The sequence below is a fragment of the Hypanus sabinus genome, unplaced genomic scaffold, assembly GCF_030144855.1.
Source record: "Hypanus sabinus isolate sHypSab1 unplaced genomic scaffold, sHypSab1.hap1 scaffold_775, whole genome shotgun sequence".
In the NCBI taxonomy this organism is placed as follows: Eukaryota; Metazoa; Chordata; class Chondrichthyes; order Myliobatiformes; family Dasyatidae; genus Hypanus; species Hypanus sabinus.
The window spans coordinates 146137-207500 of NW_026781626.1; the positions used below are offsets into that span (position 1 = coordinate 146137).

Sequence of the window (61364 nt, forward strand, 5' to 3'; positions counted from 1 at the left end):
TATCTACTAGTGCGTATTATTATTTCAGTATTTCTGTATTACTGGAGGACCATCAGAGTTTGCCCTTTATGCCATCTGATAATCCCCTGCCCATTTTGTTCATCCTCTACCCAGTCTGCATCCCACCACCATAAATGATATATATCAACCATCTTGTTCAACCTCTGCCCAGCCGGTATCCCATTGATGCAATGATATATTTCATCAATATCTCTTTCAATCTTTGTATTCATTGTGAAGTGTCATTTTGCATCTTTTCCAGAATTTTTTTTTGATAGCTGGGACTGCCAGAGGTTTAATTGAACACAGCCCGTGGCAGGGTAAAGGCAGTCATTTCAATTTTAGTTTCACCGTCACAAAATGGCTGCAGGGTAATCTTTGTCACAATGGAACTTATAGCATATGAAGCTGAGTTTGTTATTTCCTTTCTCGGTTATTTTCGGTGAGCCACTTCCTCTGTCTCCACGGTAACAGCCAGTCGGAGTTGCAGCAAGTGTTGCACTTCGTTACCGCTCTGTGGTCACCGCCTTTCAGCGGAGAGACAGTGGCCTCGGGAACAAAAGTAACAGAATGATAGTGGGAGGAAAGGATGCTGTGAGTATTGACTGTATCGAATATATTACACTAGGATCGGAATGAACTCAGAACTAACAAATTGGTTGGGGTGGGGTGCCTTTTACAGTCTAGGGTGGCAATCAGTAACTAGCTGTGCATTACTGTGGCAGGAAGTTTAAAGTCAGGAGGTGAACATGCTGGAACCGCTCAGCAGATCGGCAGCATCTCGGACAGTCTCAGTTCTGAAACAGAGTCTTCCACAATCTGTCCTTTCAGAGATGTCGTCTGATGTACTGAGTTCCCAGCGTTTTCTACTTTATAATTTTTCGTTTTGTTCCTGCTACACTGCGGAATACATAACAGGCAGCTGTGCTGGGCAAGATCCCACAGAGCAAGAAGATTTTGATCAGATGTGCTCGGTTTAACTGCTGGAGACGGGCTGAAGTGTATACGCATCCTTTATACAGACCGGGGACCAGCCTGAGCACCGGCCCCGGCAGAGGGTCATTAGGTTCCAATTCCACCTTAATTTTGAATCGGAAATGGCAGGAACACCTGCCGGCAAATCGCCGGCACCAAAGCGTCTTTGTATGGGTGAGAATATAGGGCCGGTGAATCTGAGGACATGGAACTGGCAGTATACGGGCTTCCGTCCAGGTTCGTAATTCGACAGCTGGGATCGGAATTTTCTCAGTCTGTACTGAAGCTGAAATCCTGGGCGGTTGGGCATTGGTAATGGGGAAGTTAGCGTCTAAACAGCCAAATAGGACATCATATCTGTCAGGTATTTTGGATATTATTTAGGAGTAAACTAGGGAGTTGGGTGAAGTTGGGCAGTGATGTTGTTCATCTGAACTTTGGTAAAGTATGTAACAAGATCCCGCATGGCAGCTGATCTGGAAGGTTCGGTCACGTGGGATTCACGGGGAGCTGGCGAGATGGATTCACACCGAGCTCGAGAACAAGAAGCAGAGAAGCAGAGGGAGATGATTAAAGATGGTTTGAGCGAATGTAGCCATGTGACGATCGGGATGTGTGTGGCAGTGTTGAGCCCTCTGTACTTCACTATTCATGTCATCAGTTTAGCAAGTTTGAATTGAACTGATTTCTTACATCCTTCAGATATATGAGTAAAAGTCTTTAGGTTACGTCTCGGTCTAAATGTGCAATGTGCAATCAAAGTAATTTATAATAATTTAAAATAAATTGAAGAGTCCATATAAAATAGATTACCTCAAATCAACGTGAGTTAATTAGTCTGACGACCTGGTGGAAGAAGCTGTTCCGCTGACTGTTGGACCTGCCTTTTATGCTGCGGTACCGGTTGTCAGATGGTAGCAGCTGGTATTGATTGTGGTTGGGGTGACTCTGGTCCCCAATGATCCTTCGGGCCCTTTTTACAAACCTGCCCTTGTAAATGTCCTGAATAATGGGAAGTTTACAACTACAGATGCGCCGGGCTATTCGCACTACTGTCTACAAAGTCCTGCGATAAAGGGAGGTACATTTCCCATACCAGGCAGTGATGTAGCCAGTCAGGATGCTCACAGTTGTAGCCCTATAGAAAGTTCTTAGGATTTGGGGGCCGATACCGGACTTACTCAAACCCGAGGTGAAAGAAGGGCTTTTGTGCCTTTTTCACCACGCAGCTGGTGTGAACAGACCACATGAGGTCCTCGGTGATGTGGATGCCGAAGAACTTAAAGCTCAGCCCCACATCCATTAATGTAAGTAGGAGTTAGCCCGTCTCCGCTCCTCCTGTAATCCATAACCAGCTCCTTTGTGTTTGTGTCATTGAGGGAAAGGTTGTTGTTTTGCCACTACTGTGTAGAGAGATGACTTCTTCCCTGTAGGCCACGTCGATATTGCTTGAGATGAGGCAAATCAATGTAATCTCGACGACAAACTTAACTAGGAGATTAGAGCTGTGCGTGGCGACACAGTCATGGGTATACAGGGAGACTAAATTCGGGTGACTGGTTGATAAGGCAACAGGTGAGAATGAATTTCAAAGACATCTTGGCCAATTATGGAGATGGAATGAAGAATGGCAAATTGTTTTCAACTTGGACAAGTGAGAGATGGTGCAGTTTTGACAGTCAAACTAGGTGGGACTGGTATAGTGAATGGGAGGGCACCGAGTGTTGTGTAACAGAGCGAACTGGGAGTACAGGAGTACAGTTCACTGAAAGTGGACATTCAGGTATAGAGGGTGAAAAAGAAGGCTTTAATCAGCAGTTAGGGCATTTAGTTCCGGATTATGGATATTATATTTTAGTTATATAAGTTGCTGCTGCGGATACACAGTGTATCATGTACAGTTGTGTTGACCCTACTGCAGGAAAGATATTGTCAATCTGGAGAGGGTGCAGAAAATATTGATGAAGATTTTGCCTGGACTAGAACATAGTAATAGAATACTACGGCAATTTACAGGCCCTTCGGCCCACAAAGTTGTGCCGACCCTCAAACCCTGCCTCCCATATAAACCCCCCAGTTTAAATTCCTCCATATAGCTTTCTAGTAGACTCTTAAACTTCACTAGTGTATCTGCCTCCACCACCGAATCAGGCAGTGCGTTCCACGCACCAACCACTCTCTGAGCGAAAAACCTTCCTCTAATATCCCCTTTGAACTTCCCTCCCCTTACCTTAGAGCCATGCCCTCTTGCACTGAGCAGTGGTGCCCTAGGGAAGAGGAGCTGGCTGTCCACTCTGAATATTCCTATTAATATCTTGCACACCTCTATCATGTCTCCTCTCATCCTCCTTCTCTCCAAAGAGTAAAGCCCTAGCTCCCTTAATCTCTGATCATAATCCATACTCTCTAAAACAGGCAGCATCCTGGTAAACCTACATGTACCCTTTCCAATGCTTCCACTTACTTCCTATTCTGAGGAGACCAGATCTGGATACAGTACTCCAAGTGTGGCCTAACTAGAGTTTTATAGAGCTGCATCATTCCATCGCGTCTCTAAGACTCTATCCCTCGACTTATGAAAGCTAACACCCCATAAGTTTTCTTAACTACCTAATCTACCTGTGAGGCAACTTTCAGGGATCTGTGGACATGTACCCTCCGATTCCTTTCCTACCCCACACTACCAAGTACCCTGCCGCTTTCTTTGTACTCTGCCTTGGAGTTTGTCCTTCCAAAGTGTACCACATCACACTTCGCTGGTTTGAACTCCATCTGCCACTTCCCAGCCCACATCTGCATCCTATCAATGTCTTGCTGCAATCTTCGACAATCCTCTTCACTACCTACAACACCACCAACCTTTGTACCGTCTGCAAACTTGACAACCAACTCTTCTTCCCCCACATCCAGGTCGTTAATAAAAATCAGAATAAGTAGAGATCCCAGAACAGATCCTTGTGGGACACGTCAAGTCACAACCTTCCAATCTGAATGTACTCCCTCCACCATGACACTCTGCCTTCTGCAGGCAAGTCAATTCTGAATCCACCTGGCCAAGCTTCCCTGGATTCCATGCCTTCTGACTTTCTGAATAAGCCTAGCATGTGGAATCTTGTCAAATGCCTTACTAAAATCCATGTAGATCACACCCACTGCACTACCCTCATGTATATACCTGGTCATCTCCTCAAAGAGCTCTGTCAGGCTTGTTAGGCACGATCTGCCCTTCACAAAGGCATGCTGACTGTCCCTGATCAGACCATGATTCTCTAAGTGCCCATAGATCTTATCTCTAAGAACCTTTTTCAACAGCTTTCCCAACACAGACGTAAGGATCTCTGGTCTATAACTACCTGGACTATCCCTACTATCTTTTTTGAACAAGCGGACAACATTCGCCTCCCTCCAATCCTCCGGTAGCATTCCCGTGAACAACGAGGACATAAGGATCCTATCCAGAGGTTCAGCAATCTCTTCCCTTGCCTCGTGGATCAGCCTGGGGAATATTTCGTCCTAATCCGTCCTAATGTATTTTATTGTATTAATGTATTAATGTATTTTAACAAATCCAACACCTCCTCTCCATCAATATCAACATGCTCAGAACATCAACCACACTCATTTTGTCCTCACCGTCATCAAGTTCCCTCTCAGTGGTGAATATCGAAAAGAAGTATTCATTGAGGAACTCGCTCACTTCCACAGCTTCCAGACACATCATACCAATTTTATCTTTAATCGGCCCTACCTGCACTCCTGTCATCCTTTTTTTCATTACATAATTGAAGAATGCCTAGGGGTTTTCCTTTACCCTACTCACCAAAGCCTTCTCATGCCCCCTTCTTGCTCTTCTGAGCTCCTTTCTTGCTACCCTATATTCCTCAATAGACTCATCTGATCCTTGCTTCCTAAACCTCATGTATGCTGCCTTCTGCCACCTGACTATATTTTCCAATTCACTTGTCACCCATGGTTCCTTCACCCTACCATTCTTTATCTTCCTCACCGGGACAAATTTATACCTAACATCCTGCAAGAGATCCTTAAACATCGACCACATGTCCATAGTACATTTCCCTGCAAAAGCATCTTCCGAATTCACACCTGCAATTTATAGACTTATAGCCTCATAATTTGCTCTTCCCCAATTAAAAATGTTCCTGTCCTCTCTGATTCTATCCTTTTCCATGATAATGCTAAAGGCCAGGTCACTGACCTCCAGATGCTTACCCACTGACAGATCTGTGACCTGACCCGGTTCGTTACCTAATACTAGATCTAATATGGCATTCCCCCTAGTCGCCCTGTCAACAAATTGTGACTGGAATCCATCTTGGACACACTTAACAACCTCTGCCCCATCTAAATCCTTGGAACTGATCAAGTGCCAATCAATATTAGGGAAGTTAAAGTCACCCATGATAAGAACCCTGTTATTTTGGCACCTTTCCAAAATCTGCCTCCCAAACTGCTCCTCGGTACCTCTGCTGCTACCAGGGGGCCTATAGAATACCCCCACTTGAGTAACTGCTCCCTTCCCGTTCCTGACTTCCACCCATACTGACTGAATCATAGGGCTGAGTCATAGGAAGAAGTTGGCCATTCTGGATCTTCATTCCAGAGGACCATAAGGATGACATTGTAGGTGTTTATGAAATCAAAAGGGAGTATAGATAACGTGGTTGGTCGTGTTATTTTCCCCAGGGGTCAAGATTCAAAATTGTTTAATGTCGTTCCAGTAAACAAGTGTAAATGAGAACAAAATAATTTTTACTCTGGATTCAAAGTCAGACAGAAAACAACGATAGAGTCCACAATAATAAACAAAACACAATACATAAAGTATGATGGTATAAAAAAATTGATCGTCTGTCCATACAGTGACGTTAGGCACAGGAGAGTCCAGACATATGGAGACTGATATTGATTGTCCGTAAAGTGACGTTTGGACACTTTATGTCCAGGAGTGTCTGGACATCTGGAGACTGACATTGATTCTATGTCCATAAAGTGACGTTAGCTACAGGAGTGTCTGTACATATGAGACTGACATTGATTGTATGTCCATAAAGTGACGTTAGGCACGGAATTGTGTGGAAATATAGACTCTAAAATTGATTGTCTGTCCATAAAGTTACTTAAGGCACAGGAGTGTCAAAAACTGTCAGAAAATGTTAAACTAGTAGTCGGTGTGGTGTGGAGGGTGGGCTAGTGAGTAGAGGTGTTAATCAGGCTTACTGCCCGAGGAAAATAACCGTTCTGAGCCTGATAGTCCTGGCGTGGATATTACAGATCCACAATTCCTTTAAGGTAACACCAGAGTCGTAAAGAGAGTTTTTGGCATATCGACCTTTATAACGCAGGCTATTAGGCAGAGGGGTAGGGATATTAATGCTAAAGTTGTAAAAGACACTGTGATTCCAAAATATGCAGAAATGTGGGCCGTTCTGGTCAACCACTTGGAGGAATGATATCCATAAGCTTGAAAGAGTGCGGGAAAAATAAACGGACGTTGCTGGTATTTCAGGAAATAATTATGGTGATAGATTGAACAGGTTAGAACTTGATTACCTGGAATAAAGGGCAATGAGGGGCTTTCCTAGCTGGTTTCCAGCTTTTCTATGCATTTTCTCCTACAATTAAAAATGTCCATGGACCCCAGGCTGGGAACCCCTACTAGAGATCTAGAAATCTATGATGGTATAAATAGGGTGAATAGACAATCGACAATAGACAATAGGTGCAGAAGTAGACCATTCGGCCCCTCGAGTCTGCACCGCCATTCTGAGATCATGGCTGATCATTCACTATCAATAACCAGTCCCTGCCTTGTGCCCATATCCCTTGATTCCCCTATCCATCAGACATCTATCTAGCTCCTTCTTGAAAGCATCCAGAGAATTGGCCTCCACCGTCTTCCGAGGCAGTGCATTCCACACCTCCACAACTCTCTGGGAGAAGAAGTTTTTCCTCAACTCTGTTTTAAATAACTGACCTCTTATTCCCAGTCCATGCCCTCTGGTACTGGAGTTTCCCAACATCTGGAACATATTTCCTGCCTCAATCCTATCAAATCCTTTAATTATCTTAAACGTTTCAATCAGATCCCCTCTCAATCTCCTGAATTCCAGTGTGTACAAGCCCAATCTCTCCAATCTCTCTGCGTAAGACAGCCCAGCCATCCCAGGAATCAACCTAGTGAATCCACGCTGCTCTTCCTCAATTGCCAGAATGTCCTTCCTTAAACCTGGAGACCAAAACTGTACACAATATTCCATGTGTGGTCTCACCAGGGCCCTGTACAAATGCAAAAGGACATCCTTGCTCTTGTACTCAATTCCCCTTGTAACAAAGGCCAACATTCCATTTGCCCTCTTCACTGCCTGTTGCACTTGCTCATTCACCTTCATTGACTGGTGAACTAGGACTCCTAGGTCTCTTTGCATTTCTCCCTTACCTAACTCTACACCGTTCAGACAATATTCTGCCCTCTTGTTCCTGCTTCCAAAGTGGATAACTTCACATTTATGCACATTGAATGACATCTGTCAAGTATCAGCCCACTCACCCAGCCTATCCAAGTCTCCCTGTATTCTCCTAACGTCCTCTTCGCATGTCACACTGCCACCCAGTTTAGTATCGTCAGCAAACTTGCTGATATAGTTTTCAATGCCCTCATCGAAATCGTTGACATAAATCGTAAAGAGCTGTGGTCCCAATACAGAGGAGCCCTTTGGTACCCCACTAGTCACCTCTAGCCAGTCCGAGAAACACCCATTCACCGCTACCCTTTGCTTTCTATCTGCCAACCAGTTTTCTATCCATGTTGAAACCCTGCCCCCAATGCCATGAGCTCTGATTTTACTCACCAATCTTCTATGTGGCACCTTATTGAATGCCTTCTGAAAATCTAGGTACACTACATCCACTGGCTTACCCTCGTCTAACATCCTTGTTACACCCTCAAAAACTCCAACAGATTAGTCAAGCATGATTTGCCCTTGGTAAATCCATGCTGGCTCGGCCTAGTCCTATTACAGCCATCAGGATATGCCACTATTTCGTCCTTAATTATGGACTCAAGCATCTTCCCCACGACTGACGTTAGGCTAACAGGGCGATAGTTCTCCGTTTTCTCCTACCCTCCCTTCTTGAAAAGTGGGATAACTTTAGCCACTCTCCAATCTTCAGGAACGGATCCTGAATCTAAGGAACATTGGAAAATGATTACCAATACATCCGCAATTTCCTGAGCCACCTCTTTTAGAACCTTCGGATGCAGACCATCTGGACCCGGGGATTTAGTAGCCTTCAGTCCTATCAGTCGACTCATCACAGTTTCTTTCCTAATGTCAATCTGTTTCAATTCCTCTGATATCTTATGACCCTGGCCCATCCATACATCTGGGAGATTGCTTGTGTCCTCCCTGGTGAAGACAGATCTAAAGTATGCATTAAATTCTGTTGCCATTTCCCTGTTTCCCATAACAATTTCTCCCAATTCATTCTTCAAGGGGCCAACATTGTTCTTAACTATCTTCTTTCTCTTCACATAGCTAAAAAAGCTTTTGCTATCTCCGTTTATATTCCTGGCTAGACTGAGCTCATACCTGATTTTTTCTCTCCGTATTGCTGTTTTTAGTTAAGATCTGCTGTTCCTTAAAACTTTCCCAATCATCTGTATTCCTACTTATCTTAGCCCTGTCATACTTCTTTTTCTTTAACGCTATACAATCTCTGACTTCCTTTGTCAACCACTGTGGACCCTTCCCCCTCTTTGAATCCTTCCTTCTCGTTGGAATGAACTGCTTTTGCATCTTTTGTATTATGCCCAAGAATATCTGCCACTGCTGATCCACTGTCTTTCCTGCCAGGGCATCCGCCCATTTAACTTTGGCCAGCTCTTCCCTCATGGCTCCGTAGCCTCCTTTATTTAATTGCAACACTGACACATCTGATCTGCCCTTATCCCTCTCAAATTGTAGATAAAAACTTATCATGTTATGATCACTACTTCTTAATGGCTCCTTTACTTCAAGATCACTTATCAATTCCTGTTCATTACACATCAACAAGTCCAAAATAGCCTCGTTCCTGGTTGGCTCAAGCACAAGCTGTTCCAAAAATACATCCCTCAGACACTCCACAAACCCTATCCTGGGTTCCAGTACCTACCTGATTCTCCCAGTTCACCTGCATGTTGAAATGTCCCATAACGACTGCTTTACCTTTAGCACATGCCAATGTTAAATCCCTAATCAACTTGTACCCAATATCCACGCTGCTGTTTGGGGGCCTGTAAACAACATCCATTAGGGTCTCTTTACCCTTACTGTTCCTCAGCTCAATCCACACAGACTCTGCTTCCCCTGTTCCTAAGTCACCCCTTGCTAAGGACTGAATCTCATTCCTCACCAACAGGGCCACCCCACCACCTCTTCCCATATTTCTGTCTCTACGATAGCACGTATACCCTGCAGGTAGGCATTTTCCCCTCGGGTTGGGGAATATCATGGATTATGGCAAAAAGTCAGACAGTTAAGCGGAATCTGAGTGAGGAATACTTCAGTCAGCGGATGGAGCGAATGTGGAACAAGCTCCGAGAAGAAGTATGAGATGAAGGTTCAATTGTGGTATTTGAGAGATGTTTGCTTGGGTATATGGATGAGGGAAGTACAGAGGAAAATGGTCTGGGTGCAGGGGGATGGAACCACACCGAACATGGCTGGAACTGAATGGGCTATCAGCACTGTGTCTGTGCTCAAAGGGCTTTGTGAATCTACATTGAAACTTCCACACATAATCGACATTTATTGCAGACGGGTCGTATCCAACAATGTGTTTTTTTTTATTTTGGAACAGCGTCTGCACTGCTAAGAGCTGTGTAGAACTGGAACTACCATGAGATTTTGTGAGTGCACCACAACAGGGAAAAAACAACCACTGGAAATTTAGTATCACCATTACAAAATGGCTGAATGTTCAGTTCATCTTTGTCACAATGAAACAGGAAACCTGTGACATTGAGTTTGTTATTTCCTTGCTCGTTTATCACTGCAAACCACTTCCTCCGTCACCAGGGCAACAGCTCACTAGAGCTGCAGAGAGTGTTGAACATGTTTATCGCTCTCTGGTTGCTGACTCTCAGCGGAGAGAGTGTGGCCTCCGACACTTTGAGCATTTACTGTCCGGGATGGAATGAAGAAGACTGTAGGGATTGTATTTATGCAATATTGTTCAGGGTATCAAACATCTTGCAGTCAGTCAATCGTTTCTGCATCAAAAGAACAAAAAGAAATTCTCCCGTACTGAGTTTCCAGGGCTATAGTTTCAATTTTATGTTTATAACATTTTGTTCCTGTTACACGACGGGGAAAGTGGCTGCTAATTGACCTGGGCTACACCGCACTCAACAATAAATTAATGAACAACTGTGCTCAATGTAACTGTGGAGGCAAGTTGAAATGTATCAGCACCTTCTTTGTGACCCAATGCCCAAGTTTCCCGGCTGATCCCCGTCCAGACAAAGGATCATCAGGCTCCAGTTCTGTCGAGGAGTGTACGATTTTGAACTGGGATTAGCTGAGGAACTGACGCATATTACCGGCAACAATGAGCCCTGGGAGAGTTGATGCTTGAGATGCAATCTAGGGAAGGGGGCTCCAGGAATATGGAAATGTCAGTGTTTGGGCTTCGGTCCACGTTGGTGCTTTTACAGATGTGGCTGGATGTTCCTCCTTCCGCAATGAAGCAGACGTCTCCGGGGGCGACGTGATATTGGTAGAGTGAATCTCTCAGTGTGAGATGTGAGAAAACCCAGTGTGAGATGTGGAAAAGATGTGCGAGGCTCCCGGTGTGGGCTCTGACCCTCTGAGGTTGCATCCTGGGATACCCACACATTTTTTGACCCAGATAGAATGAATCAGAGGATCAGGTTTTCCGGGTTTCCGAGATGTTGAGCGAGTATTTCTGTGCTCAGGTGTTTAGTTCTTAAGTTCCTTTGGAAGTAAAGCAGAGAATGAATTCCCATTCCATCCCTCACAGGGAGAGGCTGTGAGTAAATACGCTATTTTATGTTTGCACCAGTAGAAATAGACCGGGGTTTCAGAATTAAATTCGCATTTGGGAATTCCCCATCACTCTCACCTGTATAGCTGCCAGTGGGAGTTAAACAGAAATTCAAGATGCTGAAGATAGAATAGAACATAGAACTGTGCATCACAGGAACAGGCCATTCATTCGGCCACAATGGTGTGCCAAAACCAGCTGAAAAGTAAATCAAACACCATCCCCCAAAAACTAACGGCTCCTACCTACACTATGCCCATATCTTTTCAATCTTCCTCACACACCTGTGCCTATCTAAACGTCTCTTAAAAGCCTCCAATGTATACGCTTCCAACCGTAACAGACAGCGCAATCCAGGCATCCACACCTGTCTGAGAAAAACAACTTGCCCTCACATGTGCTTTGCATCTACTCCCTCACTCCTTCATTGCATGTCCTCTGGTAGTAGACATTTCTAAACAGCGAAAAGATACTCCCTGTCTACTCTATCTATGTCTTTCATAATCTTTTATACCTCTATCAGATCTTCCATAAATCCCCACCTTTCTGTTACTCTGAACAACCCAAGATTTTCCACTAAAAACTGGATGATGTTTGAATCAATTCTAACGAAATGTCAGGAAACCGAATCGCTAACATTTTCCCTCTCCTGGCAGCTGTTCCTTAACTGCTGAGCGTTTCTAGTGATTCCAGTTTCTCTTTATTGCATTCACCCTGGAACATTTCAAATCTCCTGCGAATGGACCAGTGCACCAGTGCTCGTTTTCTGAGAGTTGATGGGAAAGTAAATAATCCACACCTTTTCCCAGTACATTAAACTGGTAACAATTGTCCTGTTCTTCCCAGAAATGTATTCAGTATAGTTATTTCCAACAAGGTTCAAAGAATAATCTGAGGAATGATAAGCATTATGCATGTGGAGCATTTGATGTCCCTGGGCCTGTGATCAGTGGAGTTCAGAGGGATGGTGACAGGGTTGGGGGGGGGGGGAAGTTGGGGCAGTAGTGATTATTTACATCAACTGAATAACAACAAGTCTGGACGCAGTGGGAATGGAGAGAATGTATTGATTAGATGGAGAGTCTGTGATCTGAGAGAGCAGCCTCAGAATAAAGAAGCTGAGATGAGAGCAATTACTTTAGCCAAATGTTGGTTGATCTGTGGAACTTGATACCACAGAGGGTAGTGGAAGCTTTCGTTGGGTATATTCATGTTCTGTATTGCTGAATAGATCGAGTGGTAAAGCAGGGGAGCAAAAATACAGCGTGAGAAAATGAATCCTCCGTGATTGATTATGGGGTAAACCAGAATGACCGAATCACCTAATTCTACTCCTATACATTATGAATTGTAACTTATACCATGACTGAACGATGACCTATTTGTATCCTATCACAAAAAAAAGAGAAAACATGCACTTTCTGGAAATATAGGCAACACACACAAAACGCAGAAGGAACTCATCAGGCCAGGCAGCGTCTATAGAAGGGAGTAGAGTCGACGTACTAATGCTGCCTGACCTGATGAGTAACAGTTACAGATTGTTTTTTCACTCGGATAAATGTATATGCGTTCAAGAATTAATGTTCAATGAGGTAATGCTTTGTTCACCTTTGTGTTAGTAACGTTCTTCATTATCTGGTTAGTTAGATCTGGGCTGAGAGATTTGTTGGAAGAAAGGCCACGACTGGAAGAAAAGCATAACTGACGACGAAGGAACAGCAACAAGTGAACCAAATCGAGGAGAGAGAGCACTAACTGGCGAGATCCCTGAGTTTCCATTGATTCACTCAGGAGAAAGTTTGGTGAGTCTCATTTACTGAAAGGCTAGACCTTTAGACATTACATTTCTGTACCAAGGAGGGTAGGAAATACCTGGAGTGAGACTGAATAAGCCTAGAAATACCATTTATGCCTCTATCAGACCCAGATGAAATCATTCGAGTTCTGCTACTGTGCTGTCAGCATGAGTTCCGTGAAGCTACGCACATTCCCTCATATTGTGATCTCATTGCAAACATCACTTCTGATGTTTCCTTGCTTGGCTGTGCTAGGTCACAATTATCTCGAAATGCGTTGAGAATTTCCTTGCTTTAGAAGACGCCATAGTTGTTTCCTGCTGTAGTGATTGCAGAAATGAGAAATTACCATGAAGTACAGCGACATGTCATTGATTACTCTGTCTATTGCAAGCTGCATGGATATACTTGCCCTCCAGTGTATAGCCGTGCTAGCCTCTGCTAAGAGAAAAACTTAAGGAAACCAAGTCTCCCAGCATCACATTTCATTCAGTCCAAACTAGCAAATGCCAATCAATAATTTACATTTACATACCCTTTTGTCGTAAAGTACTTTTCTACTAATAAATTGTCAGAACCTACCCATCAATGATTAAGCAGAATTAGGTTTTTCAATGAAGTTATGTTCCCGTTTGATCCTGTACCAAACCTGTACTTGAAATGAACAAATGTTCTTGCTGCCAGGACTGGTGGAGCTGCCGGGGTCGGTTTAAACTCAGTCGTTGCGGGAGGGGAACCAGAGTGCTTTGGCAAATGATAGAAGAGTTGATATATAGGTAGAAGCGACGTTCAGAGACACTGTGGAAGGATCGGTTGTAGACAAGGCATCATATAGCCAGTTGGAAATATGATTAATTCAGTACAATAAGTATTAAGAATAACAGTAACTTAGAACATAGATGGTACATGTTATCACCATTGCACAGACCTGACAGTTACAAGGGCAGGATTGGTGTTAGATGCTCCAGGTTTTAGTTGTTTCATAATAAATATGTCGGGGTGTTGAAAGGGCGAGAATTGTCTAATTAGGGATGGTATCACAGCTACATAAACAGAGGACATCAATGTAGGTGAAAGCCAGAAACGGAAAGGGGGCTATCATTCTGGGAGTATTCTATAGGCCTTCCCCAAAGCCACTGGGATAATGAGGGCAGATAACTTGTCAGTTTTGGGAAAGGTGCAAAAGCAACAAGGTTGTTATGATTGTTGGCCTCAACTTTCCTGATGTTGATCACCTCTATGTTCCAAAATGTGTCGGGGGCGGAATGCGTTGTGTTCCCAGGAAGGACTCTTGACATATTACGTGGATGGGCTAACTGGAGAAGGTGCCAAACTGCATCCCGAATGAGGCAATGATGCTGGTAAAATGACAGATGGCACTATGGGTGACCTTCTTGAGATAGTGACCACAACACTGGAACTTTCATCATGCTCATGGACAATGATCGTAGCAGACGATAAAAGGCAGTATTTAATTAGTGGATGGATATTCGGAGCACAAATTGGGAAAACATTTTCAAAGGGAAATGCACAACGGAACTGTGAAGTTTGTTTCAGGAACACGTGAATGCGGTTCAGGGTAGATTTGTTCCACACACAGTGAACGAATGTTTATATAAACGAACCGTGGTAAGCAAGAGGGAAAAGGAAGCATTATTTAGGTTTAGCAAGCAACATTCAAGCAAGGCTGTACAGAATTATAAGGTTGCCTAGAAGGAGCTTAAGAAGCGACTTAGAGGTCGAAGGGAACTTGACCAGTCCTTGGGAAGTAGGATGAAGGAAAGTCCAAGGTGTTATACATGTGGGTGAAGAAGAGGAGGGTGAAGAAGAGTATAAGACTACTCAGGAGCAAAGGTGGAAACGTGGCTGGAGGATGCGGTGACAGGTGAAGTGCTTAATGAATGCTTTGCTTCAGAGTTGCCAATGAGATAGGCAGTTGTTGTGACGATAGCATAGCAGCATGATAATTTTACGAAATAAATGTTGTTCAATCTACCTGTAAACAACACATTACTACAAGAAATGAGGGAGGAGATTACGGGGCATTGACAATGATCATTATATCCTCTCTGGCCACAGGGATAGTAATGCATGATTGGAGGCTGTCAAATGTTTATCCGTAATTCAACCCAATGGATTTATTCCTGGGGATTATAGACCAGTGAGTTTTACAACGGGGGTGGGCCAACCCATGGAACGGATACTTGGGGACAGCATTTGGAGAAGCATAATCTTATTAAGGGTTGCCATTTGGGCTTTATGATGGTGAGTGGAGTAAATGGAAGGGGAGGTGCTGGGGATAATTTTCCACAGTATGGACCAGTCACACACAGAATATCTACCAACATTTGGATCGGCAGAGTGTGTTCAGGAGACACCATGGAATTGTGCATGGAAAGTTGTGTTCAACAATACTTTTTAAACATTTTTGAAGGTGATTGTCAATGGAGATAGCGGAGTGTATGTTGACCTACAGTAAAGCCTTTGGCATGGTGCATCATGACAGCTTGGATGGAAGATAAGGTCCCATGTGGTACAGTGAGAGAAAGTTAGATAGATTCAAAAATTGCCCTGGAGGTAGCAAGCAAAGAGTCGTGGTTGAAGATTTCTCCTCGGAATGGTGGTGGGTAACTAGTGGTGTACCGCAAAGCTACAAGTTGGGACATTTGATATTCTTCATTTCAGAGAAATGATTTGAATGCAAATGCACACTACTTGACCAGTAAGTTCGTGGATGACACAAAATTATTTGATGGTGTTCTAGGTGAAGATTATCGTAGCTTATAGGGGATCTAAATGGGCAGAGGAGTGGTAAATAGATTGCAAAACCAACACGAGCAGCAACGGTTTCATGCAGAGACTGGTGATGATGCGAAGGAACCTGCACATGAGGCATAATTCTAGAAGCAGTTGTGATGTAAAGATAGAATGAAGAGGCCAGGAGGGAAATGGGCCCAACTTAGGAATTTAGGACCATCTCTGTGGGCACTGTGGTCGGCATTGTCTCTTTGGGCTGAAGGGTCTGTATCTGTGCTCTGTTGCTCTGTGACTCTATCAGTAGGATACTCCAGGTATCACTGGACAGACATACAGACATGGTGTGGGTGTTGATGTTAACAGTGAATGTTTTGTTCCTAAGCGAACTGCTGCTCTGATGCAGAGGATTGCGATACTGTCACATTTTCAAAGTAATCCGCCTCTCTCTGACGCACTGTCTGCTTGTATCGTGTAATTCAGCGCATTACCGAAATGCAACACTGAGCGTAATAGGAAGTCATTCCTGCCTGTGGCCATCAAACTTTACAACACCTCCCTCGGAGTGTTAGACACCCTGAGCCAAATAGCTGGTGCTGGACTAATTTCCATTTGGCATGATTAACTTATTATTATTTAATTATTCATGGTTTTCTATTGCTATATTTCTTCACTATTCTTGGTCGGCGAGGCTGCAACGAAACCCAGTTTCCCTCGGGATCAATAAAGTATGTCCGTCTGTCTACCAGCAGGTGGGACTGATCTGCACCGTGACCAAAGTGCAAACAAAACGACGACAATCAGCAATCGTCAGTCAGAATCAAAATGGCTACAGGTATGTTCATTGGGATCTTTACAACTAAACTTCTGCCCTTTTGCTGCACAATAGTACAGATGAAGAAACTTATACAGCCTCTAACAGGGCAGAGAAATGTTTCTTCAAGCAGTGTCATTGAACCCACTGGTAAAGATGCATTGTGTAATCAATCAATCCAACAGTTCCAGCATAGGGATCTGAAACCAGTAATGGTCGAATGACTCCGCTCACCAGGCAAAGCTTCACCTGAGTGAAAGGAGCCGGAGACCCTGAATCAGCAGGTTGAGAGTGAAACACAAACAGGAATGTGACAGCGGTGTCGTTTGTTACGTAAAAGTCCAGATTCGGGGGTTATTGCACATTGGGGCCTGTTTAGAGGTGGAAGACATCTCCAACTTTTATTTATAAAACTCAGAGATAGTTGCTAAGAGTATTTCCGGGATTTCAGAGATTGTATGATAATACAACATTTCTGGTTATATCGTGTGTTACGTATTCAGGCAACAATAAATATATGAGTTCGGCAAGGGTTTCTTATAACAAACAACACGTTTATTAAACACAGAAAACAAACCCCCCAAAAGAAAACAAACACTACCGTAACCGGAAACAGCTGCCGAGCGGCTGTTCAAACAGTTCGTAAAGTGATATTCTAAAACAGTTCTTTAAAGTGGTATTCCAAAACAGTTCTTAAAGTGATATTGCCAAAAGTTCGATATGCTCACAGTCCATTTAAAAGGAGAGACTTTATAGGACGATTTAGGTTCTCTTTCACGTCGCTTGCTTCGATCCCCGACGTCGAACTTCCCACGAAGAATTTACGAAACAGAACGGCTTAAAGGCACTGACCTTTCCTTCCACACTACCTTCAATCCTTTCTAGGTAAACCTAGGGATTAGCACGAAGATAGTCAACGAAATCCTTCCAAATAAGGATCAAACAAAGGTCGCCCCCGTTTCACCGTAGAAAGCGATTCTCCTCGATCTTTAACTTCCGAACTTCCAATCTTCACTCTCCACTAATTTCGAACTAACAGAATCATAAAGAACCTGCTGGCAATGACCTTTTAAACTTTAGACATTAAATAAAAACTTCATCCTTCAGTAAAACTGCGTCATCACTTCAAACACGCAGTGGCATGAAGTCAACCTGGCAAATCCAGCCACGAACTGCCCCTCCTCACAGGGTGGGGTCTACCTTTTATAACCTGTAAAAAATACCCGTCACATGATCTCTACTGGCGGGAAAATGACGTCATTCCACCATCACAAGTCCATCACCTCAAGTCCAGTACAGCTTCAACCCCAGTCACATGACAAGGGCTCCACTGTCATGTATCACGAGTACGTAACACGTGGCAGCTATCAACTCCCCCCTCGATGGGCAAAGTAGATGAGGGGAGTTTTCAAAACTCTGTTTCTGTAGCAGAGCTAAGAAGATTGCCAGCCTTGGAAATGGCTGAGGATCAGGAGACACTTCATCTTAGATAAACTTGAGGTCTGCTTCAGTGAATTACTGTCTGGTATGGAGGGGCTACTGCACAGGACCTAAATACCCTGCAGAAAGTTGTAAATCTAGTCAGCTCCATCTTGGGTACTAGCCTACAAATTATCCAGGACATCTTCAGGAAGTGCTGTATGAGAAAGGCAGCGTCCATTATTAAGGACCTTCAGCACCCAGGGCATGCCCTTTTCTCACTGTTACCATCCGAAAGCAGGTGCAGAAGCCTGTAGGCACACATTCAGTGATTCAGGAACAGCTTTTTCCCCTCTGCCATCCGATTATTAAATGGACGTTGAATCTTCGGACACTACCTCATTTTTTTTTTCAATATACAGTCCTCTGTTTTTGCACGTATTAAAAAAACAAATATTCAATATACATAATTGGTTTACTTGTTTATTGCTATTATTTTTCAATAGATAGTAGGTGCTATTCGGCCCTTCTAGCCAGCACCTCCATTCACTGTGATCATGGCTGATCATACACAATCAGTACCCCGTTCCTGACCTCTCCCCATATCCCTTGAGCCCGCTATCTATAAGAGCTCTAACTAACTCTCTCTTGAAAGCATCCAGAGACTTGACCTCCACTGCCGTCTGAGCCAGAGCAATCCACATATCCTCCACTCTCTGGGTGAAAACAGTTTTTCCGCTTCTCTGTTCTAAATGGCCACCCCTTATTCTTAAACCGTGGCCTCTAGTTCTGGACTCACCCATCAGCGGAAACATGCTTTCTGACTCCAGTGTGTCCAATCTCTTAATAATCTGATATGTTTCAATCAGATCCCCTGTCATCCTTCTAAATTTCAGTGTATACAAGCCCGGTCGCTCCAATCTTTCAACATATGACAGTTGAACATATGACAACATATGACAACATTTTTCCCTGCTAGATTATGTATTGAAATGCTGCTGCTAAGTTAACAAATTTCATGTCACATGCCGGTGATAATCAGTTTGATTCTGATTCTGTTTTACTACCCCAATCCATGTTTGATCTGTGGCCAAATGGTGAACCATTTTTTTAATATACCACTTTTTTTGCACGGTCTTTTAAAATATATTCAACATACGTAATTGGTTTACTTGATGATGATGATGATGATGATAATGATGATGATGATGATGATTATTATTATTATTATTTTCATTATTATTTTTCCCTGCTAGATTATGTATTGCATTGAACTGCTGTTGCTAAGTAAACAAATTTCACGTCACATGCCAGTGATAATAAATCTGATTCTGATTCTGTTTTCCAATCCATGTCTGGTCTGCGACCAAAAGAAGAGCATGAGTTTCTCAATATTTCCCACTTGAGATGATCTGCTACCTGAATTTAAATTTCCTGTATCTCTTATGGGAGATCCGGTATAACCAATGACCAACTGTCTCTGTCTCCGGTAGGCAGTTTGATTGTGATCAACACTTTGAATAAAGTTGGAACTAAACAGAGATTACATTCTGGAAACGGTTCCTTCGGCCCAACTAATTCATGCTGTTCCAAATGTCTATGAACTTGCCCGATTTCCCAGCAGCTTTTCCCAAATTTCCCTTGCAGACTTCTTCTATACTTTTTCCTGCCCACACCTCAACTTTGTAATTTTGTTTGTGTTTTCGGCCTCCTCTGGCTGCACGTCGTTTATACCCATATTCCGCCATGTGAAAAAAATACCTCTTTGGTCCCTTTTCAATTTCTGCCCAAAAGTCTCAGACTCTCCTACACTGGGAAAAGCACTATGACCAATTACCCTATCTACAGCCCTGATTATTTTAAGTATGTGTGTAAGGTTAAGCTTTATGCTCCAATGAGTCAGGGCAAACTGACCCACCTGAACCTTATACGGTAACACAAAAACAAAACAGTGCCATCCAGTAACGTACTTGTCAATCTCCTCGACACCTTTTCTAGCTGAATCGCATCCATACTGTCGATTAGCAACTGCAAATGCACGCAAAACTCTCTGAGTGAGACTTTAAATTTAGATACTAGAACTGCATGCCAATGACTTATATAGTTGTTACATGACGATAATGATCCAGGAGATGGGATGGGACTCAGTGGAACAGGTATCATAGACTTCAAGGTTATGGTCAGTCTGTAACCCAGGGGACTGGGCATTTTTTGTTCAATGCACTGGTTAGTCTGAGACCCAGGAGGCAAGACAGTGTGTGACAAATCAATTGGAGAACGTGTGGTCTGGAAGATCGGACCATGAGTAATCCAGTGGCTTGTCTGTGAGTGACACAGTTGACTGGACAGTATGTGATCCGGAGAGATTTATTTTTGTGTAAGATAACCCCAGCGATAATTCCCGGTATCAGGGATGCCGGACTATTAATAATCGCTGCTTATCAGTGTGTTCAGCTAATGTGTAGTCGGTGATCAGTATTATTATGTCGATCCATTTCTTTTTCTGAGAGTGGGTGTGTCCAGACACCGGCTTATCGGGATGGTCACCTAGCAGGAAGTGTGTTTCAAAATCATTCACCAGCATAGTCTCACTTCCAATCTGGTCCCCCAGAGTCTCGGCTACATTGCAGGCACCCATTCTGAATCCTTGTTCAGCTCCAGTATAAATCACTCTAAACCAGTTATTCATCGTTTACTTCAGGTGGAAAATTAAATCGGATACGGAAGGTACTCAATAGGTTCTTACCATGCAGCCCATCGAGGGCAGATGATCGTGACACGGGATGCAAGGGACCAATGCTGGGTCGAATTGAGAGCAATGTCCCTCTAGAATATGGTGTGGCCTCAGCGGAAGAGGAGCAAATTCAGCCCAGAGACAGTGACGTCAGAGACACTGGGCAGGACCCTGGAACTGGCACAAGTCAGGCGACTGCCTGTCAGCACGGAAGCTCATTAAACACGGAATTGTCAAGTGCCCAACAGGGAGTGGGTGAGTGAAATATAAGCATGATAGTGTCACAGAATGTGACAGGGGGAAGGGAAAATGCGTTGCCTTTTTGAAGGCTTGTTCAAAGAAAAGGGAGAATGTGTGCGTTAGGGTCAAGTGGTTTAGTTAGGCACGCGTTAACCCACTGCAGGAAATGTTCTACATGCTCTGAGGATTTCCTAGATGTGTATTGGAGGAAATGCAGCTGTCCAGATAAGAGAGTATTTCCGGGATATGAATTAAGGGAAACGTATTCGCCAAATGGAGAGAGCATCTCTTGTACGCGAGCATCATTGACAGCCTCAACAGCCATCCTCAATTGAAACAACTGAACTGGGTGGGATGGGGGTGTGTCTGTTTTTCGCTAAATTGGTCCTTCCGGTAAGGCAAAGCCCAAAACATTGTTGGGTAGGTTTTGTCTGTGACACGGACGTGAAAGGAAAACGAACCCAAGTGCAGGACTCCGACGCAGAGGTAGGATTAAGAGGCAGAATCTCCGTAACGAGTGTAGAATCGGGACCAGGCTGTGTCAGGACCTGGGAGACTTGGTTTACGGAGAGATATGGGGTTGAAGACGTGGAGCAAGTTTCCTCTCTCTCTGAGAGTCGACTAACAATCTGGCAAGAGCTAAGCGGAGCTGTCGGTGTCTTATCCTCCAGTGGCTTATGGACAGCAGGTGCTGGTGATTGACAGAAATAGGGAAAGATTGGGAATCAAGTCTGGAGATTAAGGAACAATTAAGGACGACAGGGAAAAGGTGGTGTATGCCAGCCAGAACCATGACAAAGTCAGTGTTTGAAATTAGTCCAAAATCCGTGCTTGGTGCTGAACACGGGTCAATATTGAGTTTCGAGACATGATTGGTTTACTGAGAGGTGTGAGAGCCGTGGAGATGAGGAATATCGGAGTTCATGTGTACATTATCTTATTATATTCACAGAGCTCGAGTTTACAATTTCTGACCTCCTGGCACAGGGGGGTGAATATCAACTCTACCAACTGACAAAGTTCTACTGGCACAGACTCCAACACGCAATTGAAGAAAAAGTTGAAAGACTTGGTTGGATGTTGACAAAGGAGGGACATTTCAGTAGAGAAGAAAATGAGGTGAGCGTATTTTGTGTATTGTCCCCTACTGCTGGTACCGGAGGGAGTGATCAGTATTAATCTCCTGCACGTCCAGGAGTTCGAAATGGCAGTCGAGACTTTGTTCTCTAGTTGTCTCCAGCAGTTCTGTTTTCAACTGTTAACGTGGGGAATACTGGGATCTGCAGGTTCAGCGTCACATATCCCTTCACACCTACTGCATTTGTCAGTGTGATGTAAGTGCAGTGGTTCCATATCTGGACTGCTGATCATGCAGTCAGTCTAAATGTAATATAACATAGAAAACATAGAATACCTACAACACAATACAGGCCCTTCGGCTCACAATGTTGTGCCGAACATGCCCCTACCTTACAAATGACTAGGCTTACGTTTCGCCCTCTATTTTACTAAGCTCCAAGTACCTATCTAAAAGTCTCTTAAAATACCCTATAGAATCCGCCTCCACCATCGTTGCTGGCAGCCCATTCCACGCAGTCACCACTCTCTGAGTAAAAAATCGACGCCGACATCTCCTCTGTACCTACTCCCTAGCACCTTGAAGTTTTGTCCTCTTGTCCTTTTAAGCACTGGGAAAAAGCCTCTGACAATCCACATGATAAATGCCTCTCATCATCTTGTACACCTCCATCAGGTCATCTCTCATGCTCCTTCGCTCCAAGAAGAAACGGCCGATTTCACTAAACCTATTCTCAGAGGGCATGCCCCCCAATCCAGGCAAAATCCTTGTAAATCTCCTCTGCACACTTTCTATGGCTTCCACATACTTCCTGTAGTTAGGCAACCAGTAGTGAGCACGGTACTCCAAGTGGGGTCTGATCGGGGTCCTATATCGCTACAACATTACCCCTCAGCTCCTAAATACAAAACCACGATTGATGAAGACCAATACGCCCTACGCCTTCTTTACCACAGTGTAAATATGCGCAGCTGCTTTGAACGTCCTATGGACTCGGACCCCAAGGTCCCTCAGAACCTCCACACTGCCTAGAGTCTTACCATTAATACTATATTCTGCCATCATATTTGTCCTACCAAAATGAACCACTTTACACCTATCTGGGTTGAACTCCATCTGCCACTTCTCAGCCCAGTTTTGCATCCTACCAATGCTCCGCTGTAAACTCTGATAGCCCTCCACACTATCCGCAACACTTCCAGCCTTTGTGTCATCAGCAAACGTACTAACCCATCCCTCCACTTCCTCATCCAGGTCATTTATTAAACTCACGATGAGTAAGGGTCCCAGAACAGATTCCTGAGGCAGTGCACTGGCGACCGACAGACAAGAGGCACTCCACATTGCTCTGTGTCCACAGAGCAATGACCCTTGGATCCCTCCTTACTTTCTCAATAAGCCTGGCATGGGGTACCACATCAAATGCCTCGCTGAAATCCATATACACTACTTCCGCTGCTCTTCCTTCATCAACGTATTTAGTCACATCCTCAAAAAATTCAATCAGGCTCGTAAGGCACGACATGACCTTGACAAAGCCATACTTACTATTGCTAATCATAATATATCTCTCCAAATGTAAATAAATCTGCCTCTCAGGATCTTCTTCATCAGCTTATCAACCACTGACGTAAACCTCACTGGTCTATAATTTCCTGGGCTGTCTCTTCTCGTTTTCTTGAATAAAGGAACTACATCCGCAACCCGCCAATCCCCAGGAGCCTCTCCCGTTCCCACTTATTTTTCTCCCGTGGACCCGGTGTGACTACCTATCTATAACTCCTTTTTCTCACCTCCTCGTCGAGCTGCATCTCCAGTTCCATAACTCGGGCCCTGACGAGTTGCAGCTCGACACATCGGGTGCAGATATGGCCGTCCGGGAGTCTCGGAGACACCAGGACTTCCCGCATTTGAAATCGAGCACAGAGAACACGCCTCACACACATATTACTTTCTTTCCCGCAATTAGCACAAGTTGACCTATCTCGGCGCTGTACAGCCTAAGCCCGTTCTAGACGAAGCCTTACCACTCTACTAACTCCCACTCCACTGCCCGCTCTGAACGCTGCCCGCTGGGTATGGCGGTCTTCGTTTTAATCCTTTCGTGGTCTACTTTGATGAGCTCTGGGAATGAACTTAATTCACTTCACAGCTTTGTGATTTAGTACTTACAAACTTTTCCCGCTCTACTGGCCGACGTCACGTGCCTGTGCAGTCTTGCCTCTCTTTTACTCCGAGTCGTAAAACTGCCTCGCTCCGAAATCCTTAGCCGTTCACCCGCAGCTTCTCGCTCCGAATTGATGGACAAGTAAATTAATCACGTAGCATCTACTGCAGGGTATCGGTAAATCCTTATTCTTACACAATAGTTATTTAGAATTTCCTTCAGTTACGTTCCCAGGTTAATGACTGAACCCAAGGAAGATGAGGCAGTAGCTGGTGACTGCATCAGCTCAGAAGCTACCGCGACCATGAACAGATATTTTCCTTCACATTTTCCATGTCTGTCTCTCTGCTGCAGAGTTAATTCATTGTATTCCTTTTACAGAAGGTCACTGAAATGACAGAGAAGGGAAACCGGACAGAGGGGTCCAGACTTTTCCTCAGTTTGGTGATGGACAAAGGCTCCCAGGCCCGGAGGTCGATGTGGGAATCCTTTGTGACGTGGAGGACTGAGCTACCGAAGTTGGACAGAATACTGAGGGAAATACAGGAGTTCGGTATGTTAAAAACACTCACTGAACACAAAGGCACATTGAAATAAACAATGTTAATTATTTTAGCAACACACACGAAATGCTGGTGGAACGCAGCAGGCCAGGCAACATCTGTAGGAAGAAGTACAGTCGACGTTTCGGGTCGAAACCCTTCGCCAGGACTGAGAGAAGAGATACGAAGAGATTTGAAAGTGGGAGTGGGAGGGGTAGATCCGAAATGTTAGGAAAGACAGGACGGGGAAGGATGAAGCCAAGAGCTGAAAAGTTGGTTGGCAAAACGGATACACAACTGGAGAAGGGAAAGGATCATAGGACGGGAGTCCAAGGGTTGAAATAAAGGGGGAGGGGAGCACTAGAGGGAGATAGAGAAAAGGCAAGGAGTGATTGTGAGAGGGGCAGAGAGAGATAAAGGGGGAGGGGGGTGTGGATAATAAATAAATAAATAAATAAAATGGGGTAAGAAGGGGAGGGCTTTAACAGAAGTTAGAGAAGTCAATGTTTATGCCATCAGTTTGGAGGCTACCCAGACAGAGTATAAGGTGTTGTTCCTCCAACCTGAGTGTGGCTTAATCTTGACAGTAGAGGAGGACATGGATAGACATATCAGAATGGGAATGGGACGTGGAATTAAAATGTGTGGCCACTGGGAAATCCTACATCCTCTGGCGGACAGACCGTAGGAGTTCAGCGAAACGGTCTCCCAGTCTGTGTAGGGTCTCACCAATATAAAGAAAGCCACACCGGGAGCACCGGAAGCAATATATCACACCAGCCGACTCACAGGTGAAGTGTCGACTCACCTGGAAGTATTTTCTGGGGCCCTGAATGGTGGAGAGGGAGGAAGTGTAAGGGCAGGTGTAGCACTTGTTCCGCTTACAAGAATAAGTTCCAGGAGTGAGATCGGTGGGAAGGGATGGGGGGGGGGCGATTGCGGGCGAATGGACAAATGGACAAGGGAGTCGCGTAGAGGGCAATCCCTGCAGAAAGCAGAAAGTGGGGGGGGGGAGGGAAAGATGTGCTTTGTAGTGGGATCCCGTTGGATGTGGCGGAAGTTACGGAAAATTATATGTTGGATCCGGATGCCGGTGGGGTGGTACGTGAGGACAATGGAAACCCTATCCGGAGTGTGGTGGCGGGAGGATGGGGTGAGAACAGATGTGCGGGAAATGGGAGCGATGCGTTTGAGAGCAGAGTTGATGGTGGAGGAAGGGAAGCCCTTTTCTTTAAAAAAAGGAAGACATCTCCTTCATCCTGGAATGGAAAAAACCTCATCCTGAGAGCAGATGCGGAGGAGACGGAGGAATTGTGAGAAGGGGATGGCTTTTTTGAAGAGATCGGGTGGGAAAAGCATTTGTCCTGATACCTGTGAGAGTCCAGAGATGGAGACATAAAGGCCATGAAAGGGGAGGGAGGTGTTGGAAATGGACCGGTAATTTGAGGGCGGTGTGAAAGTTGGAGGCAAAATTAATGAAGTCAACGAACTCAGCATGCGTGCAGGAGGCAGAGCCAATGCAGTCTTCGATGTAGCGAAGGAAAAGTGGGGGACGCATACCAGTATAGGCTTGGAACATGGACTGTTCCACAAAGCGAACAAACAGGCAGGCATAGCTGGGACCCGTGTAGCTGTCTATGCTGCACCTGTAGTTTGCAAAAAGTGGGAGGAGGCAAAGGAGAAATTAATAAGAGTAAGGATTAATTCCGCCAGACGGAGGACAGTGGTGTAAGAAGGTAACTGGTTAGGTCTGGAATCCAAAAAGAAGCGGAGAGCTTTGAGACCTTATTTTATTTTAGACCTTAATTATTTTAGGTCTGATTTCATGGATTTTTTAAAAATTTAAACAGGTCCTGATCGACAGGTGTACATGAACATTGCCCCGGTGTTATCAGAGTTACCCACTGAACTGATAGGTGAGTGATGAAATGCCACAACTCAAATAGCAGACTGTGACACGACAGAACCGCTGTATCAAAATTCACCATTAATCATTCTCTGATCTCTCGAATTCAAGTAACAATTCATAGAATCTCTCGTTGCAGCCTGACTATTATAAAATGTATTTTTCTATTAATCCAGTTGGTTCTGCAGACGGCTTCAGTCTAGGTTCAAATGCTCTGGGAATGCCCAAACACTCCTGGCGGGCTCCTGATACACTGTATCATCCAGTCCAGGCGACATTTCTATTTTCAGACCTTTCAGATACCGAAGCACCTTCTCCTTTGCAATAGCACTGAAGACTGAATTCTCTCCGGTCATATCCTTTATATTTTGTAATTTTCTAGTGACTCTCTGCGTGAAAAAAAATCTTTCCCCTGACATCTCCTCTGTATCTACCTCCAAGCACCTTAAAATTATGCCCTTTCGTGCTGGCCTTTTCATCCTTGGGGAAAAAATGTCTATGACTATCCACACAATCATTAGCTTGTACACCTCTATGAAGTTACCTCTGATCCTCCGTCGCTCCAAGGAGAAAAGGACGAGTTCACTCAACCTATTCTCATAAGGCATGCTCCCTAATCCAGGAAACATCCTTGTAATTCTCTTCTGCACCATATCTATGGTTTCCACGTCCTTATCTTAGTGAGGTGAACAGAACTGAGTACAGTACACCAAGATGGGTCTGACCAGGGTCCTATATAGCTACATTACCTCCCGGACATTAAACCCAAACCCACAATTGATGGGGGCCAATGATGAGAACCACAGTGTGAACCTGCGTAACACCTTTGGGTGTCCTATGGACTCGGACCCCAAGATCCTCTAATCCTTCACACTCCGAAGAATCTTACCATTAACCCTTTATCCTGCCATCATATTTGACCTACCAAAATGAGCACTCTTACACTTATCTGGATTGAACTCCATCTGCCACTTCGCACCCCATTTATGCATCGATCAATGTCGCGTTGTAAACTCTAACAGCACTCCACACTATCCAAAACACCCACAACCTTTGTGTCATCAGCAAATTTACTAACCCATCCCTCCACTTACTCATCCGAGAAATTTATAAACATCACGAAGAGTAGGGCTCCCAGAACTGATCCCTGAGGCACACCAATTGTCACCGGCTTCCATGCAGAATATGTTCCGCCTTCTACCACTCTTTTTCTTCTGTGAGCTAGCCAGTTCCGCATCCACAAAGCATTGTCCCCTTGGATCCCATGTCTCCTTACTTTCCTGGTAAGCCTTGGATGGGGTACCTTCTGAAATACCTTGCGAAAATCCATATACACTGCATCTGCGGCTCTACCATCATTAATGTGCTTAGTCACATCCTCAAAATACTAATTCAGACTCGTAACGCACGACCTGCCTTATACAAAGCCATGCTGACTATTCCTAATCATATTAAGCCTCTCCAAATGTTCATAAATCCTTCCTCTCAGGATCTTCTCCATCAACATACCAACCACTGAAGTAAGACGCACTGGCCTATAAGTTTTTGAATAAGGGAACAGCATCCACAACCCTCCCGTCCTTCCGAAACTCGCACGTCGTCATTGATGATGCAAGAATCCTTACCTGAGGCTCAGCAATCTCCTCCCTCGCTTCCCATAGTAGACTGGGTTACATCCCGTCCGGTCCCGATTGACTTATCCAACTTGATGCTTTGCAAAAGCTCCAGTACATCCCCTTTCTGAATACAGTGAAAACCCGTTATAAATGATTGTTTAGGTCCATAAAATGTCATCGGGGTCGCGCTAAAACAGCGTTGTTCTTACTATAGAAATTAAAACACAAAATAAATTTAGTAAAGGTTTTTAATGCACAAAACAGCAAAGAAAAACATTGAAGAATATTAGTAATAATCATTTACAGTTTATTTCTTTAATAAGTGATCAAGTGTTCCTTGCTTGCACGTAGCTTGTCGCTGGCTGCGAATTTCTCCTGACACTAACTCTTGTGAGATCCTGTGACGGCGTTTAAACCGGTCTAGTCATCTATTGCTAGCTTTGAATTGTGAAGTTCCTCCGTTGATCTGCTTGTCAAATCTGGACTTGAGATTTCAGAATAGGACCAGAATTTAGAAGACCTTCTGAGCGGGCCTGAACGAATCACTCGTACAAGGAGTCAGCGAGGCTGAAATCTGCGGCAGTCTTCAGGCGTTTGGCTTTTATTCTTGTTTCTTCTTCAACTTTGCAAAGCGACGCGCGTAACTTTTCTTTGTGAAATTTCCAACCACGAAGGGTTGATTCCGGTTACCCGAGGTGCAACTTGAGTTTGACTTTTAGTCTTGATTGCGTCAAGTGCGTGAAGCTTATCTTTCACAGAAAATGATCTTCTTGTTCTGGCAGTTTGTTCCATTTTGAGCAAAAATAGGTCCAATGACTCACACAAAATGCTGTTGGAAAGCAGCAGGCGAGGCAGCATCTGGTCGGGACACTTCGTCAGGACTAACCGAGAAAAGGGACAGCAAGAGATCTGAAAGTGGGAGGGGTAGGGGAGACCCGAAACGATAGGAGAAGACAGGAGGTGGAGGGGTGAAGCCAAGAGCTTGGAAGTTGACTGGCAAAAGGGATACAAGGCTGGACAAGAGGGAGTATGGATTGACATGGGTGGAAATAGAGTCAGATGATACATCGCGTTGTATCCGAATTCGCGTTGTCGAGGCACGTAAAATCGTAGTTTCACTGTATTTATATTCTCAAACTTTTCAGTGCCCTGGAAGTTATCCCAACAATCGTCAAGATCCTTTTACGTAGTGAATACTGAAGCACAGTATTCATTAAATACCTCCGCTATTTCCTCCGGTTCCGGACGTACTTTTCCATTCACACTTGATTGGTCCTATTCTCTCACGTCTTATCCTCTTGCTCTTCACATATTTTTTGAATGCCTTGGGATTTTTCTTAATCCTTTCCGCCAGGGCATTCTCATGGTCCCTTCTGGCTCTCCTAATTTCATTCTTAAGCTCTTTCCTGCAAGCCTTATAATCTTCTAGATTCACATTATTACCTGTTTTTGAACCTTTCGTAAGGTCTTCTTTTATTGAACAGATTTACAACAGCCTTTGTACACCACGGATCTTGTACCCTATCATCCTTTTCATTTCTCATTGGAACGTACTGTATCTACTCAGAAACCCCACGCAAATATCCCCTGAACATTTGCCCCATTTCTTCCGTACGTTTCCCTGAGAACATCCCTTTCCAATTTATGTTTCCAAGTTCCTGCCTGAAAGCCCCGTACCCCGTTTCCTCTTATCCTGATTAAACGTTTCCCTAACTTGTCCATTCCTATCCCTCTCCAAAGCTATGGTGAAGAAGATAGAATTGTGATCACTGAGAAACCTGTCACCTGACTAGGTTCATTTCCCAATACCAGATCAAATACAGCCTCTTCTCCTGTAGGCTTAGCTGCATATCGTGTCAAGAAACCTTCCGGAACACACCTAACAAACTCTACCCCATCTAAATCTCTCACTCTCGGGAGATGGTAATCAGTATTTGGGAAATTAAAATCTCCTACCACAACAACCCTGTTGTACTATTGGGTGGTCTACAAGTGCACCCAGTAGAATTATTGACCCCTTCGTATTCTTAACTTCCACCCACAGAGACTCCGTAGACAACCCCTCCATGTCATCTTCCTTTTCTGCAGCCGTGACAACAGCGCCACGCCACCGCCTCTTTTGCCTCCCTCCCTATCCTTATTGAAACATCTAAAATCTGGCACTTGAAGTAGCCATTCAAGTATCTGTAATGGCCACCACATAGCTCCAAGTGCTGATCCACGCTGTAAGTTTGTCCGCTTTATTCATGATACTCCTCCCATTAAAAGTGACACATCTTAAACCATCAGACTGAGCGCGTCCATTCTCTATCATCTGCCTATCCTCCCGTTCACAGTGTCTCCCAAGCTTTCTCTGTTTGTGAACCAAGCTCCCTTTCCTCCGTATATTCTGTTCTGTTCCCACCAACAACCCCCCCCCCCCGCCTCACCCCGCAACGTTCACAAAAATATTGCTTAAACTACAACTGAAGAAAGACACCACACTTAAGTACAAGCCGGCTCCACTTTTAGAGTTGGACTCCTCCAAATTCAACTGTGACTAATCCACTGTTACAGATAGGACAATACATAACAACTCTATGGCTATAATATTACAGAATCAACAAGCAAAAACAACGTCTTAAAATAGATATAGCCATTCTAAGTACACATAATTCTTAGATATCAATTAATGGAAAACATCAGAAATATGCTGAATAAAAGGGGAATTGAAAGACCGTGGAACACGAACAAGATGTTCATTGTCCCGATAGTAATATCGACAACTTGTCGCATCACAAAAGCAATACGCATTAGGATTTAACAATTAGTTCCACACATGTATATCTTCCTTAAGCCACAATAGTATAGACCACGAAGCCCGCACCTCAGGATTTAACAGTTTGGACTGCGAAAAATAGAAATAATAAGTTATTTATAAAGCACCTCATTTTGACGATGTAGTTCAATTTGCATTTCAATGTTATACAGTGCAGTGCAAATTCGACAATAAAAGACAACATAATGGCAGTGTTAAGAAAAGTTCAATGAAAAAAATAGTTTAGCGTTGGTGTTCAAAAGAAACAACCAGAGTCTGCAGCCACTTACACATTACTTACGAAAGTCTTAGTCTCCATAGTTATGTACATGCGTCTAAGACTTTTGCACAGTACTGTAGTTCTAAGTGCTGTACTTTATAGTTTAGGACCTAGTTAAAAAAACCCTAACCTGACAATGATGCTTTGTACCTTGTAGTCTGCTAGCACTATATGAACTTATCTATTTGGATCGCATGCAGGAAAGTTTTCCATTGTACCTCGGTACATGTAAAAATAATCGACCAATTTACCGATTTATCATTGTCAATAGTTCAGAGCCTCTTGGTAACCTGAGACTTCATACTGGGGTTGGGAGTGGGGATACGTAGGCGGAAGCATTCTATCCGACAGCAGATGGACAAAGGCTAGTTATTGGTACTTAAAACTAGTCGCTTCGGTCAGCCATGATTGGCCGCTCATCCAGAAGAAGGTAAACTCTGATCTCCGCTGCCTTGCAACTTTACCCTCACGGGGAAGACTTTGGGAATTAACCCAGTGGAAGAATCTGGAGCTGGAGCCCCTAAGGCAGCCTTAGGTTGTTTTCAGCTCAGACTGGCAACGACTGTGGTGCTTCTGGTGCCGAATTGTATTGGGCTCTGCTGTCCCTTTGGGTTCATCAGATGCATGGAGAGAGAGAACTTGCTACAGAGGCAACAGTTTGCTCTCCATATCATAGTGTCCTGGCTTGCGTATGTAATCAGCGGACGCAATATCGTAGAGACAGAAATATGGGAAGAGGGGGTGGGGTGGCCCTGTTGGTGAGGAATGAGATTCAGTCCTTAGCAAGAGGTGACTTGGGAACAGGGGAAGTAGAGTCTGTGTGGATTGAGCTGAAGAACAGTAAGGGTAAAAAGACCCTAATGAGTGCTGTGTACAGGCCCCCAAACAGTAGCGTGGATATTGGGTACAAGTTGATTAAGGAGTTAACATTGGCATGTGCTAAAGTTAATGCAGTCGTTATGGGAGATTTCAACTTGCAGGTGAAATGGGAGAATCAGGTAGGTGCTGGACCCCAGGATAGGGATTTTGTGGAGTGTCTAAGGGATGTATTCTTGGAACAGCTTGTGCTTGAGCCAACCAGGACTATTTTGGACTTGGTGATGTGTAATGAACAGGAATTGATAAGTGATCTTGAAGTAAAGGAGCCATTAGAAAGTAGTGATCATAACATGATAAGTTTTTATCTACAATTTGACAGGGATAAGGGCAGATCAGAGGTGTCAGTGTTGCAATTAAATAAAGGAGACTACGGAGCCATGAGGGAAGAGCTGGCCAAAGTTAAATGGACGGATGTCCTGGCAGGAAAGACAAGTGGATCAGCAGTGGCAGATATTCTTGGGGATAATACAAAAGATGCAAAAGCAGTTCATTCCAATGAGAAGGAAGGATTCAAAAAGGGGGAAGGGGCCACAGTGGTTGACAAAGGAAGTCAGAGATTGTATAGCATTAAAGAAAAAGAAGTATGACAGGGCTAAGATGAGTGGGAATACAGATGATTGGGAAAGTTTTAAGGAACAGCAGATCTTAACTAAAAAAGCAATACGGAGAGGTATGAGCTCAGTCTAGCCAGGAATATAAAAGGGGATAGCAAAAGCTTTTTTAGCTATGTGAAGAGAAAGAAGATAGTTAAGAACAATGTTGGCCCCTTGAAGAATGAATTGGGAGAAATTGTTATGGGAAACAGGGAAATGGCAACAGAATTTAATGCGTACTTTAGATCTGTCTTCACCAGGGAGGACACAAGCAATCTCCCAGATGTATGGTTGGGCCAGTGACATAAGATATCAGAGGAATTGAGACAGATTGACATTAGGAAAGAAACTGTCATGAGTAGACTGGTAGGACTGAAGGTTAATAAGTCCCCGGGTCCAGATGGTCTGCATCCGAGGGTTCTAAAAGAGGTGGCTCAGGAAATTGCGGATGCATTGGTAATCATTTTCCAATGTTCCTTAGATTCAGGATCAGTTCCTGAAGATTGGAGAGGGGCTAATGTTATCCCACTTTTCAAGAATGGAGGGAAGGAGAAAACGGAGAACTATCGCCCTGTTAGCCTAACGTCAGTCGTGGGGAAGATGCTTGAGTCCATAATTAAGGACGAAATAGTGGCATATCCTGATGGCTGTAATAGGACTAGGCCGAGCCAGCATGGATTTACCAAGGGCAAATCATGCTTGACTAATCTGTTGGAGTTTTTGAGGGTGTAACAAGGATGTTAGACGATGGTAAGCCAGTGAATGTAGTGTACCTAGATTTTCAGAAGGCATTCGATAAGGTGCCACATAGGAGATTGGTGAGTAAAATCAGAGCTTATGGCATTGGGGCAGGGTTTCAACATGGATAGGAAACTGGTTGGCAGATAGAAAGCAAAGGGTAGCAGTGAATGGGTGTTTCTCGGACTGGCTGGAGGTGACTAGTGGGGTACCACAGGGCTCTGTATTGGGACCACAGCTCTTTACGATTTATGTCAACGATTTCGATGAGGGCATTGAAAACTATATCAGCAGGTGTGCTGACAATACTAAACTGGGTGGCAGTGTGATATGCGAAGAGGACGTTAGGAGAATACAGGGAGACTTGGATAGGCTGGGTGAGTGGGCAGAAACTTGGCAGATGTCATTCAATGAGAATAAATGTGAAGTTATCCACTTTGGAAGCAGGAACAAGAGGGCAGAGTATTGTCTGAACGGTGTAGAGTTAGGTAAGGGAGAAATGCGAACAGACCTAGGAGTCCTAGTTCACCAGTCAATGAAGGTGAATGAGCAAGTGCAACAGGCAGTGAAGAGGGCAAATGGAATGTTGGCCTTTGTTACAAGGGGAATTGAGTACAAGAGCAAGGATGTCCTTTTGCCTTTGTACAGGGCCCTGGTGAGACCACACCTGGAATATTGTGTACAGTTTTGGTCTCCAGGTTTAAGGAAGGACATTCTGGCAATTGAGGAAGTGCAGCGTGGATTCACTAGGTTGGTTCCTGGGATGGCAGGGCTGTCTTACACAGAGAGTTTGGCGAGATTGGGCTTGTACACACTGGAATTCAGGAGATTGAGAGGGAATCTGATTGAAACGTTTAAGATAATTAAAGGGTTTCATAGGATTGAGGCAGGAAATATGTTCCAGATGTTGGGAGAGTCCAGTACCAGAGGGCATGGATTGGGAATAAGAGGTCAGTTATTTAAAACAGTGTTGAGGAAGTGCTTCTTCTCCCAGAGAGTTGTGGAGGTGTGGAATGCACTGCCTCGGAAGACGGTGGAGGCCAATTCTCTGGATGCTTTCAAGAAGGAGCTAGATAGACATCTGATGGATAGGGGAATCAAGGGATATGGGGACAAGGCAGGGACTGGGTATTGATAGTGAATGAGCAGCCATGATCTCAGAACGGCGGTGCAGACTCGAGGGGCCGAATGGTCTACTTCTGCACCAATTGTCTATTGTCTATAATATCCATGGTCAACTCTGACAGACAGAAGACTCATAATACAGCGCCCCACATCCGCTCTGCCAGACTGATGAGTAACAGCTCCCTAGACTTTACCGCCTTCCCCCAGAAACACGATGTTCATCACTGAGACGCTTGTGATCTTTCAATTGACAGAGATACCGTCTTTCCACCGCTCCTCAGTCTTTGAAACTGAAAACAGCCCATTTTCGTTCTTGTCATTCCAATAGGTTATAGATACAAAACTTCACTGTTTTTCTATCCACGGATGCTGCCCGAATTCATGCATATTCCGCTCCTGTTTTCATACAAAAACTGTGGACCTGTGACTTCCCAGAGTGCAGATTTGCCAGAATGCAGAGTGCTCTGCTATTCATAGTTCCACACCAGAAGAATATTACCAGCTTCTGTTAATGATGCAAACAGTCCTTTAAATATAGTGAAATGTTCTAACGGGAGAACAGTCAGGCTTGCAATAGGATACCGGGGGAATGTTCACCTTCACAAGTAATAGGTACCAGAACATGAGGACTGGGAATGTTCTGGGATATTCATCGCTGTTAATTCAGGTGTCTGTGAACAACATTTTACTTTCTGTCCTGATATCCAAAGAGCCTTTAATTAATTCATGTAATTTCAAACAATAAATACTAAAATGCAGTTATAATGTTCTTTGTCATATGAGCCATTTAACATTTTGACAATGTTCTCATTTCCCGTGAAAGATGTTCAGCAGAAACACAAAGAGACTCTACGGGCACAAACTGAAAAATTGAGAGTAAACACGATCCTGATGACTGAGAAGGTGAAGGTTTTCCAGTTGGTTGATCGATACGCTGAGCTCACGGTCATTTCTACTGTTCGAGATCGGAGACTGGTGGAGCATGAGCTGTTGGCAAGAGGCAGAGACCACGAGCAGTGGAGAGAGAAACATCTCCGCAGAGAGCTGGAAAAAATCCGGACTGATCATCTATTTCAGAGCAGTTATTCACATGGCTTATGGGACAGAATTAAAAGATTCATCACACGGTCAACTTCGGGCTGTTCGGCAGCAGTGGCCGGAGTCCCGGGGATCGGGAAAACAACGATGGTACAAAAGATTGTTTATGACTGGGCCACGGGGAAAATATATCAGCAATTCCAGTTTGTGTTCAGTTTCAAATTCCGGGATTTAAACTCCATTAACTGTAGAATAAACCTAAGGGAACTGATTCTTGATCAGTATCCTTACTTTGGGAAATTCCTGAGAGAGGTCTGGAAGAACCCAGAGGGATTGCTCTTTATATTCGATGGTTTGGATGAATTCAAGCAAAGAATCGATTTTGCTGACAGTCGGAGAGATACAGAGCCCAGGCACCAGTGCCCAGATCCCGAGTGGTGGTGTGAAGTGTCTGACATTGTGTACAGTTTAATCCAGGGCAAGCTGCTCCCAGGGTGTTCAGTCCTGGTGACCACACGTCCCACTGCGTTACATTTATTAGAAAAGGCAGAGATCAGTATCTGTGCTGAAATCCTGGGATTTGTTGGTAAGGAACGGAAGGAATATTTCATTCGGCATTTTGAAGATGAGACGGTTGCAGCTGCTGTTTTCAAACACGTGAAGGAGAACGAGATCCTGTACACCATGAGCTACAACCCCTCCTACTGCTGGATCCTCGCTCTGGCATTAGGACCCTTCTTCACACAAAGAGACAGGGACCCACAGCGGGTTCCCAAGACCATCACCCAACTGTACTCCTACTACATTTACAACATCCTGAAAAACCACGGCCGTGAGATTGAGAACCCGCGTGATGTGTTACTCAGGGTTGGTCAGATGGCCTTCAGAGGAGTGTCCCAGAAGAAGATTGTGTTTACAGATGGTGATTTAATCAACTACAATCTGCAGCCTTCCCAGTTCCTGTCCGGGTTCCTGATGGAGCTTTTGGAGAGAGAGGATTCTGCCCAGTGTGTGGTGTACACATTCCCACACCTCACCATCCAAGAGTTTGTAGCTGCAGTCGCACAATTCCTGAATCCACATCCCGGGGATATCCTGAAATTCCTCACTGAAGCCCACAATACAATAGATGGGCGATTGGAGGTATTTCTCCGTTTTGTTGCTGGACTCTCCAGCCCAATGACAGCTCGGGGCCTGGAGGAGTTTCTGGGTCCATTTCCTCATCAAACAACCTGCCGGGTGATTGATTGGGTGAAAGAGGAGGTTAAACGCCAGATTGGAAACATGAGGAGTGAAGCCGGTAATAGGAGCCTCCTGAACACATTGCACTACCTGTTTGAGTCTCAGAATTGTAGACTGGCCCAGGCCGCACTGGGATCTGTGGAAACACTTTCATTCCGTGGAATGAGACTGACCCCGATTGATTGTGCGGTCCTGTCTCATGTCATCAAACTCTGTGAAACAATAAAACAGCTCAAACTGGAGTACTGCCTGATTCAGTGTGAAGGGATCCAGCGGCTGGGACCCGGGCTGCACAAATGCCAGGACCTGAGGTAATTTGTTTTTAACTCTCACTCTGAGCAGCGGAACTGTTCCGTTGTTTTGTTTCAATGTAAAGGAATTTTTGTAAAAGTCTAGTAACTCAGATTGTGAAGAATTGTGAAAAATGCCCAGGGGTGCGGTCGGTATTCCTCAAGGACGAGAGGGTTCGGTGATTCCTTGTGAAGGGATGTTGGAGACTTCATCAGATCGGGGAACAACGTCCAGTGGTTTAATGGTAGAAGATCACAGGAACGGCCGTGTTTCTCTCTGCCTGTGAAAAGTCCATTCATAATGTTCCTTCTCACTGTTACTGACACCCAGAACGACAGGCTGCAGCAGGCGGGTCAAAGCTTCACACCCCGTTCCCGTTGAGGGACAAGAGACCTTCAGCAGACTGTCTGAGTCAGAGGGAGACTCCTTCATCTGTGAGATTCCCTCTCCCTGCCCTTCGCTGTGGGTTGCTATTTCCATCAGTCCACCCGTGTAACTGTTCTCACAACAAAACACCCAGATCTCATGGGCGCATTTCTTTTCTCCAGATTGTGGGGCTTCAATTAGACCAACTCGTCCGTGCGATCTATATCTGTCTCCTTGTGTTGTGGATTCATGTTTTCCACATAATGGATCTCTCTACCTCATCCACCTTCCTCCTGATTGGATCTGTTCACCTTATTCTCCTACCTCCTGTGGAATCACTTTCTATCCTACTTCCTTCTGTGGGATCTCTATTCCCCCTCCCCCTATCTCCTGTGGTATCTCTCTTCCCCATCCACTTCCCATCTTTGAGGACCTCTTCCGCAATTTCCCATGGACATTTTCCAAAACACATCTCCTCCTTACCATGAAACTTTCTCCCACCCTTCAGCTATGGCCCTTACTACCCTCTCAAGTCACTAGCACTTTTCTAACCATCGTGAAATGGGACAAAATTTGGGGACATTACAGTGTAACACTGATGGACTGAATCATTGACGTTCGTTGAACACCCCGGAGTTGGTCAGTGAGGGACATTGACAGTGATGGGAACTCCGATTGGTGATTTAATGAAGGGTTTAATGTTTCCTGTAATATCCGAGTGACAGAATTTCCTCAGACCCATAGTTCGAATCACTTTGTTCATCCAATTATCTGTTTGTGTTTAGACTTGGAGATAATAAACTGGGAGATTCAGGAGTGAAACTGGTGTCAGCAGCTCTGACGAACCCAGAGTGTAAAATACAGAAACTGTGGTAAGTACCAGACTGTGGGAGATTGTGCCGACAGTCACTGGGTGTCTGACACCAAACATTAATGTGATCAGTAAATGTATTATTGATAAACACTGGGATTTTGTATTTCCTCTCTCTACATCCTTCACCCTCACTCTCTCATATCTATATAGCCCGATGGGAGTTCGGGGAGCTGGGTTAAGCACAATAGGCAGCGATTCAAACAGAGAGAGGAGAAATGGGCTAAAAATTCTATATCTGAATGCACGGAAAAAAGGCGGATGAGCTTGAAGCCCAGGTGCGAATGGGTAACTATGATGTTGTTGGGATAAAGGATATATGGCTGCAGGGAGATCAGACCTTGGATATGAATGTACAAGGGTATATGTGCTAAGGTAGGGACAGAAATGTGGGAAGACGGGGTGGGGTAGACCTGTTGGTGAAGAATGAGATTCAGTCCTTTGCAAGGGGGGACATAGGGTCAGGAGAAGTAGAGTCTGTGGATAGAACTGAGGAACAGTAAGGGCAAAAGGACCCAAATGGGTGTTGTCTACAGGCCACCAAACTGTAGCATGGATATTGGGTGCAAGTTGAATAGGGAGTTAACATTGGCACGTGGCAAAGGTAATGTAGCAGTAGTTATGGGGGATTTCAACATGCAGGTGAACTGGGAGAATCAGGTTGGTGCTGGACCACAGGATAGGGAGTATGTAGAGTGCCTACGGGATGCATTCTTGGAACAGTTTGTACGAGAGCCGACTAAGGACAGGACTATTCTGGATTTAGTGTTATTTAATGAACAGGATTTGATAAGCGATCTTGAAGTAAAGGAGCCATTAGGAGGTAGTGATCACAGCATGATAAGCTTTTATCTGCAGTTTGAGAAGGATAAGGGCCAATCGGAGGTCTCAGTGTTGCAGATGAACAGGGGAAACTATGGAGCCATGAGGGAGGAGCTGGCCAAAGTTGACTGGACGGATAGCCTAGCAGAAAAGGTACAAAATCAGTTCATCCCCCAGAGAAGGAAGGATTCAAAGGGGGGAAAGGAGCCACAGTGGTTGACAAAGGAAGTCAGAGATTGTAACCAGGATGATAGACAAATGAGATCAGTGGATGTAGTGTACCTTGATTTTCAGAAGGCATTTGATAAGGTCCCACATAGGAGATTGGTGGGTAAAATCAAAGCTCATGGCATTGGGGGGAAGACATTGCCATGGATAGAAAACTGATTGGCAGATAGAAAGCAAAGGCTAGCGGTGAATGGGTGTTTCTCGGAATGGCAGGTGGTGACTAGTGGGGTGCCACAGGGCTCGGTATTGGGACCACAGCTGTTTACAATTTATGTCAACGATTTAGATCAAGGCATTGAGAATAACATCAGCAAGTTTGCTGCTGATACTAAGCTGGATGGAAGTGTGACGTGATGAGGATGTTAGGAGAATTCAGGGTGACTTGGATAGGTTGGGTGAATGGGAAGATACTTGGCAGATGAAGAGGATTTGATAAGGGATATTGAAGTAAAGGAGCCATTAGGAGGTAGTGATCACAATATGATACGTTTTTATCTACAATTTGAGAAGGTTAAGGGCAGCTCGGAGGTGTCAGTGTTGCAGTTGAACAGGGGAAACTATGGAGCCATGAGGGAGGAGCTGGCCAAAGTTGACTGGACGGATAGCCTAGCAGAAAAGACAGTGGAAGAGCAATGGCAGGTATTCTTGGGAATAATGCACAAGGTACAAAATCAGTTCATCCCCCAGAGAAGGAAGGATTCAAAGGGGGGAAAGGAGCCACAGTGGTTAACAAAGGAAGTCAGAGATTGCATAGCATAAAAAAAAAGAAGTATGACAGAGCTAAGGTGAGTGGTTTTTAAGGAATAACAGAAATTAACTAAAAGATAATACGGGGAGAAAAAATGAGGTACGAACGCAAGCCAGCCAGGAATATAAAGGAAGATAGCAAAAGCTTTTATCGGTATGTGAAGAGAAAGAAGATAGTTAAGAACAATGTTGGGCCTTTGAAGAATGAATTGGGTGAAATTGTTATGGGAAACAGAGAAATGGCAGAAGAATTTAATGAGTACTTTAGATCTGTTTTCACTAAGGAAGACACAAGCAATCTCCCAGATGTATGGATGGGCCAAGGACATAGGCTAACAGAGGAAATGAAGCAGATTGACATTGGGAAGGAAACGGTGATGAGAAGACTGATGGGACTGAAGGCTGACAAATCCCCAGGTCCAGATGGTCTGCATCCTAGGGTACTAAAGGAGGTGGCCCTGGAAATTGCGGATGCATTGGCAATCATCTCCCAATGTTCTTTAGATTCAGGATCAGTTCCTCAGGATTGGAGAATGGCTAATGTTATCCCACTTATTAAGAAAGGAGGGAGGGAGAAAAGAGAGAACTATCGACCTGTCAGCCTGACATTGGTGGTGGGGAAGATGCGAGAGTCCATTATTAAGAACGATATAGTGGCATATCTAGATAGTAGTGATAGGATTGGGCCGAGCCAGCATGGATTTACCAAGGGTAAATCATGCTTGACTAATCTTTTGGAGTTTTTCGAGGATGTAACCAGGAAGTTAGATGGGGGAGATCCAGTGGATGTAGTGTACCTCGATTTTCAGAAGGCATTTGATAAGGTCCCACATAGGAGATTGGTGGGTAAAATCAAAGCTCAGGGCATCGGGGGGAAGACATTGATATGGATAGAAAACTGGCAGATAGAAAGCAAAGGGTAGAGGTGAATGGGTGTTTCTCGGAATGGCAGGTGGTGACTAGTGGGGTGCCACAGGGCTCAGTATTGGGACCACAGCTGTTTATAATTTACGTCAACGATTTGGATGAAGGCATTGAAAATAACATGAGCAAATTTGCTGATAATACTAAGCTGGGTGGCAGTGCGACATGTGATGAGAATGTTAGGAGAATTCAGAGTGACTTGGATAGGCTGGATGAGTGGGTAGATACTTGGCAGATGATGTTTAGTGTGAATAAGTGTGAGGTTATCTACTTTGGGAGTAAGAATAGGAAGGCAGATTATTATCTGAACTGTGTAGAGTTAGGTAAGGGAGAAATACAAAGAAATCTAGGAGTCCTTGTTCATCAGTCACTGAAGGTGAATGAGCAAGTGCAGCAGGCAGTGAAGAAGGCTAGTGGAATGTTGGCCTTTATTACAAAGGGAATTGAGTACAAGAGCAAGGAAATCCTCTTGCATTTGTACAGAGCCCTGGTCAAACCACACCTGGAATATTGTGTACAGTTTTGGTCTCCAGGTTTAAGGAAGGACATCCTGGCTGTTGAGGAAGTGCAGCGTAGATTCACGATATTAATTCCTGGGATGTCTGGACTGTCTTACGCAGAGAGGTTACAGAGACTGGGCTTTTACACGCTGGAATTAAGGAGATTGAGAGGGATCTGATTGAAACATATAAGATTATTAAGGGATTGGATATGATAGAGGCAGGAAATATGTTCCAGATGCTGGGAGAGTCCTGTACTAAAGGGCATGGTTTGAGAATAAGGGGTAGGTAATTTCGGACAGAGTTATGGAAAAACCTCTTCTCCCAGAGAGTTGTGGGGGTCTGGAATGCACTGCCTCGGAAGGTAGTGGAGGACAATTCTCTGGATGCTTTCAAGAAGGAGCTCGATAGGTATCTTATGGATAGGGTAATCAAGGGATATGGGGACAAGGCAGGGACCGGGTATTGATGGTAGTTGATCAGCCATGATCTCAAAATGGCGGTGGAGGCTCGAAGGGCCGAATGGTCTACTTCTGCACCTATTGTCTATTGTCTATCTCCAGGCTGGACTATGTCGGTCTTACAGATTCTGGTGCCAAAGATCTCGCCTCCGCTCTCAGTACAAACCCATCACTGGCGGAGCTGAACCTGAGTGGTAATGAACTGGGAGATTCAGGAGTGAAACTGGTGTCTGCGGCTCTGAGGGACCCAGAGTGTGAAATGCAGGAACTGTGGTAAGTACCAGATTTGGGAAGATTGTGTTCACTGTCACTGGGTGTCTGACACTAAACATTAACGTGATGAGTAATTGTGGGACTCTTAAACAGTGGGGATTTGAACCGTCTCCTGTCTCACTGCGTCCTTTACGCTCACTCTCATTTCCAGTCTGAACAGTGTCGGTCTCACAGATTCTGGGGCCGAGGATCTCGCTTCCGATCTCAGTACAAACCCATCACTGACGGTGCTGAGCCTGGCATCAAACTCGCTCACAGACCGATCTATCCCCGCTCTCCGGCGCCTCATACTGACCCTCTCGTGTTTGGAGTGGATCCGGTGAGTGTTTATGTTAATGTTCAATGTGATTAAAATATCAGCGGATCTGCGGGTTTTCTGTTGATATTTGCCTGTAGCTGTTGTTGAAACATTAACCCCAGCCCCCTGATACGACACTATTGTGTAATCCATTTATTCCTCCATCTGTTTCAGCCTGGCTGGGAATCAGTTCAGTGAGACCGGGAAGAAGGAATTGCGATCTCTGAAGGAACCCAGACCCGGACTGAAAGTGGATCTATGAATATCGGCATGTTTGAAAATCTCAGACCTCTGTGACGTCAGCGATGGATCCCCAGTGACGTAATTCCGTCTCACGTCCAGAGTCGCTGTTTCCGGCGTAGTCCGGGTTGAGAGCTCCGCCAGCTGTGACACCGAGAATTACACAGACAGGAAGACACCGTGGGTGGGGCTGTTCCCGGGATGGGATTATTCCAGGAGAGAATTTTTTTTTTCAGTTTGGGATGACGATGCATTCGGCAGTCCGGCCGATATAATGATGTTAAATTAACAGACTCCTCGGCAGTGACCCTGGATCTGCAAAGATCTCGGACACGGCCCTTAAGTGTGACTTTATAATCATTGGTGAGAAATGGGACTGTTTCTTCAAACTGTCACTCGTTGTCGCCGATTGTGTGTAACCGTGAGTGAATCGCGAACAGTGTATTTATTCCTGCACGTCAGCAGCTCACATATTGTTTAAGTTACTATTGTCATGATTCAATCAGTAAACCGCTGCAATTTCCTGTCTTGGTATCTGACTTGAGTGTCATTAGAGGAGAAACAGTGACCTGGGGTTACTGCTGCCCCCCGCACACGATGGACTGCAATAATGGGTCTGAGCTGCTCACTCTGATACAGTGGTGTCTCAGCTTCCAGGCTGAGGGATGTCAGTCGAATAGTACCTTGTCCCCAGGTCCTCTTCACTCTCCCATCCCCATCCAGGCTGACCACCACTTCCTCGCACCCCAGATACGCGCACTATCCTGATCCCGACCTAAACCCCGAAGGATCACTAGGTACCCGAGTCACCCCAACCACAAACTGTTTCAGATGCTACCATACTGGAAGAGGTACTGCAGCATAAAAACCAGGACTAACAGGGTCCGGGCAACTTCCTCTACCAGGCTATCAGACTAATTTATTCGCGCTGATACAATTGTACTTCTGTGTTATTTTGTCTGTCCTCTTGTACATACTATTTACTACAAATGACTATAAGTTGCGCATTGCGTATTTAGACGGAGAGTTAAAGTAAGGATATTTACTCCTCGTGTGTGTGAGATATGTAAGTAAAAAGTCAGAGAAACATAGAACATAGAAACATTACATCACAGTACAGGCTCTTCGGCCCACAAAACTGTGCCGAACATGTCCTTACCTGAGAAATTACCTAGGGTTACCCATTCCCCTCTATTTTCCTGATCTCCATGTACCCGTCCAGGAGGGTCTTAAAAGACTCTATCATATCCGCCTCCACTACTGTCGCCGGCAGCCTATACCACGCACTTGCCACTCTCTGCGTAAAAAATTACTATCCCTGACATCTTCTCTACACCTACTTCCAAAAGCACTCAGCAGAGCAGAGCCTCTGCCTGCTTATGGATCCTCCGTCAAGACCACTCGTGAAATCAATAAAGACGTCCGCTCATTCTACTGGTCCTTTTTCTCACTACACCCGTCAAATGCAGAGGCGTGCAATGATGTCTGGAAATATTTGCCTAGGATCAATCCCGAGGACATAGTGCGGCAGGACGCTCCACTGACTCGGTAGGAGCTGTCTCCTTCCCTTCGGCAACTCCGGAGGGGTAAATCTCCTGGCTTAGATGGACTGAGTGTGGAGTTTTATCAAGCTTTCCGGGATGTCCTAGGGTTTGATTACAGCCTTGTCCTAGGGGAGAGCCTAGTCACAGGGAAAATTCCCCTCTCATTTCGGAGAACTGTCATGGACAAGAAGGGAGATCTCGAAATGGCGTCCGGCCTCCCTGTTGTACGTGCAATATAAGATCTTCGCCCGGGCAATGGCCAACCTTCTTGTCTCGGCATTGAGACAGGTGATCCATTCTGACCAATCTTACACGATCCTGGGCCGCACCATCCAGTACGGGTCCTGTTCCACCTAGAGGTTTTCTCGGAATCGTCCTCCGCTAGGATCAACTGGGTGAAATGTTCTTGGCTCTTATTGGTCAGTGGTAGGTGGACTTCCTGCCGGAGGAAATGAGAGCGTGTGAGTGGAGCACCAGCAGTTCCTCTATCTGTGAGTCAAACCTGAGTCCTTCTGGGGAGACCTGGCTGGCGAACGCGCAGATGAAAGTCATGGCCCGGCTGGGGCGTTGCTCAGGCCTTCTGAGGGTGCTTTCCTATCGAGGCAGGGTGGTGGTCAAAAACAAGCTGGTGGCTCCGTGTTGCGGTATCATTTGGTCACCTTGACCTTAACCGCCCCCTTTGTCACGAGATTGCAGAGGTTGTTAGTGAACTTTTTACTGGGCTAACAGGAAACACTGGCTCTCTGCAGCTGTCCTGCTCATGACAACGGCAGAGAGCGGGTAGTCGCTGGTATGTTGCCGTACGTGTTTGCGGCTTCTCTCGTCAGTATCTCTTAATCAATTTGCAAACTCAATCGTAAATGTCTTAGGTGGCGGAATAAAATGGCATGAACAGGGACATCTGCAAATAGTTTAGTATGTATTAACTGGTGAGAGAGAGAGAGAGAGAGAGAGAGAGAGAGAGAGAGAGAGAGAGAGAGAGAGAGAGAGAGAGAGAGAGAGAGAGAGAGAGAGAGAGAGAGAGAGAGAGAGAGAGAGAGAGAGAGAGAGAGAGAGAGAGAGAGAGAGAGAGAGAGAGAGAGAGAGAGAAAGTGAGTGTGTGAGCGAAAAATGGAGAAAGTCTGTATGTGTGTGTTTCCATTCACTGTATGAAGCGATAATGGTTTTTACTTTGAATTTAATTGGTTGGTGGGTGACCATTTTGGCTGTGCTGCCCCTATTTCCACCAGGGCACTGCGGAGGTAATCCCAGGTACACAGGTTTATATGTTAAAGTAGGAGGTGATGACATCTGTTTACAGAGTGCAATCTATCGAACATTAAATACCACACCAGTATTCACACCAGAGAGAGTGTTGGTAGATGTGTTCGTAACCCAGAGGGCAGTGAACGGCAGCCTTATCAGCCCATCATATTCTTACAGTTAATTCATCGCCACGGGATTTCAGCATCGAACTGCTCCTCAGGTGGATTCAACAGCGGTTTTGTCCGTCAAGATCCACGGCACATGTTGTATTCTACACACATATAGACACACACATACAGACACGTACACAGACACGTACACAGACACATACGCACATACAAACACACACACAGACACGTACACACACACAAACACACACAGACACGTAAAGACACACAAACACGCTTACACACACGCACGCACACACACACTACAGATGTGGAGAAGATCGCTTAAGAGATGGAGGGAACTGTGGAGAGCTCTGGACATCAAGGCATTGAAAATAAATATTCAGTGGAGGCTGATCAAAATGAGGTCAGCATTCATGTCGTCCAGGGTTGATGGAGAGTGTTTGTGTACACTGCCGCTTTGTTGTATATTTGATGGCACATAGCGGGGTAGGGTTGATGCCTGAGCGGCCAGTGTGGAGCAGTTGTATATAAAAAGTGAATGACGATATGTTAAATTCTGCAGGAGGAGCCCGAGAGAGGATTTCATGTGTCCCTGGATCCAGAACACACTGAGGGGAAACCGGATCTATCTGTAGATGAAGCAGCACGTGTGACAGTGAAAAGTGCCGAAGATGCCGGAAACAGCGATTCCGGATTGCTTGTGGAAAGACAACCAGAGAGAAAGTTTCAGTTTTTAAAATGGGAACAGTCGTGACCGCTGACAATACCACTGTGGAAAGTTGTAAATAGAGAAGCTCATTGTTCACTTACTGGTCTCATTAACATTTTGTTCGAATTACACAGAGGGATCTGAATAAGGTAATGCCAATAATACTGAAGTGTTCGGGTTACACGCGCACAGAATTTGCACCGGAGGCACTGCCGGTGATGTAATTAATTTGTTCAATAACAATGGGTAGAGTTTGGGACCTTGTCACTGGAGATCGATCCCCTGTATAAATCAGAGCCTGTTGCAGTGCGTCAGCCCAGAGTGTCTTGCCGAGCTGTGGAATTCACTGCGTCGCTCTGATGGGATATGCAGTAATCTGGCGGATAGAAGACATTTACTACCCTGGTATTTCAGCCGCTGGAATTCCCGGTAAGCCGCTGTCACACCTGCAAACGGCGGAAACTGAGAGTTAATTCCGATGTTCTGAAGTGTTTCTCTCGCGACTTGTTTCCACAGCCACTTGCCCAGTCCCCGCATTTCAGTGATGGGCGGAAGGCGCCGACAATATTAATCCCATTGCTTTCGTAGAAGGCAGCGTTCCATGTTGAAGCCGAGATGCTATCTGATTGAAATCCTCTCCGCTGCCTCGATGTCATGGAATAATTGTGAATCGAAATGTCCACACACGAAGACACCGGGCTTCACTGCGTCTGTGCATTTTATAGTTCTGTCCGCAGGAATTGAGTGTGAATTGCGTGACTGGGTGATGGAAATGTGAGCAGAGGGAACTGCAGAAGTGGATTTTATTTCATTCCTGTGTGCTTAGAGACAGTGATCCTCACTCTGTCCATCCCTCGCTGTGGCTGAGGAATCATTTAAGCAGCTGGCCTGTCGCCGGTTTGGAAATTCTCCCAGATTTAACCCATTTACAAAACTGGCGGTACGTTCCCGGTCACCCCGATAATGCACACTCCTAGTCGCTACAGATGTCCTTGGTCCGATGGCCGCACTGTCACGCCGATAATCAGACATCTAGCGGGTTCATAAGTTCTGAATCCGTTTTTTGTTTTACTTTTTGAAGCAGAGAAAATACAAACACAAGATCTAATCTGATTCGAACACACGAGCCGACTAGTCAGTAACTTCTCGGCTTCCTTTACTCCCACTTGCAGTGAACCTGGTGGCGATTATCATCCTGTGCCGAGGAAAATGTGGTCTCTCTAAATGTATCACTCTCTATCTGATGGGAATGGCAGCGACTGAGCCCCTGGTCCTTATCTTCGACCCACTGCTGAAGAGGAACGTTTACATATACTTTTGGTCATCCTTCGGACTCCCGTCTGCAGCGTCGTTGTTTCCCTGATTATAACAAGCACCGGTGACTCCTTCTGGCTGATAGTCGCGTTCACCTGTGACAGATTGCGGCCATTTGTTGCGAAAAGCTGAAAACAAAATACTGCATCAAAGGAACGGCGGCTGTGGTTATCGGGACAGTGAGAGTTCTGGGCTGTTTAGACAGTATTCCTTTCTACTTTACATTAGAGACTTCGGTGATTGTTGATTGAGTTTTCTAAGGGTTCTAGACCAAAAAGAGTTTTTCTACGTCCCCTTCATGGACCGCACTTCACATAATTTATCGCATATCAATACCTGTCTCCAAATTGCTCTTATTTTATTAATAAGTGCTCTGACAGACGAATGTTTTCCGCCAATGAAGTCCGGATGGGGCTCCGGGGCGGCAACAGCGATCATAAAGACAGGGACCAGGAGATGGAGAGCCGAAGGAAGTGGGTCGTTTTACTATTCAATATAACCGATAGTTTTATATTGCTGTGGTTAACGCGACTCTCTTTTTTAAAATCCACGTAAGGATTACAATCATTGTCCGTTACTCGGTACCGGATCCGATTTCTGTCGCAGACTCCCTCCACGGCGACGATGCTGCAGATTCTCAGCTCCTGCACCGACACATGTATTTACGCCGTGACTCCGGGCAATCTTAGCGATTTCTGTCGCAGACTCCCTCCACGGCGACGATGCTGCAGATTCTCAGCTCCTGCACCGACACATGTATTTACGCCGTGACTCCGGGCAGGCTTAGCGATTTCTGTCGCAGACTCCCTCCACGGCGACGATGCTGCAGATTCTCAGCTCCTGCATCGACACATGTATTTACGCCGTGACTCCGGGCAAGCCTAGCGATTTCTGTCGCAGACTCCCTCCACGGCGACGATGCTGCAGATCCTCAGCTCCTGCACCGACACATGTATTTACGCCGTGACTCCGGGCAAGCTTAGCGATTTCTGTCGCAGACTCCCTCCACGGCGACGATGCTGCAGATTCTCAGCTCCTGCACCGACACATGTATTTACGCCGTGACTCCGGGCAAGCTTAGCGATTTCTGTCGCAGACTCCCTCCACGGCGACGATGCTGCAGATTCTCAGCTCCTTCACCGACACATGTATTTACGCCGTGACTCCGGGCAAGCTTAGCGATTTCTGTCGCAGACTCCCTCCACGGCGACGATGCTGCAGATTCTCAGCTCCTGCACCGACACATGTATTTACGCCGTGACTCCGGGCAAGCTTAGCGATTTCTGTCGCAGACTCCCTCCACGGCGACGATGCTGCAGATTCTCAGCTCCTTCACCGACACATGTATTTACGCCGTGACTCCGGGCAGGCTTAGCGATTTCTGTCGCAGACTCCCTCCACGGCGACGATGCTGCAGATTCGCAGCTCCTGCACCGACACATGTATTTACGCCGTGACTCCGGGCAAGCTTAGCGATTTCTGTCGCAGAATCCCTCCACGGCGACGATGCTGCAGATTCTCAGCTCCTGCACCGACACATGTATTTACGCCGTGACTCCGGGCAAGCTTAGCGATTTCTGTCGCAGACTCCCTCCACGGCGACGATGCTGCAGATTCTCAGCTCCTTCACCGACACATGTATTTACGCCGTGACTCCGGGCAGGCTTAGCGATTTCTGTCGCAGACTCCCTCCACGGCGACGATGCTGCAGATTCTCAGCTCCTTCACCGACACATGTATTTACGCCGTGACTCCGGGCAAGCTTAGCGATTTCTGTCGCAGACTCCCTCCACGGCGACGATGCTGCAGATTCTCAGCTCCTGCACCGACACATGTATTTACGCCGTGACTCCGGGCAAGCTTAGCGATGAGCTCAAGAACGCGCTGAAATATTCGCTGAGTGTTAACCAAATTCTCTAAATGACAGAGCGACCGGCTGGTTTCTGCAGTAGAATTAAGGCAAACAACGTGTTCCCTCCATTTGCTACCCACTTGCCGAAGTGTAGAGCCACGGTTAACAACTAAGCGCTCTGAAATTCGCAGACACTTAGTGATGCTATGTTTCACTCGCTATCCACCACGTATAGATGAAATGTGTCCTTCATCAAGGTTCCCTTAAAAATGTCGGACTCGCCTCAGTGGTAATTCACCCTGATGGACTCTCTGTGGAACTCGGGAACTGTCCGGGACGGTCCACTCTGGACCCGCCCGTTTTATTTTCATTCACTCCGTTGCATCTCTTTCTTCGCTCTGGTGATGCTGACAGCGCTTTACTCTGGGTTTGCTCAGTCAGGATGGATCGGCTCCCTTTCCTCCACCCTCTCCGCTGATTCTCATTCTCCCATTTACTGATCTCCTCTGCACCCTTTCTATGAATTCCACGTCCTTCCTGTAGGGAGCATCCAGAAATGAGCACAGTACTCCAAGTGGAGTCTGAACAGGGTCCTATATAGCTGCAACTTTTCCTCTAGACTCCTGAATTCAATTCCACGATTGATGAAGACCAATGCACTGTACGCCTTCTTAACCGTACAGCCAACTCGCGTAGCTGCTTTGAGTGTCCTATGGACTCGGACCCCAAGATCCCTCTGATCCTGCACACTGCAAACAGTCTTACCATTAATACAATATCTGCCATCATATTTGACCTAACATAATGAACCACCTCACACTTATCTGGGTTAAATTTCGTCTGTCATTTCTCAGCCCAGTTTAGCATTATGTCAATGTCCCGCTGTAACCTCTGACAGCCTTCCACATTATCAACAACACCCGCAAATGTTGTGGGATAAGAAAGTTTACTAACACACCCCTCCATTTCCTCATCCAGGTCATTTATAAAAATCACAAGGAGTAAGGGTGGCAGAACAGTTCCTGAGGCACACCACTGTCACCGGCCTCCATACACCATATGACCCGTCTACAACCACTCTTTGCATTCTGTGTGCAAGCCAGTTCCGGATCCACAAGGCAATGTCCCGTTAATCCCTTGCGCTCTTACTTTCTCATTAAGGCCGGCTTTGGGTACCTGATCAAAATATCCATATAACCTACATCTATCACTCTACCTTCAACAATCTGTTTACTCACTTCCTCAAAAAATTCAGTCAGGCTCGTAAGGTACGAATTGCCTTTACAAAGCCATGCTGAATATTCACAATCATGTTATGCCTCTCTAATGTTCATAAATCCAGCCTCTTAGGATCTTCTCCATCAACTTACTAACCACTGAAGTAAGACTAACTGCCCTATAATTTCCTGGGCTGTCCCTACTCAGTTACTTGAATTAGGGAGCTGCATATGCACCCCTCCAATACACCAGAACCTCTCCCGTCCCCATTGATGATGTAAAGATCATTGTTAGAGGCTCAACAATCTCCTCTCTCGCTTCCCACAGTAGTCTGGGGTACATCCCGTCCGGACGCTGTGACTTATCCAACGATGCTTTCAAAAAGCTCCAGCCCTTCCTCTTCCTCAATAGCTACATGGTCAAGCTTTTCAGTCTTCTGCATGTCATCTCCACAATCGCCAAGATTATTTTCCGTAGTGAATACTGAAGCAAACTATTCATTAAGTACCTCCGTTTTTTACTCCGGTTCCGTGCACACTTTCCGCTGTCACACTTGATTGGTCCTATTCTCTCACGTCCTACGCCTTGCAATTCACATACTCGTGAGTTAGATTGGTGAGTCTCATTCTCGCATCCCACAACAACCTTGAGCAGCTGGAATACATCACAGCAAATGTGGAGAAGATCGTGAATACCGGTGGCTCTTTTTCTGGGAATAGTTGGAGGAAAGAGTGCAATGGGAAGCTGGAAAAGTCCAAGACAGGGACCATAGTCTTGCCAAACCAAATGCGCATGATGACAACAAGGCTCTTGTACTGGGATACATAGTAGAAGAGGACGAGCTCCATGCTGATTGCCATCAATTTCTCGAAGAGAAAGAAAAATAAAGATGAGACGTGGCCAAGACCTTCTATAAGAGCAAATCAGAGAGGAGACTCCAAACCCCCTGACACGATGAGAACTGCTCAGCCAAGTATCAGGCTGCATGACCCAGTTAGCCTGGTAACTCCTGCTAAGCAGAAAGGAGCTGGTCTGGTACATAGTAGGTGTTCCAAGAGGCAAAGGGAGAATGGTGTCTAGTCAAAGAGATATAGGACATTGAACTTTTAAATGTCCACAGGGAGAATGCAATTAAGCTCTTCGAGGAGTAAGTTCATCTTGGCAAGGTAAAGTTCACCAGGGCAATGACTACCCCATGCTTCATTGAGGAACCCTGGGCAATCACGTTCTCTGATGGAAGCGAGCACGCTTATGGAGCAGTGATGTACCTAAGGTGGAACTCGGACCAGGGCTGAATCGTCAGGCTAGTGGAGTCTTAAGCCAGATTAATTCCCCTGATCATAAAGGCGATGCTGTCAAAGCAGAGATGCGTGGAGCAGTGTTTGCCTCACGCCTGAAAAAGTACTTTGAGCTGCATAGCCGAGCCAAGTTGGGAGGTGGTACCATTTCGTTGATAGCCAAACTTTGTGAAAGCTACGGCTATCAAATATTATTTGCAAATAGGATCCGAGAGATTCAAAACAGCACAAGGATCCAGGACTGGCGGTGGATTCCTGGTACGCAAAATATTGTTGATGTAAACACCAGAAGAGTCAGCCCTCAAGACCTAGATGAAGACTCAGGGTGGCAAAATGGGTCACAGTTTTTGAGTTTGCCAGTGAGAGAGTGGCCGATGAAATCAGTCTAAGAACTAGCAGCTACCGTCCGGGAAAGCATCAACAAGTTGCAAAAGAAGGCATTTGTTGCTGCTTTGATAAGGGCTTAGGCAAAGAAACAATCTTCAGCACAAAAACATTACCAGGACAAAACAGAACAAAGTGACCGCCTGCAGCATCAGCCATCCGAAACCTTGTGGACAGCAAGCGGTTCAGTGTCCAACTCAGTTACATTGGTCTGCAGAAGAGCAAAAAATTCATTGGACGAAATCAAGCCGCGGACAGTCCAAAATGGCAAAATGGGAGGCAGTTTCTTTGGCAGGAGTCATCTCAGTAAGGGAATGAGACGATGCTCTAAGAGACATTTTTCTGGCAGCACAAGAGCGCGCAAACTTCCCAAGTACCACTACAGTCAGGCTGGTAATCTACAAACGACTCTGGGCTGTTGTTTTGCGGTGGCCGAGTGGAAATCTTCAAAGAAGATCAAGTTGGTGTCTCCATCTTGCCCTGTGATGTCTGGATGTCCACACCCTTAACTCGGGAGGCCCACAATGAGAGTCGTGCGGAGTGGATGGAACCTTGCTCCAGGTGAGAAGAAAGGCATGCGTCATAAGGGGAAGGAAAATCGCCCGAAAAGTTGTCGATGGCTGCATGCTCTGCAAGAAGGCAAAAGCAAGGAAATGTCAACAAATAATGGGTGACTTGCCGCCATAAGAACTGAAGCTTCTGCACCGTTCCAGTTCACAACGGTGGACTTCTTCGGACGATATCAGTTAAAGGCTGACAGAGCAATACCAGTCTTGGTGGAGCTGTGCAATTTCTTGAAGCAGCCCTGCAGGAGACCGCAGCAAATAATGGGACGGTGTGGATGTGGGAAATCCATCCGCCGGATTCTCCAGACAGGAATGGTGCTACAGAAGCCGCTATACACATTGTGAAGAGAGCGCTCCAGAGTCCTGGGACGGAGTCTGGGCTCAGGTACAGCGAGTTCCAGACAACTCTTCGCATAGCATCCAACCTTGCCAATGAACGCCCAATTGACGCCAGGGTACAGAGTCGGGAAGACAGTTTTCAGTGTGTCACACCCAACACTCTTCTACTCGGTCGAGCTTCTCAAAACGGGGATTTCAAAACCTTCGACCTTTCCACCTACCCCTGCAAAAGATTTTGAGCAATGCAGTCAGTGGTGACCAAGTTCTGGAGGTGCTGAAGCCAACCCGCTGGTCCTAATTTATTTGTTAGGAGCAAGTGGCATACTGCACGGAGGAACGTCACTGTTGGGGACATCGTCTGGTTATGCGACCAAAATGCACATTTCAAGCTTGGCAGAGTCGTCAAGACTAATCGAGACGGCAAAGGCATCTTGCGAGACGACGACGTCAGGATCTTCCCAAGCTACAGTGTTCCTGTGACAAAAGCTTTGAAAGTAACAACATAGCGTCTAATCTCTGATGGGAAAAAAAGACTGGAACCAAGCCACCATCCTTCACAGGGACGTTAGGCGGCTGGTTGTCTTGCTATCTGTTGAGGAACAGATGGAAATTCAAGTGAACAATATAACGTAAGAACAACTAACTGGTACCACAGAGTTAGCCTTTGAAGCTGGCGATCTCCCCAGTGTTTCCTTGGGGAGATCCAGTGGGAGGTGTCAAGTCAAACTAGTGTTTCTAGGAAGTATTGAAACCTAGAGGCAAAAGAAATTAAAATTTAAAATTAAGATCAATAATTTACTGATAGACGAGACAGAACCTACTGCCTGAGGGCTGCTTCTGCCCAGAATATTTGGGCGGACCCCGCAGGGTCACGGCCGCAGTCCCGGAGCAGCGTTGGAATCTGCGGTATGATGTCGAACTTAAAATAACTTGAGAGTGTTTCATGGCAAAGTGTACTGCTGTCACCGCGATTGGGTAAGCTCTAACTTCGCCACGGGAATCATCGTGGTACTTCTTGGAGAAACGGCTCGAGGCTTAATAAGAGCTCGCGACCCTTCGAGAGGGTTCACCCGGTTTGGAATCATAACGGTCCGAGGCCATTAGAGAAACGGAGTTGCAGATCCGAATTCCTCTACAAAGTCCGAGAGGCAGCCAGTTTTTCACCTTAATCTTAACCTAAACCTTAACCTAATTCTCATCCTTAACCTAATGACAACTTAACCTTACCCTTATGACCAGACTTAACGTTATGACTAATGACTAAGGACTAAGAATTATCATACTGCCACTCTTGCGATAAATAAAAGGATAAGTGGTTTGGTCATTGAGTGGAATCCAGTTAAAATCCTTCGGGTAGGTGTATTCGATCCCGTTCAGATGGGGAAGCTGCACATGTTCAAAAACGAACTTCGACTTGACAATGCCTTTACAGTTAAACAGATTGCACCGAATGTCATAGATATGGGTTGGTCAAGTTATTCACTAGGAATGGTCAGGGTATTCAGCCCATGTGTGTCTGTGGCGGAACATTATTCTTCAACCTGTGCACAACACCTCACTAATTTCGGGAAGACACGTACACTTTTCATTATTTCAGATCCCATTGTATATCGATGTGGATCGTTTTTAAAGGTTTCGAGGAACTTATGTAAATATATTTTTTATTGCGACTGCGATTTCCATCATTGAAACCATCGGAAATGACAGGAACGACCGAAAGAAAACAGTGAACGAATGTTCGCTATTAACAGAAATGTTTTCCATTTCATCTGCGGGGCTCAGCTCCTTCCCTCAATGTCAGAAGCGGATGTGCTCCGCGAAATGTTACAAAATAAATCCACATCAAGATGATTGCGTATGTAAAACACAGCATTGATTTAAAAATGTCTTATTCAAGTAGCTGAAGCCCGTTGTAATAGAAGTTAACCTGACAACATTCACTTTATATTTTGTTTTATAGTACAGAAATTTAAATATCCCGGAGGATTGTAATTCTCTGTACGGTGACAAAGTGAGTAAATACAGTTTAACGTAAGTGTTCGTGTAGCTGGCTGTCAGTAATGTGACTGACGTCATAACCACACTGATTGCCTCAGTGGAATTACTCTGAATTGTATATAACTCTGCAAAGACCAATCACCTGTCCATATGAGTAGTTGGAACGTTCCATACACCTGAACGCTGCTTTTGGCGGAATATGGGATATCCAGCGATTTACTACATCGGGGCCATTTTCTATCCTGCACTTGTAGCGATTGCTGGCCCTGGTAAGATACTGGTCACTATATGTATGGTGCCGTCGTCTTGCTTTTGTTCCGCTGCACTGTTCGAACTGATACTCAGCACAAATGATACCATCCTCTGAATTGTGTTTCCAGATGGAGGGTTCAACCATCTGATGGGTTATTTTACATTTTCCATATTATATTTTTTCCAATATTTTTAATTCATTTACAATTAAGAATACAGAATACAAGTAAGAATATATATATTTATATACCAAAACACATATAACGCGGTCAAAGGATTAGGCTTAAACTTTACTTTGAAAATTATCGAGAAAGTTTGAAATAGTTATTTCTAATATTATCGAGAGTCAGACCATATGAATGAGTGAAGCTTCTCCATTATTACATTTATAAAAATACGGAGAAATATCTAAATAAAAACGACGCGGTTTATTTTTGGGCACTTCAAATTGAAGCAGAGAGTAGTGGGTACATAATGATGAGGTGTCAACCAATTAAAAAATATTCCAAGTTTCCTCAGAAACTGAAGTCTGCAAATCCTGTTCCCAAATACTTCTAATTTTATCTGAAGGAACACTTCTTTCGTTATCGCTGATTGGCTGACTTAACTTTATCAAAATGAATATATTACCTAAATTAATATATTTTTTCAGGCATTGCCTGTTTTTATTGTTAAATCTTTTTTTAAAGATATTATTATTGGGCAGTTAATATAAGAAATCTAACATTAATAGTGAGGGTTCCCGATGTGTATTTTTTTTAAGAAGTTCACTCTGTCAATAAATTTTCTATTATTTCTCTTCTTGGATCCTCACTTCCTTTGCCTCTGAACAAGTTATCGGATAATCTGGTAGTTAAACACATTGTGAAAATTTGGATACCATTCCGAAAATACTTTGGCTTATTGAGATTTTCTCTTTTCAGTCCCATTTTTTTCTAATTATTTTTAAACACTCTATGATTGATATGGCTTTTAATGAATTGGAGAGATTAGGTATTAAACGCTCTCAGGACTTGTTTGTCTCTTTTCGTTTGAACAACTGTCAAATAAATATAATTTACGCAAAACTCATTTTTTCCATACCTACAATAAGAGGTTTTTTACTGTCTCAAATAAGTACATTTCCTAAAAGTCCCGACAATGGATCTACATCTAATATTCATAATATGCTGTTGGAAATCAGAAGTGTTCCCTATTAGTTTCGACCTGATTTATTTTTGTCTAATACGTTGCTGCCGACATTGACATCGCTTCATACTTTCACACTGCTGGGATTTCTGAGGGGATACTGGTCTATTCTTTTCTTGGTTGCAGTCTCTTAAATACGACACTTCGACTTTACAAAAACAACATAGCAGCTTTTGCAAATGACCGGCCAGTGTATTTTCGCACGCAAGTCTGTTCTTCCATATGCCTGTAAGTGAGAACTTGGGCTAAATAACTCACTGATTCCATTTTGCTCCCACTACATTTAATCCCTTCAGAAGTTTCATCTCTAATAATGGAAATAACTTTGTTTATTGGTGGAAACGACCGCTCATCAGTACGTGATTCGCAGAAACCGCAATCCACAATCTAAACTGTCAGAATATCGCCAACCCACTGCCACTCGAGTCCATTATTGTACACCAGCAAGGGCGCATCGACGCAGTTTTCACACTGTGGATTTCTGCTTTTCAATTAGGAAAAAACATGCACTGTATAGCATTGGGACAATGACATTTGCAGCTAACGATCTCACTGTTTCTGTTTCTCCTCACATTTTTTTCTAGTTAATTTAACGGCCATTGTGATCCGATCTCGGGGAAAGTGCGGACTCTCCAAATGCATCACCCGTTACCTGGTTGGAATGGCAGCAGCGGAGCTGATGGTGGTTATCGTTGTTGCTTTAGTGGAACAGACCAACAATATCTACATTTCTTCCAGATCCCTGCTCGTCACTCCTGTATGCGCTCTGACACTGGTATTTGTGGTGATAACGATCGACTGCTCTGTTTGGTTTACGGTCAGTTTTACCTTCGATCGTTTCATCGCAATATGTTGTCGAAAGCTCGGGGAACGATACTGCACTGAGAGAACAGCAACGGTGGTTTTGGTGACCGTGGTTATTGTGAGCTGCGGGAGATCTGCCCCGTTTTACTTTGCCATTGAACCTTACGCCATTATTGACAACATGCCGTGGCGATGCGCTTTCTCATATGAATACTTTACTTCACCGATGTGGAAAGGATTCGAGTTTCTCGATAGCAGTTTAACACCGTTGCTACCAATGGGTTTAATTCTAGTGATCAATGGGTTAACAGTAAGGCATATCATTGCCGCGAATAGAGTCCGCAGGGGGCTTCAGAACAGCAGTGGTAATCTGAAGGATAACGAGGTGGAAAACCGCCGGAAATCGATGATTTTATTGTTTGGTATTTCAGCGAACTTCATATTATTGTGGATGCCCTATGTAGCTCGTTCCCTGAAATGGCAAGCGCAAAACTATTTTTTTCAGGACAGATATTTGACATCCCCAGTATATATATATATATATATACTACAGTAATTTGGGTTCGTATTTCAAATGCTGAGTACGTGCACGAATACTTGTATCTATACACTGACACAGAGAAAATTCAGAAAAGAGCTGAAGAATGGAATGAAGTATGTGTGTACCTTAAATGGCCATCTGTGTAGATAACGTCCAGTCCAATTGTAACTCAGCGGAGTTTTCGAATAAAACAGTGTAAAATCATTAGGTTTGTCATGACTTCAAACAGCCGTTCACCTGTTCATCCAGCAAATGCAAAATCCACGGAGGATCACACACGTCTGCAGTTTAGTCGAGAACTGGGCAAACTTTCAATGAGCTGGCGTGAATGTTACAATAGTTGAAGTACACTCCGAATTATTGCAGAGAAATGATAAGCACAGGGTCAGGAATGGCTTTTGGACATTCCCGGGTTCAGATGTTTCCAAATGGACAGAATCGAGTAAAAGAGAGTAAAGGGAGTGCCATTGAAACACAGGGAGTGTTTGATAGTAACCCAGCTGCAAAAAGCGAAAAGACCATGGAGAGAATGTCTGCTGTTAGATTCCGAGTAGAACTGAGAAGCAGAAAAGCAGCAATCACGCGTTTGGGGGAATTCTGTACAGACCACACATCACATACCCTATCATCAAAATAAAAAGAAAAACAAACACGGAAACAGCGAAGAATTGTTCTGGAGATAGATTTTGGATAGATGTCATATCAGCATGTTTGTTGATACAGGCAACGTAAATTTCATTAAAGTTCATTGGCACTTGCGCGCGTTAAAAGGTTTAGATATGACGGAATTTCTCAGTTGCGTCCTTAAAGAAGACCAGGCGCAACAAGCAGTCAGGCGGACTGGAGAACAGTCCATCCTCGGTCTAGTACCAGAAATTGAAACGGATCAGGTGACAGACCTATTCGCAGGTCAACTATTCGACATTTACTGTAACCTTACACCTGGATAGAAACAGGCAACATAGAATGTGTTTAATTGACGCTATTAGGTAGGAACCTGGGAGCCGAATTTGGGAAAAAATGTGCGCCTGGAAATGCACATCAGGTGATACTTGATCGAGCACTTGCATTGGGGTTGAGTATAGACTTGATTCATTGAGGCAGGAAACGGAAGTTAGTGCAGGGTAAACCTGGCTGATAAAGAGATATTGAACAACTCGTAACGAAGAAGAAAGAAAGATATTCAATGTTCAGGAAGAAAGGATCAGTCAGGGCTTTGGAAAGTCTCAAGCTAGCCGGAAAGTAAATCCACAATTAATTTAGAAGGGAACATGCGAAGGCCTTGGGGAGTCAGATAAAGGTACGTGAAGATCAGGACGCTGAAGAGAGAGAGAGAGTGAGACCGATTAGAGTTAAAGTAGTAAGCATGGGACTGAGTGCAAGGAGGCAGTGAAGTTGCTTAAAGATACTTAGCTTCGGTATTAACCAGTGAGCGAGACCGTGAGGTATGTGGATTAAACGTAAAAAGGAAAACAGATATGCTGACGATAACAATTATGCACCGGAAACTTGTAAAATTAAAATAATCATTCCCCGTTTCTGGAAGGGATATTCTTTGGAGAAAGCGGGTGAAGATATTGCAGAGATTTTGGATATGATATTTGCGTTATCCCTGGCCACAGAAGTCGTACCGCAGGATTGGAGGATGGCAAATGTATGTTTTTTTCTCTTTGTTTAAAGAATTCAGTGGGGATAGTCAAGAGATTTACAGGCCAGTGAATTTTCCATCAGTTATTGGCAAGCTATTGAAGTGGAATATCAGGGAAGGAATTTCTGAGTATCGGGAGAAAGTATTCTTGTTGGTTTTGTGAGGACAAGTCATCCCTTATGAGCCTGACTGAATTCTCTGAAAACTGAAAAAATATATATATATATATATACCAATGAAGTTAGAACATTATTTTTATTTAAAGTGTTTGACCCGGCTATGCCTGGTAGGCACATTCAGAAGATTAGAGAGCATTGCATCTAGGGCAACATGGTTGCGTTAACTCAGAATTGCTTTATTAACAGAAGGCATATGAGCTAGTAGATGGAGGAATGTCTGCCTGGACAGTGGCCAGCAATGTTCCACAAGAAAGGTATAAACATTTGTATAAGTTACGATTATATCTCGACTATGTTGTTGCAGTGTTCTGAGAAGCAGACTTTGATCTGACCACCCAGCAGCACTTAGATAATTATTGAATTAGGGCTGACGATGTAAGCAAAATGCTGAATTTCAGAAGGAAGCAGAATGATGCATAATCCGAACTCCCGTTCATATATCAGAGAGCAGCTGCTACAATAACATCCAAACAATCTGTTCCAATGGACTCCCCCAAAGCCAACATTTCAAGGTCTTTAGCAGCATCTTTCGGTGCTTTCTAAATGAACCAGCCTTCCATAAAGCAAATATTGAATTGCTAATTCGAGTACAAATAAATAGAACAGTCTATGGCTATGAACCTCAGTACATCGATAACTCTGCACACAGGGGTGATCTCCAGAAAACTCACAGGGAAGTAATACAGTTTAATTCGATACAAAATTACCTTGGTAACAAAGGTAAGTAGATCCGCCGCAGCCATGGCCACCAGATAGCAAGTCGTGCAGGTAGAGAGGCCGCACTTTCCTCGGGACAGGATAACAATCGCCAGGAAATTCACTCGGGTCCCACTGTTTCTGACCTGCCTTGCTCAGTGCAGAGATTGGACGATCTGTGGGGAATAAACAGGGATAAAAGGACGAAATGCACAAACAAAAGCAACTGGTGCTCGCACTGATTCCAACCGGTTTCTCCGATGTAGCCGTGACAAACCGAGCCTCTGGAAACTCAGCATATCGGACAGCCGAGAAGTGATACAACAACACTGGAGGAACTCAGCAGGACCGTCAGCATTCATGGAATTGAACGATCTCTCGATTCTGAGCGAGACCCTTCTTCAGGACAAAGCGATGCCTCAGTTTACGATGGATATCAAGGCGACAGCAGCGACAAATTAGTAACCAGAGAATGTGTCTGTGTTAATGGTTTAATTCCGCAGCGAATTTCAATTAAATTCTACACGTCAGCAAATCCACAGACACTGGTACAGGTGATCAGGACAGTTATTGACCAACAGGCTGTGGGTTCCGACTGTGACAAACTCCACGGGAAGACGTGAAACACAGGAC

General features: G+C 44.8%; 1 protein-coding gene across 5 annotated transcripts; it reads left to right on the forward strand.

Moving 5' to 3' along the window:
* Positions 1–477: 477 nt before the first annotated feature.
* Positions 478–43347, forward strand: LOC132390117 (NACHT, LRR and PYD domains-containing protein 3-like). 5 transcript variants are annotated; one of them, XM_059962709.1, is made up of 12 exons: positions 478–594; positions 12694–12848; positions 16346–16431; positions 20531–20818; positions 21756–21922; positions 24430–24601; positions 26441–26506; positions 35348–37115; positions 38247–38333; positions 42117–42287; positions 42439–42606; positions 42760–43347. In XM_059962709.1, exons 3-12 carry the CDS (start codon positions 16422–16424, stop codon positions 42845–42847), a joined length of 2985 nt encoding a protein of 994 aa, XP_059818692.1. In that variant the 5' UTR covers positions 478–594; positions 12694–12848; positions 16346–16421; the 3' UTR covers positions 42848–43347. The 5 variants fall into 5 exon arrangements, with proteins under 5 accessions (XP_059818692.1, XP_059818689.1, XP_059818691.1 ...); XM_059962706.1 differs by having other exon boundaries at positions 530–594; positions 12690–12848; XM_059962708.1 differs by having other exon boundaries at positions 530–594; positions 12690–12848; positions 16349–16431.
* Positions 43348–61364: the final 18017 nt, after the last annotated feature.

Bases quoted from the DNA above. Each gene is read 5' to 3' on its own strand.
- LOC132390117 (XM_059962709.1), top strand. The intron at 26,507-35,347 runs GTGAGTGATGAA...TTCCCGTGAAAG, and splicing joins GTTACCCACTGAACTGATAG to ATGTTCAGCAGAAACACAAA. The intron at 42,607-42,759 runs GTGAGTGTTTAT...CATCTGTTTCAG, and splicing joins TCGTGTTTGGAGTGGATCCG to CCTGGCTGGGAATCAGTTCA.